A 57,633-nucleotide genomic window follows, 5' to 3' on the forward strand; every position below is an offset into this window, starting at 1 on the left:
GTTACTTTCGCATTTATAATATTAGTATGGATAAGCATATTTAAAAAGTTTTTAGGGACAATTAGTTATATTTTAACAACGTAGGTATAATATTATAACAAAGTATTAGATTATCCTTTTATTGTCATAGTGCTTTAAACACAAAATATTTTTTTAAGCATATTTTATTTTAAAGTAAGGTACAATTTGTATCAAAGTTATGATAATAATTACTAATTAGTTTTTTTTTACAATGTGCATTACCTTATATATAAAATTCTCGTGTCACAATGTTAGTCTGCATACCTACTCCTCCGAAACGGGTGGACCGATTCTCATGAAATTTTCTGTGCATATCGGGTAAGTCTGAGAATCGGCCAACATCTATTTTTCATATGTAGGTACCACGGGCGAAGCCGGGGCGGACCGCTAGTCACAATGTAGTAATGAGTATCATTTGATTGTCAGAGTGAAGTAAGCGTGAAAAAATCGTTTATGCTGGTTGTGTTTTGAAGTAAAACTTTTGTAGGTACTCGCAGTGAGAGTAAAATTAAATCGCGTCACGTCATGGAGGAAGGCGTCGATTATGATATTTTTGAACCTTGCACAAAGAAGTTTCACTTCTGACACGTGCTCGGCACAAACGCTCTGTTTATTAAATTATCTTTACTATCCAAAGTGCCCTATAAAGAAACATAGTAGTTCCAGAAACAAACAAATAAATTAAGGTAATCGTTGCATTTGTCGTCAAGGTAAGCGTAACAAATGAGAACAGATATAGACCGGGAGATACTGACACAAAATTTCGAGTCATTTGTAACAGGATGGCGGTTCTACAGGGGTCTTAGTACGCAATGACAAAAAGAAAAACGATGGCGTGAACGCTGGTACCGGCGGCTTAGTCGCGTGGGCGTTAGTCGAACTCGTCGGAAAATAGCGAAAGTCAAACGATTTGTAACAGTATGGCACTTATTTTTCCTGTAAGTTTGAGGATCGACAAATATAAATACAAAATTTCAAAGATCTATGTGTTGGAAATCTTCACTTATATAAATTAATAATAAATTAAGTTTTCAAGTATGACAGCACTTTTTCCCCCTACTAAAAGTATGGCAAATATAATAATGGTCACATTTTATCAAATACTCTCCAAAAATCCAAATGCAATACTGGTACAAAAAGTTTGGCGAAATAAAAATTTTTTGCAGATTTTCGGCGGTATGGCGACCATTTGGAATCGTCCGAAAAGTATGGCATGGCGATTTTCGTAAATGGCTGCACGACGATAGTTACCTGTGCAAAAGTTAGCCTGGTACAAATGGTTGAATGATTGTTTTATTTGATTAACACATTCGCGTCGGTATGGCGGGTTGTAAGTCACACCGGAAAAGTATGGCATGACACTACCGCCTACTACTTTTTTATGGGCTATCGGTAAATTCTAAAATTTTTGTGTTACAAATCGTTTGACTTTCGCTATTTTTCCGACGAGTTCGACAAACGCCCACGCGACTAAGCCACCGGTACCAGCGTTCACACCATCATTTTTCTTTTTGTCATTGCGTACTAAGACCCCAGTAGAACCGCCATCCTTGTTACAAATGACTCGAAATTTTGTGTCAGTATCTCCCGGTCTAATAGGGACATCCGGCTAAGAATTAAAGCTGTTAAAGCGATAATACACTATCGTGCTTGCTTGATCGTGTAGTGGGAGCTTTATAAACACGCATAATCAATTATTCAACTATTTAATATGATATCGCCTAGATATAGTTAAAGAATTGAAACTAATATTAAAATAATAGTTGTAGCTGCTAATTTTACCTTCATATAAATGTTTGAATATAACTACTCATTTAGACTCGATTTTGACCCACTTTAAACGGACAGATTTAATTGAAAAGTGGTCCCTAACACTTCCTAAAATTCTGTATCAATGGAGATAAACATAAAAAACATAACGAATAAAAACATTATACGAAACTTTTATGCTGTGTTTATATGATCGAGTAAATATTTTACTTTAAAAACAAAACCAAGAAAGGTACTTAATAGCAGCTCTATATAATTCTACACAGAGAGAACACGTGCGGTCATCACCAATATATTAAAGACGACTGACGAATTTTTGACTGACAGGCTACCGCCCGGGTTGTTTTCGATTGTGTATGACTGTGAATTGACTTTTATTTCTTTTTAACAAGGTGTAAAATGCAAGTACATTGTTTAGTGCTCTTACGATTCAATGATTCGGGTTTTTTTGGAAATACGACAATTGGCAAAGATTTGTATGCGCATTATTAATTTTGGAGTACTGTAAGTAATTTATTTATACAAACATATTTTCAGTATTACATTAACAGATAGGAACATAAGAAAAGGTAATATTTTTTCTAAAAAACTAATAATTATTATGACTTCGTGTTTCACCTCATTATAATATTATTGTAAGTTGTAACTTCTCAAGAAACAGCAAGGAAATTTAAATTGATTAAAAATGAAAATAGATTTTATTAGCAATTGTTATTAATGTTATTATTGTCAAGGTAGATCAACTTATTGCCTTTCATTAATGAACTTATTGCCTTTCATTTCAAAAGAGAAAAATCGTTTTTGCAATGGGTAATAATCTTCTGTCGACTGTTTTTGTTATAATATTCCTTGAAGAACGAGGATGGTTCATATGGAGAGAAAACGTAAATATATACGACGGGCGAAGCCGAGGCGGACCGCTAGTAAGCACGTGTTTATTTTGTATTTTTTCTACGAAAATTATGACCTGTAAAGTTATTCATAATTGTTACCTTATATATAAAATTCTCATGTCACAATGTTAGTCTGCATACTCCTCCGAAACGGGTGGACCGATTCTCATGAAATTTTCTGTGCATATCGGGTAAGTCTGAGAATCGGCCAACATCTATTTTTCATATGTACCACGGGCGAAGCCGGGGCAGACCGCTAGTAAAATTATAATGTTAAGAATGCTTTTCAAAGCCTATTATTTGTTTTTGAATTTGAATTTAACTTTTTATGAAATAATGTTTCGGTAGTTCCTAAGATAATTCTTTGTTGTGGATATACAATCGAATTTAAACTCTTTGTCGTTTAATTTTAAAGTATTGTTTCAGTAAGCATGTTTATCAAAGATATGTTTTATCTTTTTCAGACTGATAAAAGTTTTATCTCAGCGATTTTTGTTTGTGATTAAATGGATTTGACTACTAAATAAGAAAAGTGCTTGATTGTCTACTAGCATATTATTTGATTCTTTTTGTATATGTACAACAGTTATAGAAATTATGAAAATAAATAATAAAATGAACATACAATTATTTTAACAACGACTATCTATATGACTTTTGCACTGAAACGCAAGGTGCAGAGATTCTTTTTGACCAACGTTGTGATCGTTCATAGGTAAATAAAAAAAATATTCACCACTCTTTTTCATTTTAAACGAACGCTTTAAACAAATTAAATATATATTTTTTTCTTACGTTCTTTTACGACGTATAGCTCAAACTATAAGCAGTCGCATTAAGTGAATGTAAACGCAGCATAATCTTAACAACTAGCACCAGTAGCTAATCAGTGCAAACGAGGCACAATGTAAAATCATTCCTCAGTCAACAGACGAGTCTCCTCTCACGTACAGTGTGTTTATTCCATTTATTACTCACAATTTAAATCTATCCATCTTTTATTACACTTAGTAAATATTTAAATTAGTTAACGATATAAAATGTGCCTTAACTCAATAAACATACGGTTTATTTCACAGTGTTGTGTAACGCATTTAAATGTATGTGATAAGTAATAAGAAGGTTCAGTCATTTTTTTGTTTTTGTTAAAATAACTTGTTAAAATGGTTTATACAATTACGAAGTGTGAAAACGTGGAAGAAAAGAGGTGCTCTTGGAAGGAGTTTTTCTTGCCTTTTGTTGGTATGATTTGTTTTTCTTTTTTATTGTTTTTTAGTTCTTTAATGTTTGTTATTTTAGGAAGTGCAACTAGAAATGTCATGAGATTATTAAAACAAAGAGGAAATATATTTTTTTGTTTGTTTTGAATTATTAAGGTTTTCGATTATCTATACCTATTTAATCTATACTGTACTTTTTTATTTATTTATAATCTAAATGACTGAATCGTTTGAAATGAAGGTTCGAGTAAGTTTTATGTTTTTTTGTTGACGAAACAACGCTTTTATGAAATAGAGATGAAATCACATGTGAATTAGCTATAGCATGAAAATCTTAAGTGCGAGTAGAATCAGAGGAAAAAGTAGTATGTAAATTAAAAGATATATAATATAATACACGCAACATAATTTCGTCTTAGTAATGTAATGATGTAAATATGAGGCAATGTTCTTTTTGATAAAAACTTGAATTTACTTTCTTTATCAATGAATTATAACTTTTTAAGTATTTTACTATTAGTGTTAATTAATATATGCAAAAAAAATGTGTGCGTGTACTAGTGTACACACGTAAGAAGTGAAACTTTTTTATGACCTTATTTTTCAAAAAATAATTTACTATATGCAACTTTACAGAAGTACGTCGAATCAAAGATGGCGCGTAACGTAAAAATGTCACGCGTAACGAAAAAATGTTACTAAATTTTTTCCAACCCTGATAAAGAAGTTTCACTTAAAAAAAAGACGGGTTGCACTCCGGGAGTGCCGGCTGAAGTGAAAACTTGATTATTAACGTTCAGCATGTTTGATATCCATCCGTCTTAAGCTTTGGTCTGGTGATCATGACGCACAACGCTGAGGTATGCGCCCCAACGCAGCGTCACCACGCAGCATTTACCTTCCCTGCGGAGAGGTGGTCAGTTGATTTTGCCGCAGCTACCAAGGTAGACGTGAACATGAACAATTTTGCTGTAATTATCAAACTTTTATGTTTTTTGTCTTTATTTTTATATAAAGAAGGATAGCTGCGAACTAATTCTATTATTGTCTACGAAAAAATTCATATTGTCGCATTCATATATGCCGTGACGCATACCCGCACACCGCAGCGTTCAATCGAGAATGACGCCGCGCTGTGCGGGAGTACACCTTTACGCTGTTTCGATCAGGTCACGTGTCCTGACGCGAGTTTAAGATTTTATACCCAACGCCGCTAAAGAAGTTTTCACTTCAAAATTCTTAGTTTATGCTAAATTACTTACTTAGTATAAATTACTTACTTACTAGGCTACTTTGTATGCCTATACATTTGGCATTTGGCAAACTCTACAAAGCAATGTGGCAAGTTTTTATGATTTTAAGATATTGAGATTTCAGGGAATAAGTAGGTAACGTTTGTGTTTAAACCACAGATAATATAATACTGGTTTAAACAATTAACTACGACTAAAGCAATCTCTCCAATCGAGACATCCATCAAACCATATTTTAAACTTTGATAAACTTAAATTTTATACTTTTAATAATAACAGCCTCTAAGGATATAGGAAAATAAAGGATAAAAGAAAATTTGTATCAAGAATGATATTTACATTAAAAAATTAGGTGAACGCGATATCTTGTATTATGTAAGATCTGATGCAGAGGTTAGTGACCTAGTTAGTAAGGTCTTAAATAAAAATACAATGATATATCGTAATTAATAATAATTTTATATTTAACTAGCATTCCGCCCGCGGCTTTGCCCGCATAGTTAAGGAAATCCCGCATAGTTCTTGTTCCCGTTGGTTTTCCGGGATAAAAACTATCCTACTTTCTGAGGTCTCAAACTATACTTGTATCAAATTTCATCCAAATCAGTTCAGTGTTTGAGACGTGAAGAAGAGATAGACAAATAAAAGAGTTACTGTCGCATAATTTATGACATTTAGTCAGGATTTTGATAATTGCTAATTTTATCGATAATTATTAATTATTTAATTACTTATGCTAATGACATCATTAAACAAACTAATTAACATTTAAACATTAAACTAGGCTTCCACCCACGGTTTCTCTTGCGTACATTATACGTTATTTTCGTACAAATATTGATGAGTAAATGATCACGATTCCTGTTATTATAAAAATAAATCTGTTCAAATAATGTAGAGCTACTAAATTCTTCTGCTGAGAAGAATTATCAAAATAGGTTTAGTATTTTTTTAGTGTATTAAGGGTATAAGTATAAGAAATCTTTCATCTTATATAATATGTATTATTCGTAGATAGATATCATGCCATCACGGTACCCAGTTATCCCTTTCGTGGTACCCAGAATAAATAAAACAATAAATGAAGAAAGAAAAACATTTATTCGTCACAAAACAAATATTACACACTTTTTATAATAAACAGAAAAAGATAAAAATGTATATATTTATATTAAATTTCAAAATCAATATACAATAAATAATACACTACCGAAATACCTTGGCATATAAAGCAAAGATCTCTTCCAGGCGCTACATCTAGATTGATCTTAATTTGTCAACAGAGGTCGAACAACAATTGACGATGTCGGCCATTCTTATATGACAAACGGAACTTTTACTCATATGTACCTAAAGGAAATATATACTAGCGGTCCGTCCCGGCTTCGCCCGTGGTACCTACATGTTTAAACTATCCTATCTCTCAAGTTGGATCGAACTACACATGGTGTGCGAATTTTATTATAATCGGTTAAGTGGTTTAGGAGTCCATTGAGGACAAACATTGTGACACGAGATTTATATATTATATTAAGATAGATGCTTTTAGAAATTAGATTTTAACCGATTTTAAACCCGATTTTTTCATTATACTATTAACCGGACGTAAAGAGGCTTTCCAAAAGATTAATAATAATTATAAACTATAGATTTTAACTTTTCAAGTAGGTATGTATGTTGTATATGCATTTGTAGGTTTGTTTGTTGTTTGGGGTTGCAAATTGATTAGTTTTTATTGAGTTATCGACTGTATTTTTATTATTCTGTGTTTGAAATGCATCTTATAAGGTCTAATAATTACGATTTTATAGTTAAAATTAACGACATTATATTGTAAGTAACGTATTGTCGTCCAATGTGATAGTTAATAGTATTGTAGTAAGGAATATTTAGCTCTCCTTTGATATAGAGCCAGGATCTCGGTAAACTTAACTAAATTAAAGTTTAGTTTTGTAACAAATTTTGAATAGCACGCACTTGTAAATTTTTAACTTTTAATCTATCCTTACTTAAGTAATACTTTTTAAAGTGAGTGCTATATCTAAATAACTGACTGTGTGTAAATTACAAAAAACTACATGGCCGATTCTTAATCTTTCTTCACCAGCTGTAGAGAACTGCATTATTCATATTTGCTTTACTATCTTTATTTTTCCTGAGTCAATCACGGAGTCAGGACCAGTATTGACTAGTAGGTCTTTACTAATTATGTTATCTTTGTCAACTATGAATGAATGAATACATTTTACAAACTTAACAATATAATATAACAATGTACAGTAGGCGGCCTTATCGCTGGCAGTGATCTCTATCAGGCAACCCAGAAAAGACGAGGAAAATAAATCAGCTCTATTATGGTAGAGCTAAGAGCTGCGACGAGCAGTTACCATTATATAATCGTTTTCTTCTTCCCGAGACAAATATTAGCTTATGACTGAACCTTTCTTTCCAGTGAGTCTGCCCCTCATAACCCATGGGATAGAGAGCAACAACCTCACCATCACATCCCACTCCGGCCACTTCACACAGCACTATGGGGTACCACTCAGCACCACTATGTTGCTGTTAGGGTCAGGTGTCTCTGCACCAGTGCTGTGCGCGACTGTGGACAAATTGGGGCGAAAGTTTGGGATATATATCATTATTTTGTTGCAAGGGGTAAGTAGCAATTGCTTTAGATTTATTAGCCTAGCTCTAAAGATATGGCGAACTATTAATCTACTTACTAGCTGTGCGCGGTTTTACCCGTGGAAAAGCAAGTATTTCTAGATATGTGTTATTTTGAATGAAAAGCCAACACTGCCAATTATTGATTATCCGAGATTAGCGCGTTCAAACAAACAAACAGATTTATAATATTAGTTAAGATTAGTCGTCACAGGGCATCCTAAGGTTTCATCAATACTTTTGTATTTTTTTTTATTTTTATTCAATTAGACTTCTTCGAGAAGCACTTTTGAAACGTCATATTTTTAACATTTACCACCGATTCGGAAAGCAGTATCTATGGAGAAGAACCGGCAAGAAACTCCATTTTTGCTCTTTTTAAATATTAGGTCACAATAACCTATGAGTATCTTTTTATTTCTACCTCCTTGTAGGGCTACATAAGTGCATAGAGCTCCAATAAATGTTATTCACTACTCTGACCAAATGCGTAGCAGATGTTATACGTCGTGGGATCGTTTCTGATCTTGAAAATACTAGTTTCCTCATTATTTCCTTCGCTGATTGAAGTAGTTTGATGTGGAAATAAGCTCAAAAGTCTGTTTATTTTTTCACGCTTGTCGTCTCGCCTTGAATTTTCATTGATCATTGTTCTCAGATAGATTTAGATCAATTAAAATTCATACATAGCTATGAAAATAGGAATAGTCGTAGTTTTTGATTCCTAGGACTTCGACTAAGATTCATTAGTCATTATATACTTAAAATTGTTGAAAAGTTGAATGGATATCAACTGCAAAAAAATTTAATAGATTCATCTAAAAGTGTCTGAAATTACAAAAGTATTATGCATATTGCGTTGTATCTATTTCCTTGTGAAAAAGTAAATTTTTCGCTAATCTCGAGAACTACTGGTCCAATTTGAAAAATTATTTCGGTGTTAGATAGCCCATTCATCGAGGAAGGCTATATATCATTTTGTTAAGACCAACAGGAGCGGAGCACTGCGGGTAAAACCGCGGAGCACAGCTAGTTTTTAATATACAAAAGAAAAATCAGTTTAATTTAACGCTTCTTTCAACCGGGTATCACGAGAGAAAAAATAGGAGACGTAAGTAGTATTTGTTAGATTTGACTAATTTTTAAAAAAATATTAATAACCTAAGCCGAATACACAGCTTATGACGAATCCACCTAAATCATATACAGCACTAAGAAGCTTGATTGGAAATTCAGTCCGCTGCATGGAGGGAAATGGATGCATTAATCTGATGTTTCCAAACCAATGAGTACCAAGTTAACTAGAGACGTTTTGATTATGTCGTGACGGTAGTTTAACAGTTTTGCTTATATTTGAAAATAAATTAAAGGACAAAAAAAGAGCGTGTGTGCCGAGCTCACGTATCAGAAGTGAAACTTCTTTGGCAAGATTCAAAGATACTAAAATCGTGGCCTTACGCCATGACGTGATCGTATTGCCATGACGCGACCTTAAAGTTTACTCTAAACGAGCCTAAAGAAGTTTCACTTCAAAATATATATCGTGGGGCGGGAATAGAATTTTCTTTCGAATCGTCTCTTCCTTTGCCGTAGTGAAGCAGCTCCAACAATCTGCTTTCTTCTAGTCTTTAAAAAAATATGTTAAATTAATAACTACATTAAATAAATAGGTAAATAAATAGATGTTTATTTCAAACATAATATCCACATATCTAAATAACAGCTTCTCAAATCTATAATACATGCAACAATAATATTTATAAATAAAAAATTGAATCTTATATATAAAAATGAATCGCAAAATGTGTTGGTAAGCGCATAACTCGAGAACGGCTGAACCGATTTCGATAATTATTTTTTTATGATATTCCTTGAAGTACGAGGATGGTTTTTATGTAGAGAAAACGTTAATATGTACCACGGGCGAAGCCGGGGCGGACCGCTAGTCTTATATATAAAAATGAATCGCAAAATGTGTTGGTAAGCGCATAACTCGAGAACGGCTGAACCGATTTCGATAATTCTTTTTTTATTATATTCCTTGAAGTACGAGGATGGTTTTTACGTAGAGAAAACGTAAATATGTACCACGGGCGAAGCCGGGGCGGACCGCTAGTCTTCTTCTTATATATAAAAATGAATCCCAAAATGTGTTGGTAAGCGCATAACTTGAGAACGGCTGAACCGATTTCGATAAGTCTTTTTTTATTATATTCCTTGAAGTACGAGGATGGTTTTTATGTAGAGAAAACGTAAATATGTACCACGGGCGAAGCCGGGGCGGACCGCTAGTAGGTTATAAAAATAAAGACATATTTTGTTTGTTTTAAAAGAGAGTAGAGACACTGTAAATGCTCACCCTGTAGTAGTTTCATTCACGTGAAGGACTTTGACCTAGATTGATCAGAATGTTTTTCAATAACAACTCAATGAATGTAGCTTTTATCAGCTGCATGAAATTCAATAGAAAGAAATGTTAATTATTTTAAATGTTATAGATGAATCTTAAGGTGCGTACAGATTATATAACATTGTGTTATATAACACGACAAAATGTACTGAAAAATTGTTAAGTATAACAATATTACATTGTTTTATAACATTTTTCAGTACATTTTGACGTGTTATATCACAATGTTATAACACAATGCTAAATAATCTGTACGCACCTTTACTTTCTTCCTACTAATATTATAAATGCGAAAGTTTGTGAGGATGGATGTGTATGTGTGTGTTTGTTTATTGTTACTCTTTCACGCAAAGACTAATGAACCGATTACAATGAAATTTAGTGCACATATAGAAGGTAACTTGGATTAACACATAGGATAGGTTTTATCCCAGAAATCCCACGGGGACGGGAACTATGCGGGTTTTTCTTTGAAACGCGGGCGAAGCCGCGGGTGGAAAGCTATTAATATTATAATGACAGTCCAAAATTCAAAAGAAGCAATAAACATAAGGTTTTAGCTTTAAGAATAATTTAAAAAATATATTACAGTAAATATTTAATTTATTAAAGTGCTTAAACTTTATAACTTATTTACAAAAGAATCAGCGAAATAAAAATATCATTTGAACAGTTTGCTTTGATTGAGACTACTAATGGCATGATTAATGAAATTAATATTTCATTAATAATAATTAATATAAAATTATTACGCTTAAAAAGTGTTTTACTTATAAATAACTAGTTGTGCTGCGTAGTTTCGCCCGCGGACAAAATAGCGAGAAAAATCAAGTACCTATATATAATTGTGGTAGTACATAAGCTACATCACTGACAAGTTTTACCAAAATCAGTTCAGAGGTTTCCCCGTGAAAAATAACAACGGTACGTTCGTATCTACAAAGATCCATACTTGCAAACTTTCGCATTTATAATAATAATAGGATAATACAAGCGGTCCGCCCTGCCTTCGTCCGTGGTACATGCATAGCATATAGCAATCAGGAATTAAATATGGCGAAATAATTTTTGAAATCAGTGCTTTCTGCACTGATTTCAAAAATCATTTTCAAATTAACGCGTTCAAAACATCACTTTTATAATATTATTAGTATAGATTATTTTTCCGACCCAAATATCGACCAATAGAATTGCACCATTCGACGTCACGTGGTACAACCTACATGGTATTATACTGATAATTTTTTGAAAATTTTCTCTGGTCGTTGACGTCAAACTGACAGGTTGAATTCAATTGTGAAATTATTGGCCGACATTTGGGACGGAAAAATAATCCCCCGAATACCACACGAGCTTCAAAATTATCTGGCATTTCCCTCAAGGTTCCCTGCAAACAAATAAAGTCGTCAAGTTTTTCAGGAAAAATCACTCGCGCTTCGCGCTCGTGATTTTTTAACCTTGACTAAAAACTTGACTCCTTCATTTGTTTGCAACGAACCTATCGGAAAATACCCGATAATTTTGAAGCTCTTGTGGTATTATAAGTGATAAACGACCTTAATATCGTCACGACATAACGTTAACTGCTTACAGCACATAACAGTCAGCAAATATATTTGTCACGTGGTTTGTGCAAATTTACTCCTACGTGCATACATGTCAAACGTCCAATCCTAGAATAATATAACAATAATAATGTTCAATGTCAGTTTGTTTTTCTATGATTGTTTGAAGTTTATTTTAGCTAAATAGTAAATTAGTTCTTAATCATGTATTATATAAATATGTATTTAAGTTGGGTTGACGTCTGTTTCTCTATCTCACAAAAAAGTAGGTAGATCTGTAAGAAAGGTAGGTACAAAGATAGGTGAATTTGACTGACCGGTTGGCTTGGTTGGTAGTGGCCCTGCTTTCCAAGCCAGAGGTCGTGGGTTCGATTCCCACCCAAGGCAAATATTTATGTGATGAACATAGATGTTTGCTCTGTGTCTGGGTGTTAATTATCTTTAGGTATTTATTTAAAATTATATATGTATGTTTATCAGCCATCTGGTTTCCATAACACAAGCGAAAGCTTAGTATGGGATCAGATCATGCCGTGTGTGAAAATTTTCCTGAAATATCTATTTATTTAATTTTATTCTGGATATGAATTTTATTTATTATTTGGGTATAACACGAGTGAAGACGCATTTTCCAGGCATTGGTCTATAAATAAGAAATAGATTCTATATGCTACTCAAAATGAAACAAATTTTTAAAAATTCAACGTGAAAAAACAAATTGACTTTAAAAAATAAATGAACAGTACTTGAAAAAATGCTGCAATGACAAACTTATTTCTTAAAAATTTTATTAATAACATATTCTTTTATTGTTACAGATCTGCTGTGTCCCCCTCCTCCTCCCGCCAAGTGACATATCATATGTCCTCCTTCACTTTCTAGCCGGCGTCTCATCAGCCGGTCTCTTCACCATCATCCCCATTTACATCATGGAGATATCACCACCATCCTCCCGAGGCTCCCTGGTATCTCTGTTGATGATCATGACACCAATCGGCTATTTATCACGATTGGTGATGGGTGAAGAGACGATAATGTACGTTATGGCTGGGCTGGTGATGGCGGAGTTTGTGTGTGTGTTCCTGGTGATCGAATCACCGAGTTATCTGGTGAAGGATAGGAATTTTGAGGTGGGTTTTTATGTTTTCTTTGCTGGAAAATTATGGGTTATAGGATGAAAAATAAAAGATTGTTATGTAATAAGTTGATTTATTTAGCGACTTACGAGAAGCGAACAAAAAATTGTTTATAACAGATAAGTCTTACATCAAACGTCACCTTTGACAGATTATAACAAAATTATAATCTAAATTGTTATGTTTGTTTATACTTTATACGATCCAACAGGTAGTAGGTATGTTACAACGGTTATTGTAAGTTTTCAAAATAGGAGTACATTCGTTGTAATAATACATTATATTTTACGCTCAAATACCAAAATCGTTTTCATTAGAGCTATAACACGAATTTTGCCACACGATCCTTTACTCTGACCACTACGCGTTATGATTTTTTTATTCTATGAGCATTTTTGGTCAATGAGCGTATTATTTACACGTTAAGACAATGAAAGAAAGAAGCAATAATTATTTATTTGTTTCTAAATGCATATAGATTAAAGGTAGCATACAATCCTCATATTAACCGATTTATTATTTTAAAGCTGTATAAATGCGACCTAACGATGCGCTTACATTAAAAATAGTACAACAAAGAGTATTTTAATGTAAATAAAATTACGATATTCTTTGAAGATGTATATTTACTTTTTTTTTTGTGTGGTGTCTCTCAATGTTAGCCAGAAGGGCTTCTACATTTTAACGCGGACGCGGGGGTGAACTGAAGGTTCACCCTGGTAGCGACATGCACAAGGGCGTCCCCCCTTGACGGGGACCACGAACCTCGGCTTGGGCTGTCGCTTGAGTGGAGGAGGCCAGAAGGGCCCTAATCGGACGGGGTATATTTACTGAAACTGCATAACATTATGGGACGATTTCAAAAGAATAAAGAAAGTCAAGAGAAGCAGAAACTTTATTCAGTGGAAAATATCGTTTGCAAAACTTATTACAATAACAGCGTTTAAATTTTAATGTTTATATTATGATCGTATAGATATAGTTAAAGAATAGTTAATAGTTAGTTCTTATGTATGTTTAAAAGTAAAGTCCCATGTCGCCTGGGCAGATGCATTGAACATCTGTTTCACTGATCGATTTTCTAGGGACAAGTAGGTGATCAGTCTTCTGTGTCCTACCAGACCGAGACTTTTTTTTTTCTTCGTCTCCACCGGGAATCGAACCCAGGACCCCTCGGTACTACGCACACGCGTCAACCACTGTACCAAGGAGGCGGTCAGTCAATGTATGTATGTTTAAGAATAGTATTTTTCTTGTAATACTCATAGAGTTTTATACCCTTACTTTTAGGGATGATTTTGAAAACTTTATTTTTAACTTCCTTTTCCGCGTAGAGCCAGCTACGTTAGAGGAAAGCGCATTGTTAAATCATGTTTTTTCAAGTTAGTATTTTTATAGACCATCACTTAGTTTAATAGAGCCGATTTTTAAATCCTTGGTTAAAATTTATTCATCCAATAAAGTATTACACGAACATATTAAAATGTGACCTGTAAACTGTCAATTACGGACAATTAATTACATTTTTGAAATGGTAGTTTAATACGTTATTCGATGTTAGTCGATAGTTTTAACCAAGGATTGAAAAATCAGCCCTAAATATTTTATGACATATTATTTACATTCGTAGCTATTAAGCTGTATATCACTAAGAATAGAATGGCGAAATATTATATCTTATATTTTAGAATGAACAATTTCTTAAACGTTATTGTGTAATTAGTGTAGTTTTGAATCACACCGCTCGTGATTGTATTCTTTTATTTTGTAGTTATTTAATCGTGTTTTTCTATATTATTATACTAGCGGTCCGCCACGGCTTCGCCCGTGGTACCTACATATTTAATCTCTCAAGTTGGATCAAACTGCACATGGTGTGCGAATTTTATTATAATCGGTTAAGTGGTTTAGGAGTCCATTGAGGACAAACATTGTGACACGAGATTTATATATATTAAGATAGAAGAATTGTTTCAAATTTCTTCCGTTTTCAGCGTGCAAAGAGGAACATAGCAAAATTAAAGTGTATTTCTGAAGAAGACAACTATGTAGCGAATGAAATGCTGAGGCTTCAAAATGAAAGTGAGCGAGCCAATCCCAGAGGCAAATTGAAATTAATCGATATTTGTGAGTATGACCAGAACTAATATTAATTATTTATTCAACTAATATAAATTAATCATGCATTATGCTTATTATATATGATAAACTAATATTTTTAATGAATAACGCTTTCCTTTTATTATGTAACTAGCTGTGCCGCGCGGTTTCACCCGCATTGCTCCACTTCTGTTTGTCTTAGCGTGATGATATTATATTATAGCCTATAGCCTTCCTCGATAAATGGGCTATCTAACACCGAGAGAATTTTTCAAATCGGACCAGTAGTTCCTGAGATTAGCGCGTTCAAACAAACAAACTAACTAGCTTTATAATATTTTAGAGTAATAAAAATCCACACATACTAACTTTTTTCCACATTTATAATATTAGCTATCTATCATAGATTAGAAACTTATTAAAATGATTACAATAATATTATGTTTCTAATTATAATATATTATGCTCATTATTTGATTTTATATTATGTGCTATTAACACAATAATAACATCATAACCAACACTCATTTTTTGTTGTATGTTAGTGGAGTTTCTAAGGTATAATATAAGTTACTAGCGGTCAGCCCCGGCTTCGCCCGTGGTACATATTTACGTTTTCTCTACATAAGAACCATCCTCGTACTTCAAGGAATATAATAAAAAAAGAATTATCGAAATCGGTCCATCCGTTCACACGTCAGGCCGTGACAACGCGAAACGGGGTTTCATTTATACAACTGGCTAGATATATAGATACTTTACCTCATACAACTTAGACAAAGTCGGGGGTATAACAAGTTAATTAGAACTACGAAGCAATGAATCAGCTTTCCCTGATTTTAATCTTTCGGCCTTTGCGTTGAATATAAATTAATTATATTTATATAATTTGTGGTAAATTGAACTATAAATAACTACGGTTAGAATTTAATGTTAATTAACCATTTTGGTTTGGTGGTTTTATATTTTCTTCGATTTAAATTCGATTTCGGGTTAAAATGTTGAACTTTTCAAATTATAAACATTATTAAAAAAAGAAACCTGCCTATAACTTTAGAGAAACACAGACTATTTTTTGCCGGGCTGACCCGGATAAAGACAGGACAACTGGCTAGTTTAGTTATACAGGGTTAGTTTTCAATGACCGGCCAAATTTTCAGAAATGGTTCAGAATCGATAACATTTTCGATCTAATGAACAAAAAAAAGGTTTTTTTTTATTAGATTTCAATCCTGTCCGCCACTAAAAAGCAAACGTGTGGACATTACAAAAGCACAATTCAGTTCAACAACCTAGATAGGTAGAAGTTAGCACACACATAAATTTGGCGATGCGCGCACGCACACAAGTGCATTGATTCTCAATAAGCTTATCGCGTGTTTACGATTTAGGAAATTTTTAAGACATTTTCAAATGAATGCTATTATTATTATTTTTTTATTCGACAATAATATTTCAAATGTACCTTTGGTTTAATATCTACTAGATCTTAAGGTGATGAATTAATTTTTCTAACATTTACGGCCCTTTTTAAACCTTCGTAATTTTTATATTATTAAAGTTGTCGTGATGAAAATTCTTGACAAGAAAGTTCAATAGTAACACAATACGTCTACCGTTTTAGAAACATGATTCCATGATATTTTCTCGATAGAAAAAAAATACAAAGTTCTCATTGTTATTTTTTTTTAATCTCTGGCATCTTCAAAATAACAAACGTAAAGTTACGACTTTTTGGATATTAACTATAAAACATACAACCTATACGTCTACCGATTTAGAATTTTGAAATATGCGATGGTTTTGAAATAAACAAGAAATACTTGAAATTAGCGCCTGACCAGCCAATATAGCGAGAGCCGCCCTGTACCTTCCTACCCCGATCGCTGCACGAGTCATTCCCGCTACGGCCGTCACACGGGGAACTTGTGTCGCTCGCGCCATCGTAAAAAAGGGTGACAACACAATAAGACAAAATGAGACAAATGGGGACAATAAAGAAAATAAGAAGAAGAAACATAAAGGTTGGAGGAAAAAGAATGCTTACAATTGGAACAAATTAATGAAGTAAGTTGGTTTTATTTTAAATTTGATGATAATTGTATTATAGACGATGTTTGATATGTACCCCTGTTTTAAGTACATAACGAATGTGTAAGATTTTTTTCATTTATAGCATAGATAATCTTTTCAGAAATCCGGAATCCAGAAGGAAAATAAACCCACTGATTGTTCACAATGTGAACCCACTCCTTCGTAAGTACCTTTATTCAGTCAAAAATGTATGTTATCAACGCTCTACTGGTTTTATCGCATGATTCCATTTTTAGCAAAAAGCAACAAAGTGCAAAGAAATAAAAAATCATGGTGAACTTAGTGGAAGTATGGTGGCCGTAATATGGAACAGGAGCTCATTGGAGTAGTATTATATTTAAAAAAATACGAAAAAATTTCAAGAATTACATTTCTTAGTAGGTGGTAGATAAGTATATTGTATAAAGAATTTGATGTTGATATTTATTTCATTTATACTTACTACACCTGTGCGGGAAATTGCTTTGTACTAAAACAGGTTTATATTCATATTTACATAGTAATGTGAGTTTTCATTTCGAAAAATTTTGTGTAAGTATATTAAATTGAGTTCCTGGGTGATCTGGAAACACAATTGGGCCCGGAAGATGGCGCTGCAGTCACTCCTCCTAATCACATGAACCGATTTGGATGAATATTTGTGTGCACATTTCATTGTTGTGGGATGATTGGTTGATTCGTTTTCACATTAGCTAATATTATGTATTTTTGTTGTAAACTTAATTTAATGTTTATAATACATTATTATTGGTATAAATAAGCCAGTGTTCGTCTCACATTGCTGTACCTGCCTACCTACCCTACCAGGGCCTAACTTTGTTCTGGCTATTTTATTTTGATTATTTGTAATGAATAATTACAATTATAATAGAGTGCAAAAAATAAATACATGCGTCAATATATTTTGTGTTTTTTTTAAAACAATTTTTTTATTTAAAAAAATATCATTCCGACCGCGGCTTTGCCCGCGTGGAATTAGGTTATATCGTGAATCCTGTTTTATCCCACAGAAGTGTTCAGTTCGGATAAAAAGTATCCTATGTGTAAATCCAGGCAATTAGCTATATTTTATCAAAATTGGTAATGTAGTCTTGACGTGATTAAGTAACAACTAACAAAAAAATATACAAATTAACATCCAAAGTTTCGCATCAGTTTTACTGTATTAGTGACTAGCTGTTGCCCGCGACTTCGTCCGCGATTCGGTCGTTTTTCGTCATTCGTCGTTTAAAAAAAATACGTGACACTTTATTTTTGAATGTTCTTAATTGTCTCTTATAAAATTTAACTACATTAAAATTGAATACTCTGATAAGAAAATCTTAAAATCATCGAAAATCATAGACATCGAATATCTGAGGAAAACATGAATGAATGTGATTTAAATTCTACATTTCTTAGTAATTAAAATAATAATCTAAATTAAATGTAGATTAACAGTTTGAGCGCACCATTATAGAATATGTACCTAAGTAATAAATTACGTTAGTTTACATAGTAACTTTACTAATAAAAACACGATGACTTTCTTTCGCGCTCGGTACCACAAAGTAAACATGTTTGTGGTACGTGGCTCGCGTCACTTTACCCCCCACGAGTTCCCCTCCGTTGCTATGCGAAAATACATTCGTCGCCCTACTGTAGGAAAAATTGTAATACTGTGGCCTGGGCGTTATAACACGCTCAGGGAATTCCTGAGTGCTGATAGACTTCCGTCTATCGGCATTTATACCAATTTTATATTAATATCACCATCTTGAGGAAAAGCTTCTAATGTCGATTTAAAACGCATATATACGGATTAACCTGATGAATTAACATGTTCTAAAATTGTGAAATGAGTTCAGTTTTAAATTCGAGAAATATTGATTTCTTGTATTCGATTATTCGTCGTAGTCGAATACAAAATATATTTAAAGAAACTTAGGTTGCCTTCAGGCAAAAGGGATCCTATCAAATGATAAACTTGACCTTGTATCTTAAAAGTAAGAATGAAAGGAGCATCTGATAATTGTTGAGCACCAAAGGATCATTTAAAACGCAATACTATAAGAGCTAATATTGTCTAAGAACTGTTTAGATTGCACATGTTCCTCTAAAACTTAAAAGTAGTGATTTCAAAGGTTCCGGCGTATCTTCAAACGAAAGCCGACTCCTTACTCCACTTTAAAGCATTACAAAAAGAACATACTACGTTAATATCGCCTATACAGAAGATGATCTGTAATCAATTGTGAGGTTATAAGCAAACCCACTTTTATATTATTTTGTCGGACCACACCACCGAATTTGTAGATTGATCTTCTATGTTTACCTCTAAGTCATTAAGACTATGTCGAAATCTGTCTGCAGTAAGACGGGCCTCTCGCTATTCGTCCGTTTAAAGAGACCAATAGTTTCAATTCTTAATCTTTCATTAAACAAACTTATTAATCGTTCTTGTCTCAAATAATGGTAATATTCGCGTCCCTACTCTAGTCATTGCTTATGCTCATATTCATCTTCGAGAGATCGAATAATATTATGGTGCACCCTATTATTTGTCAAACGGTCTTCATATTGAGTAAAAGTTTCAGAATTCTCGAGATAAAATATGACGATCGTGATCAGCTGTGAGACGTAATTCCCTCTCAGTGAGGGTTTCGGTCTCACGGGATAGTACAATATGCCATTTGCGATCAGCTATGAGACGTTATATATACCCTCTCAGTGAAGGTTTCGGTCTCACAGGATAGTACATGCCGTTCGCGGTCAGCTGTGAGCCGCAATTCTCGTTGTGAAGCGGTTTCAGGTTCGGCATAACACAATTCATGTTGTTTTCGGTCAATAGTAAGCCTCTTATCTCTAACGATCCTTGAGAACTCTTATTTCTCATTTTCTTAACTTTGCTCGAATTTCGATATATAAAGATTTTTTAGGTGGCACTGATGCGGGTGAATAAAAATTAAGTTAAAACGGACTAAGAGTGTTATAATCTCAATCATACATATAATAAAATTGTGGAAAAGTGATGTCTGTACAATTAAAATATGTAGAAAAAATTAGCAGGTGTTATTATTATCGAGAAATCGAGAGAAACCATTTTTTTCTCTTAAAAGCTCCCCCCTCCCACTTCCCGAACTCCGATTGACCGTAATTTATTTTTCCTTACATTTTTATCATATCCTTTTCTAATGGGTTTCATCCTACTGCGATTTTTTTTTGTTTCAAAAATATCTACCCTGGTGTATAGGTAAATTTTCCTCATAAAATGTCCTTTAAATTATGTCGTATTATATTTTTAACCCCCGACGCAAAAAGACTGATGTTATGTGTTTGACCGCTATGTATTTCTGTGTGTGTGTGTGTGTCTGTCTATGGCACCGTAGCTGGCTAACAGGTAAACCGAATTAGATGCGGTTTTTTTTGTTAGGCAGAATATTTTCCGACGCTGGTTCTTAGATAAAGTGTATCAAAATTGGTTCATCCACTTATTATACCTACATAGGGGTAAAAGTGGGAATGAAAAAAATGAAAGTTATAATTTATTTTTAAAGATCGTCGGGAAGTTTATGAAATTATTTATTCCTTTTTCTATACACTTTTCTTCGTCTAAACGGTTTAGTTACGTGCTCTCTCTCTCTTCAGCCTTTAGTTACGTGCGTGAGACAGGAAAGATCTAATTTGGATTTGTTTCTGGATTTGATAAAAACTGAGTATCGATTAAGCTGATCAGTGGCTACTGGCTACACCATAGATTATTAAAAACATCCGTTTAAGAAAGGAAGGAAATAGAATTTGCTCCTCTCCCCCCCCCCTGGTTCCTAAAAAATAATATGACATAATTTAAAAGAAATTTTACGTAGAATTAGTTAGGCATTTCTTTTTTGATTTTCGATATTATATACTAATCATAATTTTTAATTACAATATGTAGTAAGTAACTATTTGGTATAGGTTAGGCATTTCATTTCTTGATTTTCTTTAATAATTTGGTACGTAAGTTTCTTAGCTCAGTTTAGTAAGAAATTTTAATAACAATTCTTTTAATTATTTATGGTAGTACAACAGTACAGTATGGTTGTACGTATTTACTCAATAATTGTATGTTAAGTAGTAATTCAGCATGGGCGTAGCCACGGTGGGGCTGGGTGGGGCGCTTACCCTGGCTTTGATCTGGTAGGTACTAATTGTGAAGGGGAGTGGGCGTGGGCGTGGGATTGGGACTGAACGTGGCATATGGCGTGGGAGTGCGAGTGGGCGCGGGAGTGGGAGCATGAAAATAAAAATGATTTTTTATTGTTGCCCCACCCTGAGCCCATGGTCATAGGTCCCTTAGTCACTATTACGAACGAAGTCGCGGGGACAGCTAGTAGACAAATATAATCAGAAAGCTTTGAACTCCTAAGCTCAACCATAAAAGATAGACATTAATTATGATGTCGGGAGATATTTTTTATATAATATGGAGAACATTTCTTTCATACTTGATTTCTGTGTAGCTTTAACCAATAAGATACACGCATTAAGAACGCACACGCGACGAAAGCTTAAAAATGGAGTTGCTGCTCTGCTCACGAATATGAAAAATAATTGTACCAAGTTTCGTTTAAATCCGTCGAGTAGTTTTTGTTTCTATAACGGTTATACAGACAGACAGACGGACAAACATTTTTGACGTCGATGTCGATCTCTAATCACCTCGTGATAGTTATTTAGGAAATATATTTCATGTGCAGAATTGACCTCTACAGATTTAATATAAGTAGGTATACATATATTTAGATTCCAATTTCCATGTAACGTTAAATTCGACTATACAATAACTAACAGACAACGCAGGTTACTCTCGTTTCCGTAAGTTGAGGCGGCTACATATTCGGTCCTAATAACATGACTTTTTGTGAACGACAGCGCGGTTTAATTCGATGGCGACACCATCAGAAAAAAGGAAATATTTTTAACTTTGAAAAAATATTATGATTTACACTATTAATACTATTTTAACATTAACACAAAATATAAGACTGTGAGTGTGTAAAAATAAATCCAGCTAGTTTCACATCACACTTATGTTTATAATTAGGTATACGACATGAAAATATATTAATTACCAAGCAATAATCATACAGATAAATACTGAACAAAAGTATTAACAGTCAAAGTATATTTTTACTAACAACATGTAAATGATGAAGTAATAATAATTATCAACGAACTAACCTTTTTGTATTAGAGTCCCGCCTCGTGATCGAATTATTAAAACACGAAGATTTTTAAAAATGTAACCAATGAACACAATCAATATTAGATTAACTGTAATGGTGTCTAGTTTGACTTAAAATAATATACATCTACCCTCACTTTTAAAAATGTAGTATATTCACACGAATTATATAAGCGCACCTTATAGGGAAGGGAAGATTTATTATGGGTTAAAGAGTTAAATAAATAAATAACATAATTATATTTAAATTATTAATTTTTAACATTGTGTTCAGTAGTGTTAACATGTAAATTGATTTGATTTTTACGAAATCTCATAGATGGCGCTGAATCAAATTTATCTTTATAGTACTAAGATTCATTAAACAGTTTCTCTGCCCAAATTACGTAAATGACGTAGTTTTTATAGTGTAAAGCTAGATAATAGCATGGCTTACTCAAAAACAACATTTAAACATGAGTCTTTAGATTGTACGCTGTCGTAGTACACGGAATACGTAAGAAAAGTAAAGGTTCACAGCTCCTCCCCCGGAGGTGATAGCATGATAATATGTTTAAAAAAACCTCACACGACCTGTTAGTAATATTCATGCAAAATTTGAAGTCAATCTATGCAGTACTTTTCGAGATTAGCTCGGACAAACATACAGACAAACAGACAAACAGACAAACAGACAAACAGACAAACAGACAAAAATTCTAAAAACTATATTTTTGGCTTCTATATCGATTATAGATCATGGATTATGTATTCTTTTAAAAAAATATTCAATGTACAGTTTTGACTTTCCTACGATTTTATTATATGTATAGATATCTTCCACTCTTGACTTTGACTGAGAAGAATTAGGGTTTATAACTTCTTTCAGAAATAGTACCTTTCATTTCTGGGCATGATGTAATATCTACGTCAGCATCAAATTCTATCTAAATCAATTCAGTAGTCCGCGTTATTGAGTACCATTTCATTTTTTCAGAGTAACAATATTTTTTGTTATTTTAAAGATTATTTATAACCTGTATTATTTTGTAATAAAGTAAACATTACGAAATGATAATAATTATTAATAATTTATTTATTTATATAAGGCACAGTTACAGGATATAATCCAAGAACATTTACATCCACTTACTAAATTAATAATGTCTAAGTAGTTGTTAAAAAGAAGATTATTTGTTTATAAGCAAGAAAATAAAACCAATAAATCAACAATTAAATAAATGTATGACAATATTATAACTGTATGACGACTCCATACATGTTTGTCCCGAGTCGGCCAGCGGCAGCGCGGCGAGTTTGCAAGAATGACTTCGCGCACACCCGCGTTCGCGATAGCGAGTTAGACTCCGCCCGCCAAGCAGTGGATTTTTTTTCGTGTATCGTCTTAATTTTAAATTTTGGCTGGTCATTGAAAACTAACCCTGTAGAGCTCCATTATTTCAAAACACATCTTAATAATTTGGTTAGATACCATCTCTTGAGGAATTCGGTTACGTTGGCTGCTGTATTTGCAGTAAATTTACTACATTGCCTTTGGTTACATGGCTTGGCTCTGTAATTAAATCGTTTATTTTAGGTGTAAATGTAAGCTTTGTATTTTTTGTACGGAATATTGTGAACTTAAAACATTTATTACAAAAATTCATATAGTTTGCAAGCTCATTTGAGACGGTTATATTACTCTTTAATAAAACTATTCAAGGAAACTTTATTAATCTATACTAATATTATAAGGAGGAAAGGTTTGTATGTATGTATGTATGGTTTTCACGCATAAACTACTGGACCGATTTTGATGAAATTTGGCACAGATAATCTTTAGACCCTGAGAAAGAACATAGGCTACCTTTTATTGCGAAATATGTACCACGGGCGAACCCGGGGCGGACCGCTAGTATTATATATAGCCAAAATACAGTACACACACTATGTACCTATCATAAAACGAAAAGGAGTAGATATTACTTATTATATTTATTTTTCATATTTGTGCATCAATACAGAAAAATTTCGATCAAGATTCAAGAGGCGGGATCCGGGATTTAGGCGGAAGACCTGAATCGCGCGTGCGAATTCCATATCGTGATCGATTTTCTTCGATCACGATATGAGAGATCTCTCGATTGAGATCTCTTATTTTTTCTAAACTAAAATAAAATACTTCTTTTTTAGTTAGAAACAGAATATGGCGGGATACAATGAAAATAGGCTTCGTTCTCTACTCCGTGACTGTCCTAAGTGGAAGCATTATCTTCCTAGACCAGGAGAAGACGTTAGCTCAATTGAGAACCAATCTGGATCCAGATAGAATGATGGTTCCCTTATGTTTACTTGCTGGTGGCGTCGCTGGAGTAGTCCTTGTCAGGTTCCTGGATAGAAAAGTGAGTATATGTAAGTAAAATTGAATTACTTACTTGTTAAATCTATACTAATACTAGCGGTCCGCCCCGGCTTCGCCCGTGGTACATAATATTTACGTTTTCTCTACATAAAAACCATCCTCGTACTTCAAGGAATATAATAAAAAAAGAATGATCGAAATCGGTTCAGCCGTTCTCGAGTTATGCGCTTACCAACACATTTTGCGATTCATTTTTATATATAAGAAGATTATGAAGCTGAAGAGTTTGTTTGATTGTTTGAACGCGCTAATCTCGGAAACTACTGGTCCGATTTGAAAAATTCTTTCGGTGTTAGATAGCCCATTTATCGAGGAAGGCTACAGGCTATATAATGGAGCACTGCGGGTAATATATACCTTTCCTCGATGAATGGACTATAACACTATAATAATTTTTCAAATCGGAGTTCGGACCCGTAGTTCCTGAGATTGGCGCAATCAATCAAACAAACAACCTTTATAATATAGGTGGTCAAATAAATAAATAATAGATAGGTTCAGGGTGTCTCTATAGAAAATACTTTGGATAATAAACTATTTCCTTGTAGAGACAAATTATTAGTGCAGATACATTTGACACCTGTTTCACTGATCGATTTTCTTTACGGGCAAGTAGGCGCTCAATTTCCCGTGTCCACTAAAGATTACCTAATTACAAGTTTTGTTCTGCGTAATTATTGTGTTCTTATAGCAAACAAATCTGAAAGATAATGCCGCCTAAACATTAATTTTGATATTGGTATAATTTTTCCTTACATGTACCTACTTATAAAATTGTTGAATAATATAAATAAACAAGGTTTAAACCATAATCCACACTGGTTAACTAATTACTTACTGGTTGTTGTCATCAAATTTTTAGCATCTTTGTCATACCAGTGATTTCTATGATATCTTCAAACAATATTAATTGCAGTGTTAAAAACGATAGAGCTTTATAGGTTGTCTAGCGCCATCTCTTTCCCACCTGGAATACGGCTTGAGGATATCATGGTAATCCTAATATTTCTTTATGATTTTTTAATCTGACTTTTTACTCATTAATGTTTTCTTTCAGTGGCATCTCACCTTCGCCTATTCCCTCATGCTATTATCAATGGGTGTGCTAGCTGTATTTACGCAGGCTGATCTGACTGTGACGTCACTAAGATGGCTGCCAGTGACGTCACTAGGTGTACTAGTGTTCTCGTATGGCATGTCCTGGGCTCTACCCACGGTTATAATGGTGGAAATGCTGAATTTTGAGGTTAGTTTTTTAGTAAATGAATATAGGTTACTTTTCTATTCTTTATAAATTTATAATATCTTATAGAAGTAGACATAAATGAAGAGTAAATTTTTTACATCTATATAATGTAATACAGTTCTTAGTTGTTTATAGTTGTGAAACAACTTATTTCGAAAAAGCTTTGGTTTGGAAATAGCAAGTTGCAGTTGAAATAGCAATAGCAAGCAATTGAACTCAAAATAAAATAATGCAAGGACTCAACACAGTAACAATTTTCAACAGAAGAAACATAAGTACATTCAACTACCAGTAGTCTCAATTTTCATTATAATACTAAGGGGGCGCATTAAGCAAAATAACCAATCTTCTATTAGATGATACGTGTAATATGCAAGACCAAATCTAAAAAATAAAATATATATCAAACTAGATGATATGTTCAACGATTCTGTTTAATCAAAAACATAAAATATTAAAATTTACTCGATAATAAAAATCACCAAGTTAGCTCTAATTTTCACACTTTTACGTTTTCTACTTGACATAAACGTTTGATTTTGTCACGATAAACTTTTATCGTGACAAAATCAAACGTTTATCTCGAGAAAAAAAGAGCGCCAAAAGTGGTTTATCGCAGATAAAACCAAAACTAAAAGTAATTACACAAAATGCTCTGACAAATATCTTGCAAATGTTTTAATATAATTGTTTATGAAAAAAAAATCATAATAAGTATTACCATGTCAAGTAGAAAACGTAAAAGTGTGAAAATTAGAGCTAACTTGGTGATTTTTTTTATCGAGTAAATTTTAATATTTTATGTTTTTGATTAAACAGAATCGTTGAACATATCATCTAGTTTGATATATATTTTATTTTTTAGATTTGGTCTTGCATATTACACGTATCATCTAATAGAAGATTGGTCATTTTGCTTTATGCGCCCCCTTATGTTTTCTACATGAAGTATTAAAACTATTTTATATTTCAGATCAGAGCAACAATTATAAGCATCGTGTACACCTTTTCCCAAATCATAAGGTTGACGCACATCCACACTTTTAAATACTTCGAGAATCTCATGGGATTGTATGCACTATTTTACGTTTTCGCTGGTATAAACTTATTGGGTGCGGTGTACAGTGCAATGGCCATACCGTATATTAAGGATAAAAATGTAAAGCAGATAGAGAGGCAGTTAAAAAGAGTTCCGATATTGAAGTTATGAAATAAATGTTTTGATCTGTGGACTTGTTATTATGCTACTACCCTTCTGTCCAGGGTTCACCCGCTTTGTCTAAAACCTAATAAATTTATATACTAAAACCTTCCTGAGAATTACTCTATCTATTAAAAAACCGCATCAAAATCCGTTGCGTAGTTTAATAGATTTAAGCATACATAGGGACAAAGTAAGATATTTTGTAACGTTAAATTTTTTTACAGGGATGACAAACATTTTTACTACCTATCTAATAACTTTTTACACACAATTTTTTCAAGAAAATATAGAAACGTTTTCTTTCCATATCCCAATATTGTACTTAAATTTATTAATTAGGCACTCTATTGTTCTTCGTTTAACAGACGAAATTGAAGGAAAATTACGTGTTATTTAAAGAACTGAATTCATGTCACATCCTAATTAAGAACTTGCAAAAATATTTCACAAAATGATATTTTAATTTTGGATAAAATATACATTTACTCTCACAAATTCAATTTATGAGTATAGATAATTTTTTTATCTCTAAAATAAAATAATGTTATATTTTTAACGTTTTAACGGTTTATTATAATTTCATTAGTTGTATAGTTTGAAAAACAATTTTATAAAAGATTTTTCATGATAAAATAGTTGATAAATATTTAAGCTTCAAATACAATTTATTGAATACGAGGTTTAATTTACGTCAAAAAGTATTACGTTTATGTTTTATTATAATTTTACTACATTTTAACCAAATTAGGTTAGTATTTTTTGCGCTATGGAATACCTAATGAATGTAGCAGTATTGTATAGCGTAATTAAAATGGATAGTTTTTTCACAAAGATATTTAATTATTAATTAATATTACTTGAATAGACAATATAATCTCGTATAGTCTAAGAGCCTAAGAGCTAATATAAATAAAAAAAACCCCTATCATAAGATCTTTTGTATGTTTATTCAAAGAGCAAAAGCTTTACAAACACCACTTTAATAACTATAATTATCAAACTAAAACACACAAAAAATGTCTCAAAAAAAAAGAAAAAGAAAACGTCACAGCTAGAGAATTAAGCATCTTTTAAGTCAATATCCAAATTTAGGTTCGCTCACATAAAGGTGGCTAATGCCCGAAGCCATTATAATCCAATTAATAATAGTGTTCGAAGCCGATTCCCTAAGATTCAATTTGTCTAAATCTCATCAAGAGCTTCGCCGTAATTAATTTATCCCGTCTCATAAGACGTGAGGAAATATTCGCATGCCGACTAAAGATCTTAAGTCGTTTTACCACAGTATAAATGTGGAACAGTAGGGTAAATTACTACAAAACGTTCGATACGGCTCATTTACAATGACATGTGACAATGACAATGTAGTAAGTTCCACGTCAACATGAGCGGTAACGTAATAGTGAATTACCGCAATTTCAAGTATAGCTCAAATCAATCTCAATCAATAATATAAAGCTGAAGAGTTTTTTTTGTCTTATCGCCTCTTTCACCGTAGATACTTACATGATCCTAGCTATTTAAGTACCTACCGCCAAAGTATTAACACTACCGCTTCTACAGTGCATAGCTGTTTATTTTACGACTAGGCTTACAAATTACAATACTGAAGCCGAAGGAGCCGAAGAATTCACTATTTTTCCCTTTATTATTATGTCAATAAAGATTTTTTTATTACTTATTTATTTATTACTGATTCATAACTACTGTGGTTTTACTGTGTACATAGATATGTGATATCATGGTATTTAGAGCTTGCTTAGAACTATCGCTTATGCGTTCTGTTATTAGATTTACTGAGAGGAAATTTTCGTTATATTATGTAGTAGATAACTATTTAGTATAAGATTATAGCGTAAAAGTTATGTATGAGACTGAAGGAAATTGACTGTTTACCCACTTTACTTCCCTACATTTTACTTTTGGAAATAACCTTTTTGACGTGACAACGTCTTATAATTCGATAGAGCCGGATGCACGCACGAAAAAACATGACTCATGCGGCGTTACCTCGCTCTGAGGCCTTCCATGTAATACCCCAGCCACACTATGCTACTCGTCCTGCTACTCGTGCTGCTCCTCGTCCTGCTCATCGCGCTGCCGCTCGCCTCGATATTGCCGTCTGGCCACACACTGCTCTACTCGCGCGATTAATCGCGACGCTCTTCACTAGGGATGGGTCGTCGACGTATTTTTCATCAACGAGACTAGATAGTTAAATGTCGTTCATCAACTAGTCATTCAACTAGTTAAAATCTTCGACTAGTCCATGTGTAAAATAAATAACTATTATTAAATAAATTCTTAAAACAATAAATTCTAATCTCAATAAAACAATTAATAAATATTTATGCTTTCTTACAAAAATTATACTCCCTAAAAAAAGTATTACTAAAAAACTTATTATCGTTTGTTTTTATAGTTTAAATTCAAAACATTGGTCTTGTAAACCAAAAATATTTTTGTTAAAAAACTTCAAAGAAAAGAATTTATTCTTATCAATAAGACTGTTTAGCCGTTGAATTCAACTAGTGCATTGGTGAGCGATGGACTAGTCGAATCGTTGAGTGTACATATAGACGGTTAATTTAACTAGTCCGTTGATTCCATGACGCCCATCCCTAATTCGCACTCGTATTGCCGGTCCTTTGACTCGCGCGCAAAAGCCGACAGCAGTGAGCAGGACGATGAGCACGACGAGTGGCATGACGAGTAACGTGGCCACACTACGTCCCTGCCTACTTCCCTCGTCACTTCCCATACCACTCGTCGAGTCGTGTGGCTGGGGCATTAGGCTTGAAGTGCAAGCGAGAGCGCGGAACGAGCGACAAAGAAGCACAATCGGACGTTGTCACGTTCTACTATCGTCAGTAAACCGACTTTACAGACAATCAATTTTTTTTAATTAAAATTACATGCAGTGTGTTTGTCACGGTAATATTCAGAATCTACTGGACCGATTTTAAAATATATTAAACCATTAAAAAAAGATCGTGTTTGCCGAGCACACGCGTCAGAAGTGAAACTTGATTAGCAAGATTCAAATATAACAAAATCGTCACCTTAATCCGTGACGTGACGGAATTGCAATGACGCGATCTTGAATTTTACTCTCAAGACGCCTAAAGAAGTTTCACTTCAAAGTCTGCATCTTGTTAAAGACAATATCTGTATATTGTTATATTTTATTAAACTTTCTTAACTCAGACGAAGCCTGGTTAGAAGCTTGTACCTATATATAATATTTTAGTACTGAAAATTCCAGTATCAAAAATATTTATGAACACAAGTACCTAAATAATATTTTCAATTTATTATTCATAAAATCCCTTTGATAAACCTGTCGGGTGTAAAATATGAAACGTATGACATTTGGAATAGATTTCAATTTATTTTTATTGTTCTTTTATGAGCCCTTTGAATCATAAAATCAATTCTCAACTTTTCGTATTAGAATATTTTATTACCTTTCAACATATTTTAAACCCTTTTGGTTTGGTATTTAAAAGCGCAATAGATTAAAAATTTAGCCTTACTAGGAAAATTGTATAATAATGTTTACAATATGTAGGTTTAAGTGAATTAATCTTAATCTTAATACTATTATAAAGGCGAAAGTTTGTATGGATGTATGAATGTATGGATGTATGGATGTTTGTTACTCTTTCACGTAAAAACTACTGAACCGATTACAATGAAATTTAGCACACATATAGAGGGTAACTTGGATTAACACATAGGATAGGTTTTATCCCGGAAATCCCACGGGAACGGGAACTATGCGGGTTTTCCTTTGAAAACGCGGGCGAAGCCGCGGGCGGAAATCTAGTGTACAAATATAAATGAAATCTAGAATATAGTTCAGTAAAATGATTGTTAACTACCGTAAAAAATAAGAAGTATATAATGGATAATAATTCTGTAAAAATTAAATTAGACTTTCATAAATTTTGGATTAGTGGGAGATAATATTATTAAGTAACAAGTAAACATAATAAATGTGATCCCCGACAATGGAAAAAGGCTACGTGGCAGGCCCAAAATCAGATGGCGAGACAAACTGGACTCTCATTACAAGGAATCATCGACCACAGTAGTTGTGTGGTCGATGCAAGGAATGGACTAAAATTTCTCTCAATACCTTTATTGTAATATATTAATATACTCAATAACTTTATTGTAATATATTGTAAACCTTGTAATTAACCACAATTCCTGCAAATAAATTATTTCATTCATTCATTCATTTCATTCAATAGGAAGACGTGGACGGAGGGAAGAGAGGCCTTTGCCCAGCAGTGGGACAGCCATGGCTGAATAATAATAATAATTTTGTTTTTCAAAAAGTACCGAATTGATTTTAAAATTTGCTCTCGAATTTGCAATATTTATAGTTTAGTACCTAACAATTTATTCATATATCTTTGATTTCACGCTTTTATTTCAAGAAACTTATACATCAAATAATATTAAAGTTCTCACAATAAACGATATTTTATTCAAGTTCAATACACTGGAATATTTATTGAAGTCACTGAGATAGTGAAATTGCATGGCAATTTTCATATTGAATGTTTACAGTATTGAAGAAAAATAAAGATCAGAAATGTTGCATTTATTTTTCCTTTTATTTTTATATTCATAATAATATATTCTTATATACTAGCATAATAATACATACGTATTTAAAATTAGATTTCTTCTTGGCTTCGCCCGCTTTTTCAAAGAAAAACCCGCATAGTTCCCGTTCCTGTGGGTTTCCGTGATAAAAAGCAGCCAATGTTTTTTATAATTAATAAAAAGCAGCAAATTCTGGGTTTTCAGCTACCTACATACCAAATTTCATTGTAATCGGTTCAGTAGTATTTGCGTGAGAGAGTAACAAACGTCCATCCTAACAATCTTTCGCATTTATAATATTAGTACCTATACGATGATAAAGTATGTTTGTTTGCCTCGCCTTCACGTTGCATCAAACCAATTTCCAACCAGGAGATAAGAGACTAGAGAAATAAAAATATAGGCTCTTTTTAAACGTAGTGAAACAACGTATTTCCACGGGAATTTCCTTAGAATACGCGAGTGAAGCTGTGAGCAACAGTTAGAAATAAATATTTCAATGTATGGCCTGTATCCTAAATCCATTTATCTATACTATCATATAATATTATAAAGCTGAAGAGTTTGTTTTTTTGTTTCAACACGCTAATCTCAGGAACTACTGGTCTGACTTGAAAAATTATTTTGGTGTTAGCTAGCCCATTTATCGAGGATGCATGGCTATAGGCGTTATATCATCACGCTAAGACCAACCGGAGCGGAGCAAAGTTTAAAGATAAAATTGAATAGATTTTACCTCATTTGTATTATTGTATATGTGTGAATAGTAATTAAACTAAAAATTTGCCCATGAAAACTTCTATAAACATTTTTTATTACACAAATATATACCCTGTCCTTCTGAAAACAATAAACTAACTTTTTTTTCAACTAAATCAAATAAAATGTTCAAATAAACTCGACTTGTCTCGTTTCCATTATAATAGCTGAACAATTTATCTAAAAGGTATTCATCGAAGGCAATATGTTCAAAATGAATTTAAATACCTCCGCAAATGGCTTGAAAATTGGCTCCACGAAGTGAGATTCACGCTACGACCGCATCTCACACCATAGTGTAACTGCTTTTTAATTAAATTGTACCGAATTCGTAAGCGCGACAAACTTGCGACATTTTTCTTAGAACAGGTTTATCATATTTGTTTTTGGAAGATAAGTGAAAAGACAAAATAATATTTGAACAGATTGTGTTTATTTTCAATTATTCCTGTTACTGTGATGTTTTTTTATGATTTTTTCAGTATTCACGTCTGGATGTTGTGATGTGAATATGTTGCTTAGTTAAAAGGAATACGTATTAAAATGAATAAATGAAAAACTAGATTTTTATTACGCAATACAATCAGTTTCCACACTCTATCATAATTTTCTAGACTTAACACATACCTGATCGCAAACGAAAGCGAACTTTCTATAACAACAATCCAATACATATTAAAAATAAAGCCAATCAATTAACGGTGTGAGCGTCAGCCAGCCAATGTCTAGCCACAAAAAGGTTCTAATCTGAATAAATTATATCGTAGCTCATCTGTCCTTTTGGTTCCAACGAAATTCAATTATAAAATTGAATCTCCCACAAGGATTGACTATCTTCACCTTGATCTTCACCATTTGATGGATTTTGAGACAAAAATACCTCAAAGATCTTGGAATTCAACGTTATTTTTATTTAATAAAAACGAAATTTTTGGTTCTATAAGAATTTGTAGAGCGTCTATTAATTATATTTTTGTTAATAATTAGTTTATAAGTACTTGGTTTTTATGTTTTGGATTTAATTACTAGCATTCAAATGTCTAATTCTTATATTTTTATGATGATGAATTACTTAGTTTTGTTACAAATTTCAATTAAAGTTTCAAATAAAAACAAGGAGAAAAAATGTTAAAACAAATAAAAATTAGGTCACATTAAATAAAATTGCCCTCACTGATGATCTCTTTAAATTATACAATTGAATTATTCATAAACAAAATTCATGAATTATTAATTATTCATGAATCATATTTTCCACTGTATTGTAACTAAAACAAACATTGAAAGGAGGAAATATAAATAAAAAATGTCACGTAACAGGTTTTCGTGTAACTATTGAGTAGATAATTATAAGATATTCCTAATTCAGACTTAGGTATAAATCAAACCTAAATATTTAAGATATTTCAGGGTAAATCCCGGCTATGAAACGAATCAGTAAAATGAATAATGTTTGTAACAGGCTGGGCATACAAGGCTCACACATTTCATTATAGATTTGAAATGACGTTGTTATCGTACCCTTATCTATAATTGTTATTTTTTTTTGGTCTGTGTATTGTCTTTATGAATAAATACCTGTCTTTACACGTATTCAAAATTCAATATTTATACATAGTGCTTATATTTTTATACAAAGTAATGAAATCTTTTTAAGTAGGTAGATACTTATTACTTAACAACTTAAATAAACTCAAGTTTTGTAGTTTACTAATAGTAGCATATTTATTATTTATATTGAACCTGTAGCAACACTTTAGACAACACAGCCTTTACAAAATCAACACTTTTTGGGGTAAATAAATGAACATCTATTTCCCAATTTAAATTTAATTTAATGCCAAATCTAGTAACACCTAACTCTATGTAACACCCAGCACGTAAAGTTAGGAATTCTCACAAAACTATATTTTCTTAGGACGTTAGTAATTTAGAGGATAGATTTACTGCGAGAAGAATTTTCCCTTTTTGGATTATGCTAATTGACTAGCAATTTGAAATAAGTTAGTAAGTATGTGTAATTCGAAAGTTTTTTATCTCTCTATATAATTTTTTTTAAATAATAATATGTTGGTTAGGATACTGCTGAATATTAAGTTTAAGACTTTAGGACATTACTTATATTGTACAAAATAACAAAGCACCGAGTTATTTTTGATCAACGTTTTATTTGCTAATAAAAACTAACAGGAGTCATATTATAATAGTTATGCCACAGATTACTAAGTAAATTTCAGAAGATATTTTTTTTTCTATATTACAATAACTTAAAAAATACACAACCTATTCTCAAATGTAATTATTTCATTACGAAGTTCCATATTGATTATAACAGAAGCTATATTATATACATTTTTATTACAGAATAGATTTTTGCTAATCTAAGTTACCTAGGCGAGGCCGCGTCAACCCACTATTTTTAGTGTAGGTAAAAATGCCATGAAAATGTCTAATGTTAACAAAATAAATAATTAATTATAACGTCATGTTACATACTTCGCGTGTTCAAGTTTTATGAATACGCAATGAAATAAACGTAGGTAAGTAGAAAAATCTGTCAAGTGTGAGTCGGTCTTGCGACACTGGGTTCCGTACAAATAAGCTAAACAGCAAACGCATCTAATTTATGACCACGCCAGCCGTTGCTTAACCTCGTTTTTTTTACTATTTGTTGTTGTGCGGCATAGTATATTAGGTACATGAAATTTTCAACTGTCTGACTCTCACGTTTCATGAGATAAAGTCTGGTGACAGACTGCCGTATAGACAGGCAGTGAAGTCTCAGTAATACGTTTTACTGTTTAGGTACGGAACCCTAATAATAATATGAAATGTAAGAAAATGTTATGATAAAGTAATATTTTCTTGTTCCATTTTACGTTATCATACAGCGAGACATGGAACTTTTGTAGGACTAGAGTCTAGAAAGTTTTAGCTTGTGTGAGGCAGTAAGTTGTTTGATGATTCGTTAAAAATATTTAAATATTTTTAAACCGGTAAACATCGGTATTATAACTATATGTATTAAATATTCGGTTTACGGCTAAACCACAGCACTATATTTGGATGAAATTTTGAAAGCAAATAAACCTAGAATATGTATATAAGTAAAGAAGGCTTTGATTCTTAGAAATTGTTTTTAAAAATTTTAATAATTATAATTCGTCGTTTATTTAATACTAGTGGCCCGCCCCGGCTTCGCCCGTGGTACATATTTCGCAATAAAAGGTAGCCTATGTCCTTTCTCGGGTATCAAAATATCTCCATACCAAATTTCATGCAAATTAGTTCAGTAGTTTAGGCGTGATTGAGTAACAGACAGACAGACAGACAGAGTTACTTTCGCATTTATAATATTAAGTATGGATTATAGTGATTGTTGATGTTTGACATTAAAAACGATATAGTACCGAATAATTTGAAAACCTAGCAGAAAACCTAGCATCAATAAACATAAATTCTAGACAATCGAAATCAAATTGTAAATTTTCTCTCGCCCAAGAGATTAGATTGTCGTTAGCTGTAAAGCCGTTTATGGTAAACTTTTAATGCACTTAAGTTGTCAAGTTAGTGGAATAAACTTAGCTTTGAACGAAATTCAATTTATTGTATATCGAAAGTGTAACGAGATAAGTTCAAAAACTGAGAAGATAATATGAAATTTTGCGGTTTGCATGCGCCATTTTGAATTTAGTATGGCATGTAGCGGTTTGTGGGCTTATGGTGCACAGAAAAACTTGAATGAGTTTATGATTCCATCAATGTAAATTATATCATCTAAGAATTAATATTATGTTATGTTATCCATACTAATATTATAAATGCGAAAGTAACTCTGTCTGTCTGTCTGTTACTCAATCACTGAACCAATTTGCATGAAATTTGGTATAGAGATATTTTGATACCCGAGAAAGGACATAGGATAGGTTTTATCCCGGAAATCCTACGGGAACGGGTTTTTCTTTGAAAACGTGGGCGAAGCCGCGGGCGGAAAGTGTTAAATAAATCACACGCAGCAGATGATGAAATTTGAGGAAACTTTTAATGATTATTAATTTGTGTAGTTTAGATGATCAACTGGGATTGATCAATACAAATTCAAATACAGATTAAAATTATTATAAATTCCACTTTTCTTTTCGACGTAGCGAGTACCTACGACATATAGACTAGAGTAGATAATTTTTGAAACAAAAAAAAATCGCAGTCGGATGAAACCCATTAGAAAAGGAGGGGAATATGATAAAAATGTAAGGAAAAATAAATTACGGTCAATCCGAGTTCGGGAAGCGGGAGGGGGGAGCTTTTAAGAGAAAAAAATCGACGCCCCCCGCGAATAATCCGGTAATGACCTATTACGGGGTTTTTCATGTTATGCGTTTTTCGGCATCTAGAAGTTGAAATACACCATTTAAATTTTTTTCAGAATTTTTCTATCTTTATTTACGAAGATATGAAAAATTACGCGTATATTCCATAAAATAACATTAAAATGTATTTTAAACGAATAATATGGTTTTAGATCTTTACGAAAAATAATATCAATATGCTTCGACAGTAAACATTGTTACGATATTATTCAGGTAAATAGTTTTCTACATTATTTAAGTAAGTGCTAGTACAGGCTTATTCGGGGTTTTATTAAGAAATCGATTTCCAGATACATTCATTATGGAGTGCAAGTATGCAAGGTATTTTTTTAAACACTTTCTATTACTGAGCAAATGATTTACACGGCCTTAGAAAAATTAAAAGAGATGAAAGTTTGATAGATAAACGAGGCAGGCATCAGAATAGACCACATCGAAACCTTCATCTTCATCTTCATTAGATGCTGGTCGTCCGACTCAGGTTCTACCTGCTGCCCACAATAAGCCCCCATCAGTATGGCTTCATGCCACAGAGGAGCACCGAGGACGCCCTCTATAGACTGGTGGGCCACATCAGAAATAAGAGGGAGGAGAAGAAGATTTCTGTTGTGGTATTTCTGGACATAAAAGGAGCCTTCGACAGCGCCTGGTGGCCAGTCATAAAGGTGCGGTTGGCCGAAGTTGGGTGTCCGGGGAACGTAAGGCGGGTGATCAGCAGATACCTGAGTGGAAGAGGTGTGAAAGTTACCTAACTTTCACACCTCTTGTCCCCCGCATACCTGCGGGTGTGAAGTGAGTAGAGAGACCAACAAGGGGTGCGTGCAGGGTTCCATAGGTGGGCCGCTCCTGAGGGACCTCTTGCAGCTTGCTGGATCCTCTGCTGTGGATGTTAGAGGAGATGGATGTGTTTTGTCAGGCTTTTGCCGACGACATTGTGCTAGTGTTTGATGGAGATACTGCTTTAGAAGTAGAGACGAAGACAAACTGCACATTGAGGAAAATTGACGAATGGGGTGTCAGAAATAAACAAAAATTCGCACCACACAAGACATGTGCCCTGCTCTCGACACGAAAATTAAAATTTGACATGCCACGGCTTGTAATGGGGAGTGTGGACATCCAATATTTCGAAAGTATTAAGATACTGGGCCTTACTATTGATGGCGGCCTGACATTGACCGAAACGTCGGGAGCGTTTGCAAAAAGGCAATCGCCCGTTATAAGCTATTAGCAAGAGCAGCTAGAGTAAGTTGGGGGCTTAACCCCCAAGTAGTTAAGACTATATATATCGCAGTTATAGAACCGACTATCTTGTATGCATCAGCAGCGTGGGCACCCACTACGGAAAAGATGGGGGTCCAAAAGAGGCTTAACACCGTTCAACGGGGTTTTGCCCAGAAGATCTGCAGAGCATATCGAACTGTCTCCCTGAACTCTGCGATGCTGTTGGCTGGGATTCTCCCTCTTGACCTCAGGATACTCGAAGCTTCGAGGCTTTATGAGATCAAGAGGGGTGTGTCGCACCCGGCGGTGTTGAGGGACAGGGAGGTGGAACGAATCTCTTGCGATTGAGGACCCACATCCGGCAGAGCAGGTAGAGCTGGGGCTCGGCTTGATAAATGAGGACACCTATGCTGACGTGGTTAACAGCCACGTCCACAGGGTCTATACGGACGGCAGCAAGATTGAGGGTCGAGTCGGAGCCGCCCTTTCCGTATGGAAAGGTGATGCCGAGACAAAGGCCATTAAGCTTGCGTTGCCACCGTATTATACCGTCTATCAGGCTGAGCTCCTAGCGCTCAAAAGAGCATTAGACATAGCCTGCAAGAGTGGAGCGGCAAAGGTCGGTGTCCTTATTGACTCCAGATCGGCGCTCCAGGCGGTTACCCTGAGTTCCCCTCATCCCCTGACTGTACAAACACGGGCGGCCCTCCGAAAAGCAGCATTGCAGAGGCGGGAGGTCTCCCTGGTTTGGATTAAGGCGCACGCAGGGCGGGGAACGAACGGGCAGACGAGTTAGCCAAGGAGGCCGCTCTGGGGTTGAGGAGGAAACCGGATTACGATCTGTTTCCTGTTTCATTCGTCAAGCGTATTTTGAGACAGGCTACGATCAGCGAATAGGATAGGAGATACGATGTAGGAGGAACGGCCGGAGTCACGAAGCTCTTTTTCCCAAGCGCTGCTGCTGCATACAAGGTAGTCGGGAAAAAGACATCACACACCACACCACACAAGTACTGACTGGTCACGGTGGATTCGCATTCTGTGAGGTTCTGATGAGGATTCTGATTAAATTTTTAACTGTAATAGGACCAAAGTATAATTTTCATGATTATGTAATCATGTGTAATAGTCGTGTCTTCGGTGCAGTGTCAATTTTTTATAATAATAATAACTATCGTGTTTTGTGAAACAATCCAAAGTTGTTTCATTTACTAAAATGTCCTGTATTTCATAAAATATACTATAATAATCATCAAATAATACTTAAGTAAACTATTCGAATAAACAGTAATAGTTATAACAATAAAATGTACGTTACTGTTAAACAATCGAATAACCAAATAATAGATTTTTACAAATGTTCAGTATACAAAACAAATAACACGAATATTAGCGCAACAAGATTTTACTGTTGCCGTCGAAAATATAAATTTACACGAACAATATCGTAAGTGACATTACTGACCAGAGCTTGACCTACACTAGTATAGTAAAATGCATCCAGCTAAATTATAACGAAGCCCTTGGGACTACTTAAATTTTGTTGAAATAACCAGATAGCTGAAAAAATTAGCTTCCATATGCGATATTAAAAGTCTCTGATACTTGTTGTTTAATGGAGTTATTAAGGAAAAATGGTTTTTTATTTTTCCTGAACATTTTCACTTTTACGATTACCGGATTATTCGCGGGGGGCGTCGAAATGGTTTCTCTCGATTTCCGACAAAACTACAAGTCCTATCTATAAAAAAGTTCAATGGCAAAGTTAGAGGTAATTAAAAGTTCTACAACTTTTGTATTCACAATTTTTTCACATAACCGAATTTAGGTGAAAAATTCAAAAAACCATGTTTTTGGTCTTTTATTTTTATCTACTTTAAAATTTATTTTTTTTCTACGAAATTTGGTGGAAACTTACTTTATTATGTCCCAAATACACTGCAATTTATTTGATTGAAAATAGTTATTTTTTCGCCTTATTTTGAATTAATACCAAAAAAACAACCTAATTTTCAATCGAAAAGTCACCCGTCAAAATTTCAGTTGTTTTCAAAAACTTGGGGTGCCTTTTATTCATTGAAATCTCTACTTTAATATGGTGTAAAAAAAATAAACACCACCATAGGAAATGTTCTCAGGAAATGCATACAAACAGTCTGAAAATTAGCTTTTACTAAATCAGGCACACTTCTCGAACTACCTGAAATGTTTTTATCGACATCATTTTGCTTTTGAATATGCTGTAAAATATTTAACTTAGAACAGATAATTATTTTTCTTTTGAAATATTACCGAAAAGCCGATACAAGAGAAGATATAGAGTTCAAGAAGTGTGCCTGATTTAGTAAAAGCTCATTATCACACTGTTTGTATGCATTTCCTGAGAACATTTACTATGGTGGTGTTTATTTTTTTTTACACCATATGAAAGAAAAGATTTCAATGAATAAAAGGCACCCCAAGTTTTTGAAAAAAGCTGATATTTTGACGGGTGACTTTTCGATTGAAAATTAGGATGTTTTTTTGGTATTAATTCAAAATAAGGCGAAAAAATAAATATTTTCAATCAAATAAATTACAGTGTATTTGGGACATAATAAAGTAAGTTTCCACCAAATTTTGTAGAAAAAAAATAAATTTTGAAGTAGATAGAAATAAAAGACCAAAAACTTGGTTTTTTGAATTTTTCACCAAAATTTTTAGGTTAAGTGAAAAAATTGTGAATACAAAAGTTGTAGAACTTTTAATTACCTACAACTTTGCCATTGAACTTTTTTGTATAGGACTTGTAGTTTTGTCGAAAATCAGGAGAAACCATTTTTTTCTCTTAAAAGATCCCCCCTCCCACTTCCCGAACTCGGATTGACCGTAATTTATTTTTCCTTTTATTTTCATCATATTCCCCTCCCTTTCTAATGGGTTTCATCCGACTGCGATTTTTTTTATCTTTTCATTATTTTCAAAGGCTTCTACCCCAGTCTAATACGTAATATAGGTCTTAGACTAAGGTCTTAGAGCATTAAACCAACTAATAGGTAAAGTACCTACCTACCTTACCGTACCTACGACACGTCACATAAACTCCCGGATGAAGTGATTTTTATTGTATTTTGCACAGTATTTTAAATATTGAAGTTAAGTAATTATTTTCTATATTAATTACCTGCCTATAAAAAGAATGAATTATGAATTAATTAACATGCATAATATTATTTAGGTACGGTTATAATACTTATTTTGAAAGTAGCTACTGAAAGTGAGGTCAAAGCTTCTTGCTTATTATAAAACTACAAGTATACTCTTAAATTAATGATTTGCAACTACAATATTATAATCCTGAAGGTAGACATATATATTATACCTATAGTATATATAGCAGAATGTATCTTTTGAAATTTGAACGAGCATTAAAACAGGCATAGTTTAGAAACACAAAAGAATATTAATAAATGTTTTTCTTCCGCTACAAATTTCCCTGAAACTTCGACTTTCCCATACCGATACGTGTCGAATACTAACACGATGTTGGATCACATCAAAAGCTGCTCACTATAATTGGAGACCCTTGTCATACGTCACACTGTGACCACCCTTTCGCGTTTTTATTTATTTTTGCATTAGCTTTATAGTTATATCAATTTAAATTATATAGTAGATATTCTAACTTTAAATTTCCCGTCTCCATAATATATTAGACATCAAATAAATCTCATACGCTTTAATAAGAATGTTTCAATATCAAATTTTGCTAGTATGGCCTTTGTGATAATCTTATTATAATGTAGACTAGAGAATAATTTCTCAACTATTTGCTTTCGCGACGAATTTTAGATAGATACTAGTTACGTCTCCTGGGTTTGAACGAATATTACCGACTGTCACAACTCATAATTAATTATTTTGTAACTATAGAAGTTATGTTGCTTATAAAAACTAAAAGAATTATGAATAAATATAAATCAGAATTTATGATTGAAAGAAATAATGGTAATGGATTTAAAACACGACTTATTCATTGTGTTATTATTTTAACTAAGATTTTTTTTGTTTATTTTTTTTCTAATTTAGAATGGCATGTCAAAGCCATGAATATAACTTTTAATAACAAAAATTACATTAAATCTATACCTACTTACAATATAATATTATAAAGCTGAAACGTTTGTTTGTTTGTTTGAACGCGCTAATCTCAGGAACTAATAGTCAGATTTGAAAAATTATTTCGGTGTTAGATAGCCCATTTATCGAGGAAGGCTATATGCTATATATAATTACGCTAAGACCAACAAGAGCGGAGCCACGCGGGTAAAACCGCGGAGCACAGCTAGTAAATGATACAGTGTGAAAGGATCGCAGGACGTGGTTAAATTAATTCGATATTGAAGTTATAATAATTTAATTATAGAAGGGATTTCATCAGGGATTTGGGGTTAAGAAAGTTTGACTAGTGGTAAAATAGGTACCTAATATAATTGTTGTCACCACAGAACTATATTGACCTTGTGTGTGACTCATGTATGACTTGTAATTCATCATTAAAATAATCGGTCAAGTGCGAGTCACACTCGCGACACTAAAGGTTCGGTACGAATAAGCTAAAAAGCAACAGCTGCAAAATAATCACCCATCCAATTTAAAACCACATTCACCGTTGCTTTACCTTTGTTTCTTATTATTATTGGGTAGTTGTTATAGCGGCAACAGAAAAACATCATCTCTGAAAATTTTAACTATTACGGGCGGCCAAACAGACAGCGAAGTCTACTAGGTTATTTTACATTTTAATTATAGAATTTTATTATTGACAGCAAGATCTCGAAAAAATGCACTTTACGGTACGTCCATCGGTTAAAATATTATGTACAGTACCTACTTTATGAAAACGAATTAAAGCGACCGTTAGAAATGAGTACTTACCTATTTTTTTTACCTGAGTATTTTTATTATCCTTCATCGGCCACCGCCTATAAATGTAAGAGTATCAAAATAAAATAAAACAGGGGAGTAAAGCAGAAATAAGTGTTTAACCCTTAGCAGGTATCGTGGGTCAAATTTGACCCAGAAGCGAACATTTTCGGTTATAATTCTTTTAATATTTATGCAACGACTGTGCGCTTCTACGTATTCTCAGTGCTTCACTAGCTGCGGCGGGGGGTGGAAGTGCAGCGCTGGGACTATCTTAGGAGCGGAGGTAAGTAGCTGTCTGGGTCACGTTTGACCCACGACACCAAATAAGTAACTTTTTTCACTGGGTGTAATTACTTACTTTTTTTGTTTTAGTGTTTATTTGTACTACAATGGAGGCTTTTTGAACGATAGACAAATCGAGGAATTGATATAGACGACTTAAGTGATGATTTGGAATCGGAAAATGAAAGGACACCAAATATAACCCAACTTTGTGACGACGAAATCATCGACGACGATCGAGACAGTCCCTAACCTGTTAGTTGCTCAGAAGACAGTATTTTGGAGTAAGTTCTGATGACAGTGAAAAAGAAAGAGGAGAATACGAGAATAAGAGAAAATACGAGAGATGAGAGCGAAGAAGATGAGGATGATGGTTGATGGTAGAAGTCATTTTGGTTTTGGTTGTCATTTTTTTTATTTTATGCTGATTTCAGAAGCAATTTATTCTTTTGTTATTATAAAGATATGAGAAGTGCCATAAATATATTTTAGTTAAAGTTTTTCTTACATTTCAATTTTTTTTTATATTTTAAGTTCACACTAACCAAAAAGTGCCAAAAAATAAGGTTAGTTACAAATGCGTGTAAAACATGATATTTTTTTTTATATTCTAAAATTAAACAAAGTTAATTTTGTAAAAAAATATTTTTTTATTTCATAACTAACCATATTTTATACAAATAATAAAAAATCTACGTTCTACAACAGATTGTTTGGTATGGGTAAAATTTGACCCACGATACCGGTAATGTTGCCAAAAAAGGCGATACCAGCTAAGGGTTAAACCTAAACATATTTTATGTATAGATTTTTCTCGAAGAAGATCTCGGAGAAAAAAACTTGAAAAGAACAGTTTCGTAAATAAAATACTTATACATATATAGTAAAATAAAAGCAATTAATAGTTTTAAAGAATTTCACAATCTAATTAAACAATTTTTATCTCTAGAAACAACCAAAAAACTTCCATAACATGTTACCACTCGCACATATAAAGTTAGATGAGTTCTGATAAATATGCCCTTAATATCTGTATAAAACCATGAAATGACTCGTTTTAATGAAACGTCAGAAAACAACGAAAAATAATAGGGAACTCTTTCTGTTCTGATTACTTTTTGAGTTAATAAATGAGGGAGACAAATGATGGAATGTCGCAATTTTCTGCTTTTATATAATGGGGCATGGGTTTGGCTTGAGACCGCTGGATAAAAAATATCATCATCATCATCATCACTTTTTTTATATCTTTGTTTATTTAGGGATTTTTGTCCAAAACGACTACGACAATCCCATCGTACCTTGTACAAATATTTTACACTTAATAATCTATATTATATTTGAAATTTAAAGTTGAGTAGCATTCTAGCTGCATCAGAGTGTGGTGCAGCTAGAATGCTATGAAATACACCAACATTCATATAATTTATTTTAAATTTCGTCAGCAAGTCCTTTCTTTTACCATCATTCCGAACACACTACATGAGAAAGTGTTGAACATCGTCATAATATTTATGACAAAATTATCATCACTTATATTTGTTCTTGTTATATAATGTTTCGGTTTTATGGCATTCAAATGCTTTATAAATATAATTTTTTTAAAGACTAGAAAGAGGCGGGATTCGCATTCGAACCCGCGTCTTTGTTCCGGAATGGCATGAAAAAATGTAGGATTGGTAATATCAACTATATGAATAGGAGATCAATCATATTTGGGACAACAATTAAAAATTTGATCATGCAAATATAAATACAGATAAACAAAGAACAAAGAAACAGTAATATAAATACAATGCTAGTTTAATTTTGTAAAAATCTACACACATTGTAGCTTACGAAGCGTTCAGATAATATCTAAAAGAGATTAAAGATCTAAACGCTTCTTCTTTGCAATCATTTCGAACTCCATTAGAGTAGTTCTATTTTTATCCATCTGCAAACTTTGCAATCATAAAATGAATGCCCGAATTTAGTCTTAATAATTTCTCTTTGAAATGTCTTTAGTCGAAAAATTAATGGAGTCTAATGGATTTGCCAGATAAAACGCGAACTTAGTGTGCGTCATTGCGATGCCGCGCTATGAAGTCGAAATGTGCTACTACACGGCGCTCGAGGCGGTTGGTTCGTTCGTTATTGGACTTGTGTGTGTCGCAGACAAGCAGTCAAACACGTTTGACAAAGTATTCAAACCACCTTTGTTAACGATGATAATAGCTTGACTAAAAAATCTACGTGTTTGAATCAAACCGTTTGACCGTCTCGGGAGCCCTTAACATGCCGTCAAACTGAGCGACAACGCTCTGACGCGCGTTTAGTACGCTTTCTATCTGACAAAGCCATTATCTTATTAGAACCTCCTTAATTACAAATAGCCAACACTATATTTATCAACATGAATGACTTGTATTAATTAGTTTAATGGAAGATCTTTCTTAAGAACCTAACATTTATTTATGTCTTTATGGAATCTCTTTGTTTGGTGTTTGTGCGAATTATCGACAACAAAAAGATTGATATCTATGTTTTTGGTACCTTATAAAAGCAATTTTTTAAGTCATTTGGGAGTTTATCGTGATCAATAGTTACTTATTTCGAAAATGTTAATATTATAAGTGTACCTATGTTCGTTTCTCGCAACATACCTACCTATAATATGTGTTATACTCACAGTATTGTTTGCAATCAGGATAAGCGGTTTCTTTACAATTTAATGTAAAAGTTGAAAATAGAGAACATTTAAAAAAAGGCTCTTTAATATACCCATACCTAAATACATTATTTTCCGTAATCAAATAAAAATCGATCTGGTCATAAATTTTTTCACACCCTGATGCTTAAAAAATGGGTCATTAGGCCAACCCGAATCACCCCATCAAATACGCTAAACCATACCAATCAATTTCTTATTTATGATCAAGTGGCTAAATAATAAAATTTAAAGCATAATGTATAGGTATATATACTAGCATTCCGCTCCGACTTCACTTTCGCCGTAAACGTTAAAAACCCGTAAAAGTACTGCAGTATGTATGTGGACCACGAACGAAGCCGGGTCGGGAATATAATATTGTAACAGGAACAAACATAACATTTTAAATGTCACAAATTATACATACCATTAAGGTAAGATACAAAATATAGTAATTATTTATTTCTAGGGATGGCACAGATAAGTAAAAAGTGATTAAAATAATTAGGGTTGTTTATGGAAAATGTTTTTTGTTAGATAATGTATCCTATAAACTCAAAACTCAAACTCAAACATTTATTTATTCAATTAGACTTCTTCTAGAAGCACTTTTGAAACGTCATTAAGTACATATTTTTAACATTTACCACCGATTCGGAAAGCAGTATCTACGGAGAAGAATCGGCAAGAAACTCCATAGTTGCTCTTTTTAACCATGTCAGATTTACAATTTTACAAATTACCTAAGTAATATCATAATATATTATCATAATATGCCAAAGAACTGTCCTGTGGTTTTCACGCGACAACCCTCCATGGGTTTTTATCTTCCATATATTCCTTAATACTGTAATAGGCTCTCTTGACAAGTACATTTTTTATATAAGATTTAAATTTAGAACTACTAAACTCTTTAATATTATGAGGAATTCTGTTGTAAAAGCGTATACCTTGGCCCATAAATGAATTTTTAACTTTAGCTAGCCGGAAAAATGGCATTTCAATTTTATTTCTGTTTCTTGTGTCATAACAATGTCTATCTCCTACTTTTGTGTGTAAGTAAGCGTTATTATGTACATATAAAATATTATTAAATATATACTGCGACGGTACAGTAAGGATACCAGTATTCTTAAAGAGATCTCTTAGTGAGTCTCGAGCACGCATATTATATACAGAGCGTATGGCTCTTTTCTGTAATATAAATATAGTTTCTATATCTGCAGCCCTGCCCCATAGCAGAATTCCATAGGACATTATGCTATGAAAGTAGCTAAAGTAAACCAATCTAGCCGTTTCTTCATCGGTGAGATGCCTTATTCTTCTAACTGCATATGCAGCTGAGCTGAGCTTAGCAGCGGTGGTGGTAACATGGGCCCCCCATTGAAGCTTCTCATCTAATGTCAAACCAAGAAAAACAGTCGATTCCACAGGGTATAATACCTCCCCGTTTAAAATAATATTCCTTTTCACCTTTTTTACATTTGGGAGGATAAATTCTACACAATTTGTTTTTTTTGTATTTAATAGTAAATTATTAGCATTAAACCAATTGGATATGCGTAAAAGAGCAGAGTTTACTTCGTCAACATTTGTGTCATATCTATCCACATTAAAAATTAATGAGGTGTCATCTGCAAACAGTACTATTTCACACATATCCTGCAAATAATAAGGTAGGTCATTAATATACACTAAGAACAAAAACGGTCCTAAGATAGATCCCTGCGGAACACCTATGTTAATCGGCGCACCGCGAGATTTCTCTCCATTAACGACAACGGTTTGTACCCTGTTCTGAAGATATGAAGCTATGAGATCCTGAGCTAAACCTTTGATACCATAAAAATTTAGTTTCCGTAATAGAGTGGAATGTTCTACACAGTCGAAAGCCTTAGAAAGGTCGCAGAATATCCCCAAAGCATTCTTTGAATTTTCCCATGCTTTGTATATATGTGACAAAAGAGCTACTCCGGCATCAGTGGTAGAGCGCCCCTTTGTGAAACCATACTGTTTGGCGTGCAGTAAACCATTTGATGCAAAATGACTATTTAATTGGTTTAAAATTAGTTTCTCGAAGACTTTGCTCAAAGTTGGTAATATGGAAATTGGCCTATAGTTATTACTGTCTTCTTGGTCACCACTTTTAAATAAAGGAATAACTTTGCTAAACTTTAGTAAATCAGGGAATATACCACAGTCGCAACACTGATTAAATATAAACGCTAGTTGATTGGCAATGTTTTCTATGATGTTATTTACTAAATTTACAGACATACCCCAGAGATCACATGTTTTTTTTAAATTTAATGTTTTAAAAGTTTTAACAATTTCATCAGCAGTCACGTGTCGCAATTCAAATAATTTGTTACACTCAGCAACGTTATCCCTCAATAAAGACTCTGCAAGCGCTGAAGACGAATTTAAATTCTTAGTTAAACTAGCAGGGACACTACTAAAGAAATCTTCAAAAGCAAGCGCAACATCAGCACTTTTGTCAATGACCCTACCAGAGTTGACAAGTTTTATGGTACTATCGTTTGATCGGATTTTGCCCAATTCACCATTAATAATTGTCCAAACCGTTTTAACTTTATTGTCAGAGTTGCGTATTTTGTCTCTGATATACAAACTCTTGGCAGTGAAACAAACTTTTTTAAATGTTTTTGAATAATAAAGATAAGTACGGTGGGAAATAATTGTTTGGGTTATCTATTTTAATATTTTAATGTAGGTATTTTTAACCGACTTTCCCAAAAAACGAAAGAGGTTCTCAATTTGACTGTTTTAAGATGAAACTTTTTAGGTGCGTTGTGAGTAAAATTTCAAGGTCACGTCATGGAAATACCGCCGCGGCCGGGGAGTAAGGCGACGATTTTAGTATCTTTGAATCTTGCCAAAGAAATTTCACTTCTGACACATGTGCTCGGCACACACGTTCTTTTTTATCATAATCATCATCAACCCATATGCGTTCAACTATATCAACGTTCCCACTCCTCTCTTGAGGGCCTCTCTTATACCCACTTATAATTTTTTTTGTGAAATGATAAATAAGTGCACACGAACACACGAGACAAGCCGCAGACAGAACTAGTTAAATAAATAATATAAACTAAAACACATTATGAAGGCATTTGTGTTTTATCTCCGCGATCTATCACAGCTAATGTTACAGGGCTAAATATTTATTCTGGGCGTTTTGGCATTAAGCCTGATATTGTGTATCATCGTTTTTATCATGATTATTTTTCCGACCCAAATATCGACCAATAGAATTGCACCATTTGACGTCAAGTGGTACAACCTACATGGTATTATAGGGCGTATTCAGAAAGAAAGCTTGAAACTTATAAGCGCTTATCGGCGCTTGTCATGTTCATATATTTTCCTGTCAGTGCTGGTAACCCGCGCAGGAAAATATATGAACATGACAAGCGCCGATAAGCGCTCATAAGTTTCAAGCTTTCTTTCTGCCTACGCCCATACTGATAATTTTTTGAAAATTTTCTCTGGTCGTTGACGTCAAACTGACAGGTTCAATTCAATTGTGAAATTATTGGCCGACATTTGGGACGGAAAAATAATCCCCCGAATACCACACGAGCTTCAAAATTATCGGGTATTTTCCGATAAGTTCGTTGCAAACAAATGAAGGAGTCAAGTTTTTCAGGTTAAAAAATCACGAGCGCGAAATACGAGTGATTTTTCCTGAAAAACTTGACGACTATATATACTTATATAAGTGACAAATTGTATGTTAAAGACCTTATAGAACAACAATGTTTAGATGGAAAATCAAAATAATATATAAAAAAGGTGATTGACTGACTAACTGATATATTTAGCAAACAGGCAGATGTAAGGACGTAGGCATCCGCTAAGAAAGGATTTTGATCATTTCTACCCCCAAGGGGATGAAATATAATGAAAGTTTGTACCATGAAAATTTATTTTTACCACGCAGGTGAGGCTACAGCACTAGCAACAGCTAGTAAATTATAAGTTTAAGCGAATATAAAGCGATACTTTGTATGTGAAACTTAAAATACCGTCACGTCATGGAGTGAGGCGACGATTTTGGTACCTTTGAATCTTGCCAAAGAAGTTTCACTTCTGACACGTGAGCTCGGCACACACGCTTTTTTTTATATTTCTTTCGCCGACCGGGTAAGGTCTCGTGATCGAATTTAAAAATAATTAAAAATTAATTAAAGCTCTAAGTAAGTAAGTAATTAGTTTACAGTTTTCAGAAACTAGATGGCGCTATATGATTCCTTTTAAGTAATAATATTTTTATGCGTATTTTCCGTTATTCCTTGCGAATGTCACGGACTCTTGTCAAAACTTCGCTCTCATTCAATTTCCCTAGTAAATTACTTCGTAAATTTCGAGTTACCGATTAATTTTGGTTAAGACATCCTATCCATTGATAAATACCATCAATTTGTTTGACTTGAAGCCTATGATTGATTGGATCTTTACTCTTTGTTATTGCGGAAGAAACCAGGATAATATAAGACGACAGTTTTACATCCATTATCAACCGACTTTTATGTTATCATTTCGACTGTAGTGTTTTTTTTTTGTTTTTGCTATCACATGCTAATTTGATCATTTTTATATATTAGCTTTCCGACCGTGGCTTCGCCCGCGTATAGTTTAAGGAAATTCCCATGGAAATTCGCCGTGCCCTGCGTTTACAACCGCGCGCGCGAGTCATACCAAGAGCAAAAAATCTCATCCCTACTTCAACTATTTTCATTTCAAATACATATCTCGAAATCCAAAACATCGATTTATCGTTCGTTCAACACATTTTCAGATCACAATATTAAGTTGTGGTCACATAAATTGATACCTAAATGATTACAAACATCAAGCAATGATTTGGTTTTATTTAAATTAATTAAAAGTACCTAGTACCTACATATCGTTAGCTCTTTTTTTAATTTAGTTTATAGGTAGGTACATTTAAAATAAATAAAATCAAAATTAATATTTTTAAATAGATACTTGTCGATCTTTTACAACTTTATTTCCTTACCTCGAAAAATATGTACTTATCGCAAAAATACAAGGAAAAGATAGCAAAATATGCAATTTCTCTTCACTTAAAGAAACAAAATGGCCGAATTAATGGTACTAAACTGATAAATTTAATTTCGTTTATCTTCAGTGTTATTTTGTTTAATATTTACGACGCTTTTACCCTAGGTATTTCTCTTTTGGATGTTTTAAATGGGCATTACGAATTAAATTATCTGCTTCTATGCTTCTATTTTTGTTTATTTTGTATATCTATAAAATGTCACTTAATCTTTACTTATCATACTTAATATTATAAAGCTGAAGAGATTGTTTGTTTGTTTGAACGCGCTAATCTTAGGAACTACTGATCCGATTTAAAAAATTATTTCGGTGCTAGATAGCCCATTTATCGAGGAATTGTATATATTATCAGGATCGGAGCAATGCGGGTGAAACCGCGCGGTACAGCTAGTATATTATAAAATAATTTGGAAAATCCAAAAGTGCACGCCTCATAATTTTTTTTTAATAAATATTTATTAATTATTATTTTTGTTTATTTAATAACAATTAAACCACATCGAATCAGACCCTGAAAAATGAAAGGGTTCTATTCCTGAGCATACTCAAGCGTAAGAGAAAAAAAAAGACTCGATTAGTAAAGTATTTCGGTCGCTATCGTGTTAACAAGAAAAAGGATCCGCACATACAGACACACGGACGTCCAAGACAGAACTTTTTTAAACTGTTTTTTAACTAGTTTAAATAACAAAAATGACATCAAAAATATCATGAACGTTAAAAATAGAGTTTTTTCTTAATATGTGTGTGTATGTATTATCTTACAAGTGCAATGTATGATACATAAAGACATTTTAAGTTTGAAAAATCAGATGTTTTGCGCGAAGTGACAGTAGTACCCACCTCAACGCTTCGCTTATGAGGCGTGCAATAATTTGCATGCTGTTTAATAACAGCTAAACATGTTGTAATATTGTAAGTTGTAACACATTTATATATCAAAATAAAATGTTTAAATGCTAATAAAGGTTTTATTTATATTTTGTTAAACATTACAATTTATTTCTCTTGCTAGTATATATATTAATTTATTATGTGTGGTCTCTACTATCTGGTCGCCAAACATCGTTCTACAAGGATACCCTTATCACTTGGGGTGTAAAAATAGTTTACGATCCATTTAATTTTTTTCGTCCCTTAGAGGCATAAAACAAAGAAGTTACTAATATAGCTATATGATCCTACATGATTGTATGTAGCCTACTTTTTCTGTTGTGTACCTAAATAACCAATGCATTATTTAATTTTTATTGCCGTCTTTTCAACCGGCTTCAAAAAAAGAGGCGGTATTCGATTCATCTGCATATTTTTGGGTTTGTTACCTCATAATTTTCGACTGGATGAATCGATTTTGAAGATACTTTTTTTATTTGAAAGCTGGTGCCTTGCGATTGGCCAAATTTAAATTTTGTCCAGTTCTGTCTGCTTGAAAGTGGTTTAGTTTTTTGTTTATATAACAACTAGCTATCCGCCCCCGCTTTCGCTCGCGTTTTCAAAGAAAAACCCGCATAGTTCCCGTTCCCGTAGGATTTCCGGGATAAAACCTATCCTATGTGTTAATCCAAGTTACTCTCTATATGGAAACTAAATATTATCATTGTAATCAGTTCAGTAGATAGTGGATATTTGCGTGAAAAAGTAACAAACATACACATACATCCATCCTCACAAAATTTCGCATTTATTATATTAAGTAGGATAGGATTAAACATTCAATAATTTGCCTTTTTATATGGCTATTTCTTTTAACGTAATCTAAGTAAGAATACTTCTCAAAATATATCACATTTCCTGCAAAAAGCCAGCCAAATTAGCATCCCAATTAGGAATAGCTGCAAACAATGTCAACCAAACTATTCGTATCCTAAACATACAATTTGTAATTAGAAATACGGATTCGGTTCAACATTAATTAAGCTATGTTATAAGTTACGTAAATTCTGAACAGACTTCAGTAGAAGTAAACACTAGTACTGCAATTTACAACTGAATATTTCTAATAATAATATAATTATGACTATATAGGTAGTTATTTCAAACATCATTGTCATTACAGGGCATGTCCAATGCGATTAGAATCATAAGTATGGATAAGTTCTGTTTTGGTAATCTACACTATACTAATAATCACTACATAGTATAAAACAAAGTCGCTTTCCCTGTCCCTATGTCCCTATGTCCCTTTGTACGCTTAAATCTTTGAAACTACGCAACGGATTTTGATGCGGTTTTTTTTAATAGATAGAGTGATTCAAGAGGAAGGTTTATATGTATAATTACATCCATTAAATAGTGGAGAAGTACTGTTATTTTTGGGGTTTCTAATGTGATGTTGTAAAAAATTACATTTTTTCCGCTAACATTGCAAACGCAGGCTGAACCCTACGAGTTTTATCAAAATAATGTACTAAGTATTATACACATTGAAAAGGTCTACAGAAAAGTCCGCGATGGTATATGTCTATCTCTTATGGATAACCCACAATAACTTTTTTTTGTCATTTACTTTTCACGACAAATAATGGCTAATTTTCGATGCGATTTTAACAAATACAGCATTAATCCTTAACCAATTAAATACCTTGAATACATTGTTCATTTAATATAGATCTATATTGCCCTTTACACCGTATGATTTAAGTGAATATTTTCGAAGATATTACAGATTTAAAAATTGCGGGACGTAGCGTTTGCGGCGGTACCGGCCGGCCGCCCGGCTATATACTTAATATATATATAATACCCGTGCAACGTTCACAGTTTATCTGTAGTGTATTTAGTATCAGAATTGCACCCGTGCGAAGCCGGGGCGGGTCGCTAGTAATATTATAAAGCTGAATAGTTCGATTGTTTGTTTGAACGCGCTAATCTCAGGAACTACTGGTCCGATTTGAAAAATTCTTTCGGTGTTACATAGCCTCATCGAGGAAGGCTTTAAGGCTATAAAATATTATCACGCTAAGACCAACAGGAGCGGAGCAATGCGGGTGAAACCGCGGGGCACAGCTAGTAATAGAATACGTACCTATTATAACAGCTATAATTCCATGATTGTTTATTTTTGTAGGTTTAAGCGCTTCTTAGCAGACTAATTAGATATAAATAAAAAAATATTACATAATACAATGTTAATTCATAAAAATTACACTCATTAAAACAAGCTTGTTCAGAATTTTAAATCAAAGTCTCTAACTTCAACTGCATTCCATAAACCTTTATCATTCAAAGTCAAAAGAAACTATACAACATACATGCATTAAGAATTTTCCAGATTTCTCGTCAAATATGCAGGAATCTGTGAAATACTGTACTACTCAAACCCCTTTGATGTTCACCTTCTTTTGTTATAGACTTGAGTGCTGCACGTATTTATAGTCATGATATGGATTGAAATATTAAAGATTTTTAATAAAGAATAGTAGGTAGTGACTATGGCACTGTGTTTATAAGATGGCACATAATAATAATTATTAAATATGCGATACTGCTCTATTACCTACAATGAAAGTTTTTAAACTATAGTATTTGCTATCCTAACCTTTTATACTTAGAGCTTATTTAAGTTATTTTAGCTCTATTATTTTCATTGAGATAACAGTCCAATCCACATGTTTTTTTAAATAGGTTACTATTAAGTTAACACCATAAAATTTTATCATAGTACCTCTATGAACCATAAAATTTTATCATAGTTCCATAATCTAAAAACACTAATACTTATGCATAAAAGATTAATTGGTAGTAGGTATAATCTATTATTTACTAAAGTACCTTCTTTAACCTAACTTTTGTTCTATGCATTTCATATAATAATGTAAAAATTAAGTATGTATACGTGAAAGTATTACTTGATGAGTTAACTATATTATAGTATCAATATTTACGTACTTCTGAAATAATAATATCTTTCTTACAAGTCGGTTAAACCTACACCGTGACTATACGTTCGTATTCTCACAAATCAAATAACCTTTCATTCAATTTTAAGCAAAGTAAGAGTCGATATAGGTCCGATTCAATTTTCAATAATTACAGTTAGATTGAGTTTTATACATTTTCAACTTAGTGTTCTTTGATTTTAAGTTCAATTTTGCTCTATCGTGCGCTATAATACTAGCTTTCCGCCCGCAGCTTCGCCTGCGTAGTCAAAGGCCCGTTCCACAGTGAATTTCAAAAATTAATTAAATTAATTTTAAAAATTATGTGTTATATTACAAACTACAAACTCACTCAAGGTATCCATCCTATCTCATTCACTCTCAGAAATTTATTCAACTAGAATATTGTATGTATTTTCGTAGTTAAGAATTTACTGTATAAACCAGTATAAACTGTGTAAATAGATGTAAGCTGGAAGAGACTATTCTCCACAACACAGGGAAGCCTAGTGTGGAGATTAGTGCATTGTATTATCTACAAAATGTTTAAGTAACAATAAAGATTTTTCTATTTTTTTTTGTATTTGTATATGATCTCTGTGTGTGTCAAATTCCATGAAAATCCGCTCAGCAGTTTTTGCGTGAAGGAGCATTTATAATATTGGCTGTCAGAAACTACCGTAGGTCATGCAAGTCAGACTAGTTAAGATCTACGTTCTATTCAAATCTCGGTTAGAAAATTTTATTGGATTTCCATATATTATTTAACTCTACTATAGTCTGAACCTGAAGTTGGGAATTCTGCTCATAGATAGGTCAGCCCCCCTAGTCAAGTGGCTTTCTGTTAGCGTAGCGTTCAATAGAATAGACTACGAATGTATGAGATTGACGTAGGCTGTAGATAAACGTATCTACAGCTGCCCCCCTAGTCAAGTGGCTTTCTGTTAGCGTAGCGTTCAATAGAATAGACTACGAATGTATGAGATTGGCGTAACCTGTAGATACGTTTATCTACAGCCTACGTCAATCTCATACATTCGTAGTCTATTCTATTGAACGCTACGCTAACAGAAAGCCACTTGACTAGGGGGGCTGGTTACGTCAATCTCATACATTCGTAGTCTATTCTATTGAACGCTACGCTAACAGAAAGCTACTTGACTAGGGGGGCTGGTTTTTTCTCAAATTAAATAAGACTGATACCTACACATAATTTCGTCTGTTTTTTCAAGGAATATTTATTTTCCATTATGTAACATTTCTCATTGACTTTTTTTAGAATTTAGAAAGCCATACAAAAAAAACTCAAATAAAGATTTGCTTTGTGGAGACTGTAGTTCCTAGAAACAATGCGCTTTATCAAACTGTTTAGCATTATAACTATGAATTTATAACAGCGGATTGTTCAGAAATTAAAGACTTTTTAACTGATTTTAAACGCGATTTATTCATTCTATTATTTTCCCGACGTTTCCCCGTGACCACGCTCGCTGTAAAGTGTTCGAAACGTCGGGAAAATAATAGAATGAATAAATCGCGTTTAAAATCCGTTAAAAAGTCTTTAATTTCTAAATGTATAATACTCGCGTAAAATCAAACATCAGCGGATTGTTCATTCTATAATCTTTACTCATCTCTAGAGTATTCTTCTTTGAATTGTTACCTCTCAGTGAAACTGCTAATAACTTTTATAATTAAAGTTGAACAAGTTCCACTTTATACAGTGTTCTTTACTATAAAATAGTATTTCGTATAAATTTTCCAACATTTTTCTTTTCTTCAATTTTATCAAGATAAAAACTATCATTTCAGGTTCGTTATATTAAAAATATCATCGAATGTTGTTAAGTTATTCAAGAGGTATTACAAAAATAGTGACACTTTTGATGTAGAGAAAAAATGAAGTTCTTTTTTTTAATTTACGTTGACTTTTATAATATGTTGTATAATATGTGTTCATTGCAATGCCATAATATTATAATGTTAATTTATATTATGTCATTGCAATGAATAACATACAACAATAATTTCATTAAATTCATACATACAGATCAAAAATGATGTGTAGAAAAATATAATTGCAACATATTATATTCAATTAAATAAAATGATTAAAATTAAACGACATCCATGTTTCAGAACGCATTATAGATAAAAATAATTACATGAAGAGATATGACTTCGTTTTGGCGGGAATCCAATTTACCGTTATGACAACTCAATTTTAACAGATTTTTATTTGAATTTATAATTTTGTATTGTAATAGTTAATTTTAATAATTTTTCGATAACAATTAAGAATTACTTTATACTAATAATTGTAAGTAGGTAATGGTTATTTCAGTTACAGGGATGAAAATTGAAGTAAGTGTTTATTTCTTAATTTTTCCTTTTTTATGTGAGCCTACCACAGGAGCCTACTTAAGTTTTTAATCAGGTATACTTTGAACAATTTTTCTTTCAAAATTTTCGAAAGTAAACTGCCTTACTAGGAACCGACTAGATAATAGTACCTAGTCATAGTAACTAGTCTAGTACCTAGTCATAGGATTTAGGAATGACACGTCATTTGGACTTAAAATTTTTAAAGTACGTTCTTTAG

At 33.1% G+C, this 57,633-nt stretch overlaps 2 protein-coding genes across 2 annotated transcripts; both read left to right on the forward strand.

Annotated features, from left to right (window-relative positions):
- Positions 1 to 3,608: 3,608 nt before the first annotated feature.
- On the forward strand, positions 3,609 to 27,214 carry LOC149477200 (facilitated trehalose transporter Tret1-like). Its single transcript, XM_089710613.1, has 7 exons — positions 3,609 to 3,926; positions 7,610 to 7,815; positions 12,618 to 12,929; positions 14,930 to 15,062; positions 24,508 to 24,716; positions 25,794 to 25,982; positions 26,956 to 27,214. Exons 1-7 carry the CDS (start codon positions 3,848 to 3,850, stop codon positions 27,190 to 27,192), a joined length of 1,365 nt encoding a protein of 454 aa, XP_089566739.1. The 5' UTR covers positions 3,609 to 3,847; the 3' UTR covers positions 27,193 to 27,214.
- Positions 16,176 to 18,289, forward strand: LOC149477201 (uncharacterized). The gene is made up of 4 exons (XM_089711015.1): positions 16,176 to 16,200; positions 16,880 to 17,102; positions 17,230 to 17,291; positions 17,366 to 18,289. The coding sequence occupies exons 1-4, from the start codon at positions 16,176 to 16,178 to the stop codon at positions 17,404 to 17,406; spliced, it is 351 nt and encodes a 116-aa protein (XP_089567141.1). The 3' UTR covers positions 17,407 to 18,289.
- Positions 27,215 to 57,633: the final 30,419 nt, after the last annotated feature.

This window comes from Colias philodice, chromosome 25 (genome assembly GCF_061535455.1).
Source record: "Colias philodice isolate Cphi_HAF_F1 chromosome 25, ilColPhil1 Martin Lab GWU primary, whole genome shotgun sequence".
NCBI lineage: Eukaryota > Metazoa > Arthropoda > Insecta > Lepidoptera > Pieridae > Colias > Colias philodice.

Bases quoted from the DNA above. Each gene is read 5' to 3' on its own strand.
- LOC149477200 (XM_089710613.1), top strand. From the start codon at position 3,848: ATGGTTTATACAATTACGAAGTGTGAAAACGTGGAAGAAAAGAGGTGC. The intron at 24,717-25,793 runs GTGAGTATATGT...GTTTTCTTTCAG, and splicing joins TCAGGTTCCTGGATAGAAAA to TGGCATCTCACCTTCGCCTA. The intron at 25,983-26,955 runs GTTAGTTTTTTA...TTTATATTTCAG, and splicing joins TGGAAATGCTGAATTTTGAG to ATCAGAGCAACAATTATAAG.
- LOC149477201 (XM_089711015.1), top strand. From the start codon at position 16,176: ATGACCGGCCAAATTTTCAGAAATG. The intron at 17,103-17,229 runs GTAAGTTGGTTT...TAATCTTTTCAG, and splicing joins AATTGGAACAAATTAATGAA to AAATCCGGAATCCAGAAGGA. The intron at 17,292-17,365 runs GTAAGTACCTTT...TTCCATTTTTAG, and splicing joins CAATGTGAACCCACTCCTTC to CAAAAAGCAACAAAGTGCAA.